The following is a 72,089-nucleotide window of genomic DNA, read 5'->3' as shown; positions in this document are numbered from 1 at the left end:
TAAAAAAAATATTCATCTAAGATTTGGAAAATGATGAAAAAAATAAAAAAGTCTTTGAAATAATAATATATGAAGATAGAAGAACTTTATGAAGAGTAACAAGATGCAGACAGATTCGCGAAAATTGTAAAAACTCATTTGTATTTTTCTGGCTCTGGATTCGGCTCTGCATTTGTACTCTGAATAAATGAAAAAAACAGAAATAAAAGTACGCAGGCATATACAATATACGTAGGCATATACGATATATATATATGCATGTATGTATGTATATATGTATGTATAAATATTACTATACATATACACGACTTGCAAAATCCGATCGATTTTTCTCTGGTGTATATTAGATCGGCGGTATTTATTTCATTAAAAAAAATAGAATAAAAAATAAAAATAATAAAAAAAAAATAAATTAACCAAAGAGTTAACTTTAAAATTATTTTAATATAGAAATAACAAATATAAACACAAAAATATGGACAAATAAAAAATATAGTCTTTATAAACAGGTATTAATATAATTGTTGTTATAAAGTTGTATTTTTGAAATTGTTATTTTAAATTAAATAAGACATCTCTTTTAGATTCGAAAGATGTTTTTCAATAAAATCAGAAAGCATTCCTTTATTGTTTTAAATGCCCATTATATAAAAATATGTGTAAAAAAGACAAAATATATATTTTTAATATGTGATTACACATTTTTATCATGTAATCCGTGATATATAAAGTTAATCTCTATATTCAAAGATTCAACTATATATTTTCGGAAATACTTTTATCGAGAAAATATATATATGTGCACAATATTTTCTCGATATTATATTAAATGAAACATATGCGCTTTTTTCCGATTTTGTGCTTTTTCTATGTTTTATTCTTTATATTCCTTTAATTTTATATCTTTTTATATTTATTTTGTACGTCAATCTTTTCTATAACTATCCTTTCTATAACTATCCTCTGTTCTATCCTCTGTATTCTTTGGAAATGTACAAAAATCATTTTTTAGATTTTCTAAGAAAACATTTTTTACATTTCCTCTTGACGGAAGAGACCACCACCTTCTCGCGGTTTCCGTTGAGCAACAACATGTCTTTTATTTATTTACGAATTAAATTATACATGCTATATTAGAATATTATTCGTTAGAGGATATTATTAACATGTTGGCCAAGAGTGGAATTTTATCGTTTATATTCTCTTTCTTTCTATCCTTTGTCAAATTTGTTTACATCTTTAATATTCGTTTTTATCATTTATATAGTCCCTTTCTATCCTTTATTTTTCAAATTAGTTTACATTTTTTATATACTGAATAAATTATAACTAAAAGATTTATTTAATTAATTTATTTAAATTTTTACAGTATTAGAAGATTTATTTGATTAATATTTTTATATAATTAAAATATTTATTTAATTATTTATGTGTAAATTTTGTGTGCTCTTACACGAGACACGAAATCTGATAAACGGATCGAGCCGTTAAACGATTCTCGAGGCGTTAGCTATAGCATAGCTCGAGAGGGAAGGAGACAATAGACAGTATGTGCATTCTTTTATGGATCATGCCGCTAACAAACAATTCTCGTGGCGTTAGCTATAGCTATAGCTATAGCTCGAGAGGGAAGGAGACAGTAGAGAGTATGTCTGCACTCTTCTACTGCCCGAAGCTTGCCGAGCGCCGAGCGCCACACGTACACAGTTTCTTCTTTGTGTGTGTAGCGTGCGGCGGACCAAAACTGGCATCCCTGGATTCCGACGGGCCTTCCGCTCGTCATTGTTCGGCGGACTGCTGTACGAGGACGACGGCCCATATTGATCGAGACATTGATTTTCCGTGTGGATGCCGAGGGAGCGAAGGACGTCAAGGAGTCATCGGTGAGACGAGCGTCGACCTCCTCAGGCCGTTTTATCGTATATCAGGTAGAGTTAGCCCGAACAGAGTCCACGCCGAATTGTTGCCGGCGAAATTTCATTATTCGGGATTACTTCGAATTTCGATAATGGCGTAGTAGAATACGACGACCGGCCGATATACTTTGTTCGAGCGATTATATTAAGTGCCCTCTCTCCCGGTTAAAGCGCCGACAGTCAAATTCATTGTCTTTTCTCGTGCGATTATTGTGCTTGTAAAATTTTATAGAAAATAGCTTGTAATACAACGAACTCACACACGAAGGCGATCGCGATATTTAATAGCCGGCAAATGCGTTGCGGCATTGACTCGCGTATCCCCGCGACGTGAATCGTTCGACCTTTATTATAATTAATTGTTTACGCGTTTGAGTTGTTATATTATCGTTAATTTTTCGCGCTTATGTTCGATCGTCTACCTTGTATAATTATCTAGTCGTTTTATTCTCCCGTTATTACCGTAATTCTGTATATTTGTCTGATCGACTCGCGTGTATAATCGATTCTGTTAACATCGCGCTTGACGACTTTAACTACCGTCATTATTTAATATTTTTGATTTATAACAGACGGATGTCATCATTAGAAGCATCATCGCGGTACGTATTATTAATAATTCGAGTGGAATTTGCAGCTGGCGAGGCCCTGTGACGTCTCGTTCGGCGCAACATTCCAAGACTTTCTTACGCCGTTTTTTTCTCTCGCGTAACACGTGATATCGCGCTCGAACGCCGGCCCGTCGCTGCCGGAAAATTTTGCTATAATCGGTTGTAAATCATCTAGTAATATTCACGCGAATCTGTCTCGTTAAAAATTTATCTGTTTGTTAAATATATTCATCATTGTTATTCTAATCTTTTGTCTTATTTGCAGCCACCTTGTATTCTCGATCCTTCCTTGTTAATTATTAAACGGACCGCCCCCTCTGCCATTTTCGAGACGGGGCTAGCCGAGCGTCCGTCGCGATTAATTGAGTAGCATTTTCTGCGTATTATAGCGAGATATCGAATCACTTTTTTTGAAGTGGTGCGGATTACCGCACCTGGCGCCCAAAACTTTTGAAGAATAAAATTTGAGGAGAAATCGCGCCGAAGGTATGCCGTGGGCCAATAACACCGGCCAGATCTCAAAATCAGCCCTAATTAGTAAAATCAACGGTCACAATATATAATATAATTTATATACAGGGTGAGTTTTTTATCTTGAGATATCGAAATATCTCGTAAAGTCTAAAAGATACGAAAAATGTTTCAAACAAAAGTTATATGGTTTTAAGGGGAACATAAGGTAGTGTTATTAGTTTGACCTTGAGGAGTCACCTGAAAGTTACGTGAAGGTCACTTCCAACCTTTTAAATAAGACATCCTGTATGTTTTGCATATTCTCGTAGCTTATCTCGAGAGCTTTCTAAAGCACTATAATTAAATTAGTTTTTATTAAGTACTTTCTGAGGCATAAAATCATTTCTTAATTTTATATAAATTGTAAAATATCTTGTAAAATATTTATTTTTCGATTATCTTATTTTAATACTTTTATGTACAAAATAATGTGAGGAATTAATTGGTGTAAGAAAAACATATAATTGTTTCGAAAAAAAAATGTAATTGTTAATTGCAAATTACATTTTGTTTTCGAAACAATTATGTGTTTTCTGTACACCAATTGATTCCTCTCATTATTTTGTACATAAGAGTATTAAGATAAGATAATCAGAAAATGAATATTTTGCAAAATATTTTACGGTTTATGTAAAATTAAGAAATAACTTCAAGTCATAATTCGGAAAGTACTTAATGAAAACTAACTTAATTATAGTGTTTTGGAAAGCTCTCTAGATGAGCTACGAGAATATGTAAAAACATACAGAATGTCTTATTTAAAAAGTTGGAGGTGACCTTCACATAACTTTCAGGTGACTCTTCAAGATCAAACGAATCGACGACGGTCGACATCATTTTATGTCTCCCTTGAAACCATACAATTTTTGTCTGAAAAATTTTTTCGTATCTTTTAGACTTTACGAGATATTTCGATATCTTAAGATAAAAAACTCACTCTGCATACATATAGATATGTATGCATAAATTATACATATGTATGTATGTATGTATTATTTGTATAATTTCTTATATAATATTTTTTTTAATAAATGTAAATTATTAATATTTATTTCTTTTGTTTCAGGAAAGGCGAAAAAGTTATAAAATTGACATAATAAATAGAAAAAGAGGAAAAGAAGAGTGAAGAAAGAAAATTATTTGAGAAAACTTTTTATATTATAAGTTATTTTAATTTATTTACAATTAGTATTTTATATTTAATTATATTTTAATTTTATTGTATTATAATATATTTTATTATATTATATTTACAAAAATTTAATTAATATTTAATTTTATTACAGTAGTATTATTAATTATTATATATTGTAATTTATTTTATTTTTTATGTATGTGTAATTAATAAATAAATCATATTATTTAGAAGTATTGATATTATTATTAATAATAATTATGATATTGATGATAATTGACGATATGAATGATATATAAATGATGACATTGATGATATAAATTATTATATAATATTGGCGATAACAACAATGATAATGATAATAATGACAATGAAGATGATGATAATGATGATAACTAAATAATAATTTTAACAATAACTATGTTTAATAACCATAATAATTAACTTATTTATGTAAGTTAATTTATTTAAAGTGAGAAAAACAGCAACAATTTTATTAATTCCTTGAGCGTTGTATCGACGTCGATCTATATTTGGTAAAGTAAATGACAATTGTAACTCCAACCATAATTCGTCAGATTCCATTCCTAAAGAGAATATTAATTTTTATCTTAATTGAATTTAATCTAATAATAATAATAATTTATAAATAATAATAATATTTAAATAATAATATATAAATAAGAATAATAATAAATTATTAATATAGTAATAGTATGTAGATTATTTAATAGTTATAATATAAAAAAGTAACAAATTTCAATACTAAAAAATTTCTTGTATAAATTATTTTCTTTTTATTAATATTTATTAATAATATTACGTGTATATGTTTAAGATTTTATATATAGTATATTAATATAGAAAATTCTTATAAAATGACGAGACGTAAAATTGTACGTACTTTAGAAGAAAAAAAAAAATTTTTACGACATCGAGAAAAAAAAGGGAGAATTAACGACGCCGTCGTGAAAACAACAAATTAGTTGAAAATTCTTCGAAAAAGTCAAATCAACAAACTTTGTATTGCTGGTACATCAGATGATAGTCGTGTAATAGAATTAGATTGGGAAAATGAAGAAAATCCTTTAAGTGTTAGATCAACATTACAATCATCTGTATAATATCAAACTCGTTATCGATCACGGCAGAAAAAACAATCTTGTTTAAATAATATTAGTACACTATCATTTACTGATGTAATTGAATATTATATTGGTCCTGGATGGATGTGTATTGTATTCATTGTAATGCAAAACATTTTGCAGCTGAAAAAATTTCTAAGAAGATATTCATTTCATGATTGTAGTAATCAATGGTGCAGTATGTGTGCAACCATTGCCTGAATTTTCTCAATTCATTCGTAGTTTATTTGATGGTAGTCACATAAAATCTAATAATCTTTTCAAAATATTCGTAGTTATAACAGTTCATTTTCATTTGCCTCATTTAACGCTAATTGAATTAACTTTCAAGGTAGACAACCTGGTCCATATAGTTTTAAAATACAAGGACAAATTTATTATCAAATTAATAAAGCATTATATGCTGCACAAAACGAAAGTCCTACTTATGGCCAACTATTTATCGTAGATTCTGAAGCAATGAAGCAATAAATCATCGTCTTAATCAAAATTCATACATAGATTTTGAAAATGTACAAAACCTTGAACAAATAATGCGGAAATTTAATGTATTTGCTCAGTCTTATCAAATGATGGGTGAAGAATTAGAAAAGCAACGACGTTTAGAAATGGAATCTGGTGAATTATTATCGAAGTTACAATTAGTATTGACTTCAAGACCAGATATGGATCGACGTCGATATAATACTCAAAGAATCAATGAAGTTGCTGCTGTATTCTATATTTGAAGAAGCTATGAAAATAGGCACCAACAATATAAACAATTAAATAATAAGCAGAAAGAGATCGTCGATCTTATATTAAATGAATTAAACAGTAATATTATCTCAAATAATTGTTTTTATATTGATGGTCCAGGTGGATCAGGTAAAACATATACAGGGTCTACCAAAAGTGTGGAAACCCCTAAATATCTCGGAAAATATACGTTTTACAGAAAAGTGTTTCCAACAAAAGTTGTAGGGTTTAAGAAGATCTATATACTGATTCTATCAGTTTGACCTTGGATGGCGTCGTCAAGGTCAGGTCAAGGTCACATTGACTTTTTTAAATGACACCCCCTACATTTGATTGCATATTCTTATAGCTTAATTCAAGAGCTTTCCAAAACACTATAATAATGTTCATTTTTATTAAGTACTTTGCGAGTTATGAGGGTTGAATGATAGAGTAGCGCCGGTATTAACATTATCCAAGGTGTACTACATGGAGGTTACTCGCTTGGATTTGCATCTGTTGTGTGTGTGATCCAGCTAACTAAGGCAAGATCGGTCGTGGATCCAGTCAGCAAAAGCAAAGACCCAACCAAATTACAATCGAGCATTTAAAGACCTGGAAAGCAATCGACATAGTAAACAGTAAATAAATTTGTGGATGCTCATTTATCATAATAATTGTTCGAAATGTGTGCGTGTGCGTGCGTGCGGTGCATGTATACAGAGATCAGGTTAGGTTGCACCAAACGATTGCAAATGTGTTTCAATGTGTTAAAGTAAATGCTGAAAGTGGCTGCCATTTACTTCCTGACAATATGCTAATCTTTGGTAGAATGTAGAAATGACTTTACGATTCGTTTCAAAAGGTATCAAAGCCATTTCATCCCTTATTCGCTGTATCAATTCGTGAATGGTTTTAGGTTTTGTTCTGTAAACCTTACTCTTCAGATATCCCCATAGATAATAATCAAGAGGAGTTAGATCTGGTGACCGAGGTGGCCAATCCTCTCCTCCCTCATTTCCGTTCCTTCTTCCTATCCACCGTAGCGGAAAAGTCTCATTTAAAATACGACGTGGTCCTGCACCAAAATGAGCAGGAGCTCCATCATGCTGAAACCATATTTCTTGGAAATTATTTGGAAAAGTATTCTGTATGGCTGGAATTATTTGATCAACAAGTAATCTCTCATACCTTTGAGCGTTCAAATATTCTTCAAAAAAAAACGGCCCTATTAAATAGCCATCTATTATTCCGCACCATACATTTATTTTTTGTGGATGTTGTGTGTGAGTTTCCCGCACCCAATTCGGATTCTCATCTGACCAGAAACGAAAATTTTGATTATTAACTTCTCCCGTTAAGGTAAAAGTTGCCTCGTCTGTGAAAACAATTTGATAAGGGAAGATGGGCCGGACATCTATTAGTGCCATCATTCTTTCACAGAAATGTATACGACGCTCCTCATCTCCGTTTTGCAATTCTTGAACGTATTGCAATTTATATGGATGGAACTTGTTCTTCTTTAAAATTCTCCAAACCGACATGGGAGCAATATCGTGAGTTTGAGCGACTCTCTGAACACTAGAATTGGGATCTTCAATAAATGTCTGCAGAACATCAAGTTGTTTTTCTTCGTTGGTTGCAGACAATGGTCTTCCTGACTTAGAGCGATTTCTTACGCTACCAGTTTGTCTAAAACGTTCTATTGTTTTTAACACAGTGGACTTATTAATTCGACGGTTCGGATACGTGTCATTAAATAATCGAACGACATCAGAGAACGATCTTTCGTTATCACCCCATCCACGCATCATGAGGATAGTGATTCTTTCACGTTCCGACAAGTCGCCAGCCATTTTTAAAACGTTTAATTTTAATTAATCGTACGTTGTATTTGGACGATAACAATTAATTTCTGCTTGCTCAAAGCTGAAGTTAGAAGGTGCTCGTTCTTTGATAGCTTTATACATTCTTAGTTGAATTTTAAATGCGAGTTAGACTGCATGTAGTGCGTCACATAGCGGTAAATGAAGGAACTAACGAGACGTTTCATACACGTTTTATGGAGCAATTTTTTGGCAATTTGACTTCAGCGAAATATGAGGATATGTTGAGGAATCGATCTTGCCTTAGTTAGCTGGATCACACACACAACAGATGCAAATCCGAGCGAGTAACCTCCATGTAGTACACCTTGGATAATGTTAATACCGGCGCTACTCTATCATTCAACCCTCATAACTTGCAAAGTACTTAATAAAAATGAACATTATTATAGTGTTTTGGAAAGCTCTTGAATTAAGCTATAAGAATATGCAATCAAATGTAGGGGGTGTCATTTAAAAAAGTCAATGTGACCTTGACCTGACCTTGACGACGCCATCCAAGGTCAAACTGATAGAATCAGTATATAGATCTTCTTAAACCCTACAACTTTTGTTGGAAACACTTTTCTGTAAAACGTATATTTTCCGAGATATTTAGGGGTTTCCACACTTTTGGTAGACCCTGTATATACACATCTATCTATTATTTAGCTAGAATTAGAAATAAACGTGTATGTACAATGGCATTTACGGATATTGCAGCTACATTATTACCTTTTGGAAAAACAGTTCATAAGATATTTGGATTACCAGTTCCATTATTTGCTGATTCATCATCAACTATTAAAATCCAATCAAAAGAAGCTCAATATTTAAAAGAAATTGATATTTTTATTTTGGATGAAGCACCAATGGCATCACGATATGCTTTAGAAATAATGGATCAAACATTGTGTGATGATGAATAATGATATTCCTTTCGGTGGAAAAACTGTTTTATTAGGTGGTGATTTTAGACAACTTTTGCCTATTAAAGTACATGCTACTCGAAGTGAAATTGTAAATCTTTCTATTAAGTTTAGTTCTCTTTGGAAGCATTTCGTAAAATTCTCTTTAATACAAAATATGCGAGTTCTTCCAGAAGAAATTGAATTTGTAAAGTTTTTATTGAATGTTGTAGATGATACATTAAATGATCTTAATGATAATATACAAATTCCTGAATGTTACATAGCGTCTATTAATGCTGATATTATGGAAGATATATATGGTGATTTAATAAGAAAAAAAGAGTTTGTTAAAATGTCTAAATGTGCCATTCTACAAGACATACATTGTGACTTACTACAAGAAATGTTGATGTAGATGAAATTAATAAGAAAGTTGTGGAATTATTAGATATAAATGATGAACGAATTTATACAAGTGTAGATACTGTTGTAAATAATGACAATGGTGACATAAGTGAAACATTGTTACCAGAATATTTAAATAGTTTATTTCCATCGTCTCTTCCTCCTCATGAGTTACGTTTAAGACCAAATAGTATTATTATGTTAATTAGAAATTTAAGTATCAATGAAGGTCTTTGTAATGGCACTAGATTAATGAGTATAGAGCTTACAGATTATTTATTAAAATGTAAGATTTTAAAAGGTGACAAAACAGGAGACATTGTTTTTTTGAATCGTATAACGTTATATTGCGAAAATGTATTTCCTTTTACTTTTTCCAGAAGACAATTTCCAATAAAATTAGCTTTTGCCATGACGATTAATAAATCACAAGGACAGACGTTTGATAGAATTAGATTAGATCTTCGCAAAGATGTTTTTAATAATGGACAACTTTATGTTGCTTTTTCGCGAGTTCGTTCTTGGCAAGCATTAAAAGTTTATCTTGGTAATCAACGAAATAACAAATTTGTTAAAAATTATGTATATAAAGAAATTTATATTTAATTTTTTGTTTTTTAAATGTGAAAAAAACAATTTTGTTAAAGTAACAATAATAATAATAATAATTTGTTCAGCGAATATATAAAAATTTTTTACAAGTATAAATTTTATTAATGGAAATTTTACATTTTATTTAAAAGTTATAAATTTCTGCTTATAAGAAATAAATATAATACATAATCAGCATCTGCTCAAAATCGTTCTATTTTTTTATATGTAATAACTTTTATATAACATATAATTTTTTGCAAATTAATATCTCAAGTATATAAATTAATAGGTACCTCATGATATATAGTACATTACAATAAATAAAAATGGAAATCTAGACATTTCGATCTGTTTCTTCTTAATAAATTAAATTGTAAGAAAAGTATTATAATACTTTTACATTTGGTATGATGCAACAAAAATATTGATTACGTTGTATGAAAATTTATAACTTTGTGTGAAACTATGTGTGAAAATTTATAACTTTTATAAGTAAAAGTTTTATATTTTACAGATTTGAAGATTAAAAATTTCATTGTTTTTTTAAATAATGCTCTTAAAGTGGATCTTACTTTTTTATATAAATTGATTTTGTAATATTTAAACAATTATAAGGATAAAATAAGTAAAAATTGAATAGTTTAGTTTATTATCTATAATTTGAATATTTCCTATATGTTTTAAAAATATGTAATTGTAAAATTTTGATTTAAAATTTTTCTAAAATATTTATGTTATCTTGCAACTGTGTTGGCAATTTGTGGATCTTTTCTCTGCAATGTCTTTGTAATATTTCATTACAATTTGCAGTATTGCAATAAAACATTACAAAACATTACAAAAACATTGCTACAATGTAATTACAATAATTTGTATTGTATAGAGGTTCTCTCGTTTTATCAAAGATATATAGAAATATTTTTAACTTACTCCAAAACATAAATCTAGCTACATCTATGATATATCTGTTATATCTACCACACGATAGAAGATAACGATATAGATTTTGTATTATTGATAGGAACTTGCCATTCCCAATTTAACCGTGATTAAGTGTAAGTACACGATTAAATGTAAGTACATAATTAAGTGTAAGTACACGATTAAATGTAAGTACACGATTGAGATTATGAGCGATTAAAATTTTGCGATTAAGAAAAAAATTTTCTTTAAAAAATATAATATTCAAGAGAAAACCTGAGAAAAATACATATAAGATCCGACATGACCTCAAATGTCATTTAAACTTAAATAAGATATGGGTATCTCTGAGAATGAAAGCTGTTCAAAAAATTTTGTATCGAGAAAAATTATTTATTTTAACAAGGCACATTGGGTAGTGACTTTAATCTTGACCACGACCATGACCTTCAAGATCAATTTTTTCATATATAGAAATCTGCATTTTTGAGTTCAGAAATCGATAAAGCAAAAAATTTTACATTTAGATTAAAAGATTCGATCAAGATCTAACAACTTTTCCAGATCTCAAATAAGAATGGTTTTCCTTATTGTTGGAAAATTTGAAAATTTGAAATTTGAAAATTTGATATCGTAATTAATCTCTTATTGATTTCCGAAAAACTATTCTACAAAGAACAAATCTTCAAATCAAATGACCTTGAAGGTCATGGTCGAGATCAAGATTAAGGTCACTACCCAATGCACTTTGTTAAAATAAATAACTTTTGTCAATACAAAATTTTCTGAACAGCTTTTATTCTCAGAGGTACCCATATCTCGTTTAAGTTTAAATGACCTTTGAAGTCATGTCGGACCTATAATCTGAGTATATATTTGAACGTAAAATTTCTCGCTCCTTCGATTGTCGATTTCAAAAAAGGGGGTTTCCATTTAAAAAAATAAAGTTGACTTCCAAACAACCTTAAAGGTCATTGTCTAGGTCAAATTTGAGGTTACCATTAGATTCCTCGTTGAAAATTATTTAAATAATGATCTTGAACTTTTTGAAAAAAATCTTACCTGAGGAAATATCCAGCCGTCCCGTTACTTTTATGACACCCTATATATATATATATATATATATATATATATATATATATATATATATATGCAGTATCAATTGTAAGAAATAAATAGCGCGCGCGCAGGTCGCGCCTGTATTGTTCTAGTATAAAAAAAATCGAATGGTTCCATTAAAAAAAATGAAAAGCATCGATATCTCCATCTAAAATTATTATTACTGTGTGGGATTATGCAAGAAAATTCTCGTGGCTAGAACTATCCCGATAAGGATACAGTGGATTGGACGGAAAATGGATAAGACGTGTGATCAATCACAAAGACATTTATTTTTTAGTAATAGTGTCAAACACAATAGTCTATATTCACAAAGAGTTCACAATTTTGTACACAGTTTCTCGGCAAGTTGATGCCTCACAATGCCGATTAGACAAATTGTATAAATGTTGCCACGGGGAGAAATCTCAGTTGATCGCCAGGCGTGCAACTAAACGAACAAGAACGCTAATGACACGAACGAGTGATAACGCTTTCGACAAGAGCAATTCGACGACACAAGCGAGTATGCTAACGATAGATGCGAGAGCACTACAATAAGAACGCGTTAATGATGAATTAACGGTGAGAACTTGTTCGGCGAATGCGGAAGAATACAATGTATAATGGGTGCGAGTGAGAAACGCGCAAGAACAAGAGTGAATGAGAGAGCACATTAGAACGAGGGAGCACACGATTAGTAACTGTTAAGGAAATTCCATGTGTTACCGATATAAGTCCCAGTAGAGGGACCTGAAAACCACCAGAAGCGCCCGGATGGACGTACGCGTTCCTCGCAATAAGACGGCGCTTTTTGAAAAGTCAGAGGGTGCGTGTGTCGTGTGCGCGTGGTTTCTTCTTGTTCGATACGCATCGGTTCTTGTGCTTCACCGAGTTAGGAAGGTCGACCTTTGTCCAATTGGAGACAAAAGCTAAAAGATTATCGTCTTTCCATCAGACATCTCTGAAGGGCAAGCCGAAAGGTGATGTAGAATTGATAAGATTCTCTTAAGGACTTCTCACGCCCACCCCTCCTTTGCTGTAAGATGACAGAGTCCTCGCTCGACTCTCTCTCACAGAGCCTGCCGACGACCCCCATTGATGTGTACGAGTCCCAGAGGTGTTCGACTCATCCGCATTTCAGCAATGAGGTAACCGAATCCCACTTCGACTCATCCGCATTTCATCAACGAGGTAACAGAATCTCAATTTGATTCTCTCTTTGTTATCCGCATGAGTAAGGTCCGAGTTTGACTCTCACATCCGATGTCACATTGTGACGAAATCCCCTCCCCCTCTCGCATCTACAGCAGGATGGGAAGAACGATTCAGAAGACTTACTCTAGCATAATTCAAATTATATTAAACTTTTAATATTTTCTGTTATAATAGATTAAGATCTTTAGTGCAATAAGCAGATACTATAGATTATTATATGACTGACAATCTACAAGCACAAAGAATAATAGTCCCTACTTTAATTGCGTTCTTTAGTATATAACAAAACTCGTTTTTTACTTTTCTACTAATTATCAGTGCATTATAACTAACTTATAATTGTGATTATAATTTATTGATGTCAATATTTGAGAATAGTGATTCTTAATTCTGAGATTCATTTGAGTTGTTAGAGGATATTGCATCTCAAATTATAGATTTTATTGGTTATAAACAGAGCATTGATTCCTGTGTTAAATTATTATTCTTTTATATACTTTACCTTAAAATAAGAGAGTATTAGTTTTTACGTTCCCTTATGTTTTTTTTATTTTATTTAAAAGTGAAAAGTATTGTTACAGAAAATTAATTATATTCCTTTATATTATAAGCTTAAGTAATTAAGTCAGTCATGTTTTGTTTATGATTTCATATATGGTGAGATACGAGGGTTGCTCCGTAAGTTTTGAGCCTAACAATGAAAAAGCAGTTATGTTTAATTAAAAATGGCTTTCTTGTTTTTCAAAATATTCTCCTAGATGATCAATACACTTTTGCATGCGTTTGAACCAATTTTCGTAGCACTTTTTCCACTCCGATTGAGGTACCTCCAAAATGTGGTTTTTAAACGCAGTAATGGCTTCTTCTGTTTTGTTTCGAGCTCATACGCATAGATTCATGATTCGTCACCTGTGTAGATGTTATACACAGCATATGAAGCACCGCAATTGTATTTTTTGATCATTTCTTTGCACCAATTGACACGATTCTGTTTTTGGGCGATTGTTAAATGTCAAGTTATGCGGGATCCAACGCGAACAAATCTTTTTGACGGCCAGTTCTGCAATATCTCATTGATTCCTCTCATACTAATGCCCAAGGATGACTGAATCTCACGATATGTAACATGACGATCTTGCTTTATCAGTTCGCGCACGGCATCGATGTTTTCCGGGACAAAAGCCGATTTTGGACGGCCTTCTTGAGATTCGTCCGCGAGCGAATGGCGTCCACGATTGAACTCATTGTACCAGCGTTCTACAGTGGAAATGGATGGAGCTTCATCGCCAAAAATCGAAGTAAGTTGATCGAAGCACTCTTGCCTTGATAATCCACGTCGAAAGTCATAAAAAATCATCGCTTTAAAATTTTCACGAGTTAATTCCATTTTTTCTCTGAGACGTAATTTTCAAGTAACTGTAAACAACACAAATCGCAATCATATGACTTTGAGTTCTTAAGATGGTATTCCCCAAAAATGTCAAACTTTCGAATGGAATGGTCAGCTGGCGCTCGGCAACACTAAGTGGCTCAAAACTTACGGAGCAACCCTCGTAATTGTTGATGAGTGAATATCAGAATTACATGTTACTTACATCCACGTTGTAGCAATTATTTTAGATATAACCGCCGGCTATAACAAAGAAATCGAAGCAAGAGACGACAATGAGGTGCGCGGAACCAGACAAGGGATTCTTATACATTAATAATTCGTATATTTAGCCGAATTGATTACTCTTGCACTAAACTTCTGAGCAATGTCTAATCACGATTCACTTGCGAAATCGGCAAGGATTCACTATTTAAAAGATTCGTGTAACAATGTAGTGTGTGGCGTGCTGCCACACACACACACACACACAAATCACACAGGCGTAACGGCGCATGGCGCCGGGCGCCTAAACGCGCGGCAACCGCGGCGCGCGAGGTAGCGCGCAACGGCGCGACCACACAGGCGCTGATCTTCGCGCAAGTGAAATCCGCCGGGGCCCGTATATAAGGCCCGCCGCCGCAGGCCAAAATCGAGTCTCATCTCGCTAGCCACAGAGTGACGTACTACTCGGCGACGACTACCAGAGTGAGCACTCTCCTTTTTGGAAGAAGTAACCGGCGATTTTCGTCATACTCCGCCAACGCAGTCGAATACCTCGGCCGACGTCGACGCCCCGATCACCAGGGCCAGTGCGACCGCCGACTCTCGACAACGCTCAACCGGAGAAGAAGGTCTCGTTCGAGCTACTGCCGTGGAAGCTGCAGCCTATCGAGTTGGAGCCACCAAGGTTCACCAGGCCACCTCGCCAGCTCCTGGAGATCTGGGATATCCGCATCCGGCGCTACACCTCGCCGACCGGACCCGGGGCAATCCCGAGGCTGCTGTCTCCGCTACCACCATCACCGGTAGCCAACAGCTCCAGGGCCACGCAGACTTCCGCCTACAGCCGAGTCCACAGGGGTACACAGGCCTACCTACCTCGGCCGGAAACTGCGGATCGAGCCACGCAGTCCGACTCCGACTGGGAGACGACGACGACCTCGGCGGCGACACAAACGGAGCCTATCGCGGAACCAGCTGTGGACATCAACAACAACTGTCCACCAGGGAAGTCCAGCACGGGTATCTCCCGCCCGCGGAGTGAACTCCGTTACACTCGGACTCTCCCCCGCATCTCTTACAGGGAACGCCTGTAGAGATAAAACGGCCCTTTTCAGGGCCACCAAAAAACATTGTACATAGAACTTGTAAATATACATCTGTTACTTTTTACGCCGCTTACATTACTCAGAATACACTTTACCACTCATACGGCATTGCTACTCCTGGCTAGGGATAAAGAACACGTTATATTAAGGCGGACACACAGTACACGCCGAACACGCTATATTAAGGCGGACACGCAATACACCTACCGCCATAAACTGGTGACCCCGACGTTCAGGAGAGAGAAAGCAACATGCCGAAGAGGGAGAGCACGATTCTAGTAGACGATGATGACACCAGCGTCAACAGAGTGGCAATGCGCATCCCACCATTCTGGCCGGAAGATCCGGAATTATGGTTCGCCCAGCTGGAAGGACAGTTCGCTCTAGGCGTCATCACCGATGACGACGTGAAGTACGGATACGTACTATCAAAATTAGAACCTCGACAAGCGAGGGAAATTAAGGACGTCATAACCAACCCTCCCTCCAGCAACAGATATATCGCTATAAAGAGCGCGCTCGTACAGCGACTAACAGACTCGCAGGAGCAACGGATCCGTCAACTACTAGAAAGAGAGGAGCTAGGAGATAGGAAGCCATCTCAGTTCCTTCGACACCTAGCTACGCTGGCAGGAACAACAGTATCTGAGGACCTACTGAGAACGCTATGGTTAGGACGCCTTCCTGCACAGACGCAAGCCATATTAGCCACAAGAAAAAGCGACAAACTCCAGGACGTAGCGGAACAAGCGGACAGGATCCACGAAGTAAACAACAGAGCGCTTGTCCTGGCGACAGAACATCCACGAACAGCCTCCACCAGTAGCCCGCAGAGTGCATGGACAAGTCAAATGGAAGCGCTTACACAACAAGTGGCTACCTTGACGCAGCAAATGACCAACATGGCCAAGGAGCTGCGCAAGGGACGTAGCCGAGCTCGAAGCCGATCAAGGGGCAGACCGCGCAGCAAGACTCCAGTTAAGGAGGGGCTGTGCTACTACCACAGACGATTCGGAGCAGACGCTCGCCGTTGTGCACAACCGTGCACATACACAAAAAACGAGTAGGGCACTCATTATCAGCGGCGAATGAAGTCAGCCCGACACCAAGCCGCCTATACGTCGTGGATAAAAACACGAGACGGAAATACCTGGTGGACACCGGATCAGACGTCAGCGTGTTCCCTCGATCTTCCATGGACACCAGACAACGACCGGAGGCATACGAACTGTATGCAGCAAATGGCTCACCAATAATCACCTACGGCTCAATTACGATCAAACCGGACTTCAACTTGAGGAGAGCATTTCCATGGAGGTTTGTCGTAGCAGACGTGGGCCAACCTATCATCGGATCTGATTTCCTGGCACACTACGACTTGCTACCGGACATGAGAAGGGGCAAGCTCATAGACGGGAAAACCGGTTTAACAGCCTCAGGTACAAGATGCTACAAACAAGTTCTATCAGTAAAAACACTGATAGAGGAAAGCGAATTCCACGCGCTCATGATAGAGTTCCCAAACATCACCAGACCAACGCAAGCAAGGGAGGTGATGAAACATGGAACAGAACACCACATACAGACAACACCAGGCCAACCGGAAGCTTGCAAACCAAGAAGGTTAGCACCGGACAAACTTAAGATAGCCAAGACGGAGTTCGACCTACTACTCCAAGAGGGCATCGTACAACCTTCCAAAAGCGCATGGTCATCACCTCTGCACATGGTCCCAAAAAAAGACAACACATGGCGGCCATGCGGTGATTACAGGCGACTAAACACGAGGACCATACCAGACCAGTATCCGATACCGCACATCGAGGACTTTGCGCAAACGCTCCACCAGAAAAAGATATTTTCAACAATCGACCTGGTTAGAGCGTACAATCAGATTCCAGTACGAGAAGAAGATATTCCGAAGACGGCAATAACAACACCGTTTGGCCTCTTCGAGTATAAATTTATGCCTTTCGGACTACGCAACGCAGCACAAACATTCCAGAGATTCATCAACGAAGTCCTTCATGGCCTGGAATTCTGCTACGCGTACATAGATGACATCTTGGTGGCATCAACGGACAAGGAACAGCACGAAACACATCTGAGGCAGCTATTCGCACGGCTCAACGACTACGGGGTTCGAATTAACCCAGCCAAATGCGTCCTCGGATCAAAGGCAGTACGGTTCCTGGGATATCTCGTCACTGAGGAAGGAACACAACCCTTATCAGAAAAAATCGACGCCATCAAGAACTTTCCGCAACCAACCACGGTCAAGCAACTACGGCAGTTCCTCGGGATGATTAACTTCTATAGGAGGTTCATCCCGAGGGCTGCAGAAGAGCAAGCCGTACTAAACGACGTCCTAAAAGGACCAAAAACAAAAGGAAAAACGCCGGTCGAATGGAATCTGGAGCGGGAACAGGCATTCGAAAAATGCAAGGAGAGCCTAGCAAGAGTGACGCTCTTAGCTCACCCAGATCCAACGGCCAGCCTAGCGGTAACCACCGACGCATCAGCAACCGCAATAGGCGCAGTGATTCAACAAAAGACTGCAAAAGGATGGCAACCCTTAGCTTTTTTAAGCAAAAAACTGAGCGCGGCCCAAATAAAGTACAGCCCGTACGACAGGGAATTACTAGCCATTTATGTCACTGTCAAACATTACCGGCATATGCTAGAAGGAAGAACATTTACAGTCTTTACGGATCACAAACCATTGGTACATGCATTTAAGAAGGATCCTTTACAAAGCTCACCAAGACAAGCACGGCACCTAGAGTTTATAGGACAGTTCACAACAAACATACAACATATTGAAGGCAAAAACAATACCGTGACCGACACACTATCACGGGTAGAAACCATTCAAACAGCAATAGAACTGGACACCCTGGCACAAGAACAGAAAGAGGATAAAGAATTACGGGAACTCTTACAGGAGACAAACAAAACAAAACTAACTAAAATTCCAGTGCCTGGATCCAGAGAATCAGCATGGTGCGATATCAGCACACCTGTAGTCCGACCGTTCGTGCCGATAAGCTTGAGGAAAAGGATCTTCCAATACCTCCACAGCCTGGCGCACCCAGGGATGAAGGCCACAGCCAGGCTGGTAGCAGAAAGATATGTGTGGCCAGGAATCCAGCGTGATTGCAAGGAGTGGGCACGAACTTGCATCCAGTGCCAAAAAGCAAAGGTGACCAGGCATAACCACACGCCGACTGGAATCTTTACACAACCGACGCAGAGATTTCAGCACATCCACGTCGACATCGTCGGACCACTACCTATGTCCGAAGGATACAGATACTGCTGTACCATGGTCGACAGATTCACGCGATGGGCAGAGGCTATTCCAGTACCGAACATCACGGCAGAAACTATCGCCAAACACATTTTCGCGAACTGGATAGCGCGATTCGGAACACCAGCTCGAATCACAACGGACCAAGGCCGGCAATTCGAAGCTGAACTCTTCCGGGACTTAACAAAATTAACCGGCAGCAAGCACATCCGGACAACAGCGTACCATCCTTAACCCAATGGAATGGTGGAGAGATTCCATCGACAGCTCAAGGCCGCAATAAAATGCCACGAGACGGAGGCATGGACCCATGTCCTTCCAGTCATCCTACTCGGCATCAGAGCCGCATGGAAGGAAGACATAGGCTCCACTCCAGCAGAGATGCTATACGGGGAACCCATACGCCTCCCAGGACAGTTCCTGGATAGCAGTAGCCCAACTACGCAAAACGAGGACGACACCTGGGTGACAAGGCTGAGGAAGACAATGACCCGCCTGCAGCCAGCCATAAAGCATCATGCTAAGAAGGCCACTTTCACCTTCAAAGACATGGGCACCGCATCACACGTATTCGTACGCCACGACGCCCCGGCCGGAGCTTTACACTTGCCGTACGACGGACCATTCGAAGTGCTGAACCGAAGCAGCAAAACGTACAAACTTCGGATCAGAGGAAAGGCTATTAACGTCTCAGTCGACAGATTGAAGCCAGCCTACATCTTGGAGGCAGACTCAACACCCACCGGGATACCGAAAGCAACAACAAGGGCAGGACGGACCAGACGTCAACCAGTCCGGTTCACGTCAAATTAGGACCAACTCTACCACAACCAGGGGGGTCCTGTGGCATGCTGCCACACACACACACACACACAAATCACACAGGCGTAACGGCGCATGGCGCCGGGCGCCTAAACGCGCGGCAACCGCGGCGCGCGAGGTAGCGCGCAACGGCGCGACCACACAGGCGCTGATCTTCGCGCAAGTGAAATCCGCCGGGGCCCGTATATAAGGCCCGCCGCCGCAGGCCAAAATCGAGTCTCATCTCGCTAGCCACAGAGTGACGTACTACTCGGCGACGACTACCAGAGTGAGCACTCTCCTTTTTGGAAGAAGTAACCGGCGATTTTCGTCATACTCCGCCAACGCAGTCGAATACCTCGGCCGACGTCGACGCCCCGATCACCAGGGCCAGTGCGACCGCCGACTCTCGACAACGCTCAACCGGAGAAGAAGGTCTCGTTCGAGCTACTGCCGTGGAAGCTGCAGCCTATCGAGTTGGAGCCACCAAGGTTCACCAGGCCACCTCGCCAGCTCCTGGAGATCTGGGATATCCGCATCCGGCGCTACACCTCGCCGACCGGACCCGGGGCAATCCCGAGGCTGCTGTCTCCGCTACCACCATCACCGGTAGCCAACAGCTCCAGGGCCACGCAGACTTCCGCCTACAGCCGAGTCCACAGGGGTACACAGGCCTACCTACCTCGGCCGGAAACTGCGGATCGAGCCACGCAGTCCGACTCCGACTGGGAGACGACGACGACCTCGGCGGCGACACAAACGGAGCCTATCGCGGAACCAGCTGTGGACATCAACAACAACTGTCCACCAGGGAAGTCCAGCACGGGTATCTCCCGCCCGCGGAGTGAACTCCGTTACACTCGGACTCTCCCCCGCATCTCTTACAGGGAACGCCTGTAGAGATAAAACGGCCCTTTTCAGGGCCACCAAAAAACATTGTACATAGAACTTGTAAATATACATCTGTTACTTTTTACGCCGCTTACATTACTCACAAGGAAAGGGTCGGAAGTGTCCCCCTCCGATTTTAATGAGCTTTGAATATGTTGTAGTCTAGATCAAAATAGGAGACACGTATTTTTTTATAAGTGCTGAGTCGGCCGTTAAGGGGGTGAAACACCTTCTTGAAAAAAATCGATTTTTTCATTTCTCAGCGGATACCGTCGAAGCGATAAGAGATATAAACAAAAGTTTCAAATAAAAGTTTTATGGTCTTTAATGTACTTCAAAATCATGTAATCAGATTTGTCGAAAATGTCATATTTTTCGAAATCCCCCCCCTCCCTTTTAATGTTTGAAAATTTTTAAATTTGTCTCATAACAAAACTTATAGCTCATTTAACGACAAATTCAATCATATATAATAAAGTTGTATTCCGAAGTCATTATATATATGTATATGGAAATATTACATAAAATACCGTACATAATTATTGCATACAAGAATAACAAATATTCATGGTTGATATCGGTTACAAAGATGATGATCATGAAAGAAATGATTTATACAAAGGGATTTTTTACACCATGCGCAAGAAATTACAGCAATTTCACCGCAAATATCACATGTTGGTTTTAAATTAGTTTTGAAACAAAAATCTACTGGTGTATCAAATTCTTCTGGTTTCTTTTCTAAATAACCACTTTTATACCATGCATATTTGAATAAATTTTTAAACCTTGGTGATGAAAATTGATTATGTGTTAATGATTGTAATTTTAAAATATTGTTTCTTGAATGAAGCTTGACGTCAAGATCTAAAAGCATGATGGTATCTGAAAAATGTCTAACAAAATTTTTCCATAAACGAAAACCGAATACATCTAAAGGTTGTATTTTTCCCGTTGCTCCAGCTGGTATAGTTAACAAATTAATATTGTCTATAAAATCTGGTTTGTTTCTTTGAATTATATCAGGACAATGACCAGTCCAAGAATCTAATAATAACACTGATTTTGGTCCAACATTTGGAAAAAACACTTCTTTTATCCAGATCTCAAAATGATGCGATGTTAATTTTCCAGATTTTGATGCCATGACATAGATATTATTATCTTTAAACATTGTTTCTTTTACTATTGGACCAAATGTTCCAGTAGGTTCTTTTAAAACAATAAACAGAGGCGATAATAATCTACCATCAGCTGAAACAATAGGTTGTATAGTATAACTATGTGTAGTTGCTGATATGGATTGTACTATGCGCTCTACTTTTTTAATACCAATAGGTGATAGTGAACGACCGGAATGAAATTCTAATTGAAATCCACTTTGGTCCGAATTATATACATTTTCAATTCCATATTGTATAATAGAAGATTTAACATTTTCGATAAATGACTTGCTTCGTGCTTCTAAATCTTTGTCTGACGCTAAATTTTTTTTTGTTATAAATTTTGTAATTTTTCTAGATACGATATTATGTGCAAGCTTAAACCTTTTTACCCATGATAATGATGCTGTAAACCCAAGTAGATTTACTTCCTTCTGTGCGCGAAGAGCCCATCGAGCAATATCAATGTCATGAATAATTATTCCCTTTTCAATACCTTCATGGAATTTATTTAACGTATATGTTGAAATTTCTTTCAGTTTATCAAATCTGTTGCCACCTTGATTTACTTGCTGCTCCCATCTTCTTAATTGACGTAATGACGTGACTTTCCGAAATCTATTTCTTATAGATGCAAGAGTTCTTGACTTTTTTGTTCCACTTCTCCATAACTCTACTGCATTTCTTTTATATTCTATTGGTACAGAATCCGCAACACATTCAATTTCTTTTACAAAATATGTGTCTTCTTCTCTTTCTTCATCAATTACAGGTTCTACTTCAGGTATATCAAATTCGTTTTGAAAATCTAATGATGATTCTTCATAAACTTCAAACGCTTCTTCATACATTGATCGAAGCATATTTTCCATCATGTCTTTTGTTTCATTTTCATCTGTTGTAACAGGACTTTCTGGGAATTCCCCAGTCATATACAGTGCAGTGTATAGCAGTACTGCTACATTTCTTGGATTAAACATTATCTAAAAAAATTATTAACATTATGTATATTTGTTTTATAAATATTAGCAAGAAAATACTTATTAGCAACAAAAATATTTTATTATTTAATGCGTATTAATAATTTGTTACGTTTTCCGAGTTTCATGAAAAATAGAACAGTTTTATCACATAACTTAAATAAAGTAATAAAATATTAATTATAATTTAAATACATTAAAACAAAACAGATAAACCGCAATTTTGAATGAAGTGTAAGTAAAAGCAAAAAACTATAAAAGTTTTAAAAATCGAAAAAGTACATACATACTGTATTGTTGTGTGCGTGGGGCACAATTGTTTTTTCAGGATAACGGCTAGTCTTGTTAATTAACTCGAGCACTTGTTAATTATTTGATAACTGATTTGTGACTGTCCGCCGCTTCTAGGCGGTGGCTTTTAACGCCTCCGGTTCTGAACGATTATCGGAGGAGGATCGCGCGGTGGCATGACCAAATAAAATCATTGGTTATTTCTAAAGTGGCGTGATCAAAATGCAAGCGAAGGAAGTCCGAAGACTTCCTCGCATTTTATTGCAATTCAGCGCTATTTCGAGAGTGATTTCTTCCTCTGTTTGATGACTTGGCCGTGTGATACTGGCTGTATCAGCACTTCGGGCAGCTGACTTTCTTATCGCGACGCATTTTTTCGCTCGCTTTATAAGTTATAATCCTTTTAATTATTTTCTTATATATATAAATATATTTACTATCGCGCTCGCGTATATTCGATAGACGCTTTAATAGTAATATGTGTTCCACTGCACGCAGTTGTTAATAAAATAATATATTGCACCAACTCATTTCGCGAATGCGACATCTGTTTATTCATAGAATTGAATCTATTAACATCGGCATCTGATCAATAATTTTCCTTGTCCGACTAGTTTTATTTTTCATGCATTAAAAACATTACTTTTCCATATAAATTATATGTATATTTATTGTCACATAATATAGACATATATTATAATTATAATTATTATATAATTTATAATTATATTTATAAATATAATTTCTATAATTTATAAAAATATATTCTCATAAATTATTTATTGCTAATTTATGGTTGCCTCTGTGAGTTTGCGAAGAAAAATGACTGTCGCTGTGAATAACGAGCGTCATAAGGCGGATAAAGCGGGCGTATAGTAGTGTATAGGGATATTTTTAATTTATTTCTGAAAAATGTGACTTCGGAATACAACTTTATTATATATGATTGAATTTGTCGTTAAATGAGCTATAAGTTTTGTTATGAGACAAATTTAAAAATTTTCAAACATTAAAAGGGAGGGGGGGGATTTCGAAAAATATGACATTTTCGACAAATCTGATTACATGATTTTGAAGTACATTAAAGACCATAAAACTTTTATTTGAAACTTTTGTTTATATCTCTTATCGCTTCGACGGTATCCGTTGAGAAATGAAAAAATCGATTTTTTTCAAGAAGGTGTTTCACCCCCTTAACGGCCGACTCAGCACTTATAAAAAAATACGTGTCTCCTATTTTGATCTAGACTACAACATATTCAAAGCTCATTAAAATCGGAGGGGGACACTTCCGACCCTTTCCTTGTCAGAATACACTTTACCACTCATACGGCATTGCTACTCCTGGCTAGGGATAAAGAACACGTTATATTAAGGCGGACACACAGTACACGCCGAACACACTATATTAAGGCGGACACGCAATACACCTACCGCCATATAGTGTATAAAGTCTTGTGCAATGATTGCGACGCGTCATATGTCGGCCAAACTAGCAGACAGTTAAAAAAATGAATTTCTGAACACCGAAATCACACCCGACGAAATACGTCACAACCTTCGGTTATAAATCACGGTTACTAATCACAGACTGGAATTCAGTCATGATTTTAATTAGGAAGAATCTGAGATTTTGGACAGAGAGTCCTCGTTGGACAAAAGGCTTGTCTCTGAAGTGTTTATCAAGCGCCAAAAAAATAGCTTAAACTTGCAGAGTGATACAGAGAGCTTGCATCATACATTTGCAACGAAAAACGATAATTTATTAAAAATATAAAGTCTTTGTTCACACGTCGATATGTTTGTTATCGTTGAGTCAACTGCACATGTCCTTGGTTGAGTTCATGTTTACGTCCTGACAACTGAGGACATATTTATACAGTCATCGAATTTCGAATCGACATGAGGCGCACAGCGGCATATTATATTATTAATTGTACAAAGCGCAAAATCTGGGCCATAGTGTATTTAATTGACTCTTGGAAGCAGAGCACTTACTAGACCTCCGCGTAATGCAATTTAACGTCACTTACGCGTCGAAAACAAATTCGTTTAATGTAACGCGTCATTTTCTGTAATATACAGGGTGTCCGTCAATTTTTGACTTTGACGAAATAAGGAAGTAGATTGGCTCAAATTAAGAAGGAAGGATCTCTATTGTTTTGTCGCAATAATTAACGAAAAATTAAATCAAGAAAATCGGCCAATCTGCGTAAGTAGAAGCGCGCGGCGACGAGAGTCGTCCCACTGTAATCTGATACTACGAGCGCGGCGAAGCGGTGGGCGGGTCGCTCTCTGAGACATGATGGTGGTTTGTGATATATCACAATACCGCACCGAAAAATGACCCGTCCTTTTAGAGAAAATGATGCGCTATCATTTCCACACCACCTTGCGGTAGATAGCATGGTGCGCTTTTTTTATAGTGGTTTACCCCATAGGCCTATTCCACTCTCAATTTGAAAATTATTCCATTATATAAATGCTATTACTATACGCTGAATGTATGTTAAATGTAAAAAATTGATGGTGACAGTACCTTTACAAAAATTGATCCGTGGTTGAAAATCGCTTGATAAAATGTATTGCACACGTTGATAATAATACGTTGATAAAGTGCTTCAAGAATCCTTTCTTCATCTCATACACGAAGGCGCACTGCTGGACCGGTTATCCCGATATTATGCACGACACCCAGTTTCACATAATTATTGCACAACACGTAAAATTGTACGCGTAAAATTGTTGCCACTTAGTTTCCGTGCACGACCGGGAAATGATTCCATGTAAATTGCGGCCGCACGATAAGTATTTTCTCCCGCTAGTTCGTATGTCATAATCATATCCGTATTCCTGCAGAGTATACTTCATTTTCATTGTTAATTTACTACGCGAACACAAGATTTTTATTAAAACGTCTTAGCTCTCGCACGCTGTTGCCAGACTGCATACGCGAGCAGTACACAGCTACAATTGACAGCTGAGCGGACATGTGAGTGTAAGCGTACGTGTGAGTTCGACGTCTGCGCAGTGCGCACTATGATTACACTCACATGTCCACTCAGCTGTAGTTGCGTGCTGTTGGCGTATGCAGTCTGGTGACAGCGTGCAAAAGCTAAGACGTTTTAATAAAAATCTTGTGTTCGCGTAGTAAATTAACAGTTAAAATGAAGTATACTCCATATGAATATACGGATATGATTGTGGCATACGGACTAGCGGGAGAAAATACTTATCGTGCGGCCGCAATTTACATGGAATCATCTCCGGGGCGTGCACGAAAACCAAGTGGACGTACAATTTTACGTGTTGTGCAATAATTATGTGAAACTGGGTATCGTGCATAATATCAGGATAACCGGTCCAGCAGTGCGCCTTCGTGTACGAGATGAAGAAAGGATTCGTGAAGCATTTTATCAACGTATCATTATCAACGTGTGCATGTAAATACATTTTATCGAGCGATTTTCAACCACGGATTAATTTTTGTAAAGATACTGTCACCATCAATTTTTTACATTTAAGATACATTCAGCGTATAGTAATGGCATTTTGAATAATTTTCAAATTGAGAGTGGAATAGACCTATGGGGGACACCACTATAAAAAAAGCGCACCATGCTACCGCAAGGTGGTGTGGAAATGATAGCGCATCATTTTCTCGCCACTAAAAGGACGGGTCATTTTTCGGTGCGATATTGCGATATATCACAAACCACCATCATGTCTCGGAGAGCGACCCGCCCACCGCTTCGCCGCGTTCGTAATATCAGATTACAGTGGGACAATCTCGTCGCCGCGCATTTCTACTCACGCAGATTGGCCGATCTTCTTTATTTAATTTTCCGTTAATTATTGCAACAATCACAAAACAATAGAGGTTCTTCCTTCTTAATTTGAGCCAATCTACTTCTTTATTTCGTCAAGGTCGAAAATTGACGGACACCCTGTATATTGTTAATATCGCGCTGAAGAAGGATCAAAAAATGAATTGAAGGATTCGCTTTTTGTTATTATAATGTGTTTTTTAATAAACTAATATTGAAAAAAGAAAGAAGTGTTGCTTCTCTGCGCTCCAACTACCGCGCGTTGGCTCTTGTGCTATTTTCTTTTCAATTTTTTCTGTTTTACTTTACTTTACTCTTTTTTTACGTAGTCAATAACTTATTGTTGAATCAATTACGAGCAATTTCTAATTAAATAATTTTTTATAAAATTATATAATTAATGAATGCAAAGCTCCCAAAGAATTAATAATTTTGAATTATTATATATTACCTCTGATTGGCTTACGTAGTACAAGATTATTCCTAGACAAATTCTTTCTAGACAAAGTTATTATTTCTGAAACTTCAGTCATAATTGGTAAGAAAAGTTTATCTGTGTTTGATTTTATCTTGCTGATAATATAAGCTGCACTGAAAAAATTTTAGAAATGTATGAAAATAAAGATAAGACGTAGAAAGAAATTATTTATAATTCTACTTTTTATAATTCTACGTGTTTTTATGAAAATGTCATCATCATATATCAATTATGTTAATTGAGTTAGCTGATAAATAGTATCTGTCTAAAAAAGGATATAAATGTAAAATGAAAAGCGTGCTAAATTTACCTCTTTTTAACAAGTATAACTTTTTTAATAGTTGTTTATAATGATAGAATAAAGAATGATAATTGTACGTTCTAAACCATCCTTGGTTAAGAAAAAACTAATGTGCAAAAGATGACACCGAACTATGTTATTGTTATTGAGAAAAAGAGTAAGAACCGATCCAAGCTCGGTGAAACGTATACTTCGTCGACGTATCCTCCGTCTTTTGCCAACCGTAGGTTGGCAGCAGTTAGGAATGAAAATTAATCGTTATCAAAAATAATATTTTCAAAAATATTATCCTTAAAAGTTCTTTATGTTATAAAAATTAGCTTGTCTGAATTTAATTTAGAACTATACTTTTAATTTGATTACATTAAAAATTGCAATGTAAATATATTAATAGATATCTTAATTTTAGAATGTTATTAAATATGTTATTAACGGCACTAATTGTAAAATTTTTTAATTGAAATATTTTTTTTAATATTAATTTTTAATTTTTATAAATTTTTTGTATTAATCTAATTAATTAATTTTTTAATTTTGTGTTTTGTATTATGTATCCTTAATTAAATTTTTTAATTAAATTCTTTTAATTTTTTGTATATGTATATTATTATTGGAATGTATACATTATTTACATTTTTTCAATTATTTTTTTATAATATATCATTGCAATTTTCTTATTATAATAGATATTTTTGTAACGATGCATCCCGGCATCATTCCGTTTTGCGATTTCCCGGCAACGATATCCGCCGGAAGCTGCCGCCCGGCAGAATACTCGCCGGGCATAGGCAGGGGCGTGGTGCGCCTACCTTTTTTAAATGTTCGCAAAACAGCCCTGAACTCAAAAACGGCTGAACATCGCCGATCGTAGCCGATGTGGCCCGAATCGCCGGTCGGCAAAAATCCGCGCTCGGCGCACACCCGAATGCCTCCGAACGTGTCCGACCGTTTCCGAAAAAACCGTTCGGAAAGGTTATTACCGCTGTGCGCCAACGCGGGTAATTAGCCGGTATAAAAAAGCCACATTCCGACGTCTAATCACCATTCTCTCGATCCGCTCTGAGCGGTAAGAGAAATCTGGAAGAACCTAGACAGCACTACCGCACCGGACGAAAGATGGAGAGAGCTTCTCCTTAGCCGAGAGATCTCGATTACCGCGCGGGATAGTGTTCCTTACCTCTCCTCCACATTCCCAGCTGGATAATAATCGGAAGGTGGAGTGTGAGCCGCCCCGATCGAGAGTTCTCGAGCCAGCTGCCGATACACACGATTTCTTTCACGTTTTCCTTCCTTTCGCGACGAACAACGCAAACGAACAACGAATACGATATCGCGCTGCAACCTTGCATCGCGTTTCGCTACGCGGATTTTATTTTATTTTATTTTATATTATTTGAAGTTGTGCATCGCTACACGCACCCGTGCATTGCGAGTAAAATTATATCGCGGCATCCGCACCCGCGTTTGTAAAAAACCGAGCGATACGCGTTTCTCCGAAAACCACCGGTCTTACCGCATATAGCGGGAATTATTCCCGGAACGCAGGAATTCTCCGGCGAAAGAAACTCGCGCAAAAACTAGCGACAACGTATACGCGTGGTCAACAACTGATAATCGGCGTGTCAAAACACAACGGCGCATACACACACGCGTACATATATACATACATTCATACATACATACATTCATACATACATACATACATGTACATACTCTTTCACGCATAATAAATTCACATTAGTTTTACTTTATCTTATTTTATTTTATCTTCCCTGCGTTACCGACGATTTATCTGCGAGCGTATTACCGGAAAATCAGACTGTTACATTTTTTTTTACAATTGGAAAAAGAAATAAATTTCAGAGCACAAATTTTCATTTAGTTCGAACAAGTTTTTAATGTTATTATTTTTACGAAAACAACTATTTTATGTGTGAAATCGTTTTTAAAATATTCCAATAAGTTTTTTCAATTAGCGCAATTTTTTAATATTATTATTTTTATAGTTGATATATTTTACACAATATTAACTAAATTTTATACAAATTGAGATAATTGTTTTGTAGATTATACAAAATAATACTATTTTGTATAATCTACATACATATAACAATTTTGTATAATCTAAATACATATAACAATTTTTCATTGGTGTGTATACTTGGTGACTTTTTGTATCTTTTTAACAAATAATTTTTTGAAGTTATTTATATATTATTAATTATACATTATTAATTGCTTAATATTTGAATTGAATGAATTAATTCGCTTAGTGAAATTTCCATTGTGATATAAAGTAACATATATATAATATACATAGAGCAATATCAGCATTATGAACAAAAGGAAATGAATGAAAAGCAAGCATTTTAATACTTTCATAGAAAAGTAAATTAGATTACAGTATTTTGTAACGATGCACCCCAAAATGCATCGTTTCCCGGCGTACACCGGCCGGAAGCTGCCGTCCGACGATCACCGGTCAGGCAATATCAGAGGTGCTGTGCGCCCATCTTTAATTATTAAGAGACAACTGGGTAGGTCGATCGCAATATCCGTTAATCGCGATATTGCCGTCGGCAGCCGCCGGTTGAGAACTCGCGTTCGGTACCGCGAATTCCTCAGGGCGGACCCGAATCGCTCCGATATTTTTACCACCGCTCGGTAGGGGTAATTACCGAATACGCCGACGCGAGGGTAATTAGCCGGTTATAAAACGGGCTTTCGGCGGCATAGCAGACCAGATCCTTCCGATCCTTCTCAGTGGTATAAGCTAGTCTGAAGGCAAGCGCAGCCAAAGAGAAAATTCCGAAAGCCAGAAGGTAGTGAGAACACTGCCTCCGTCGATTGATATCTACTTGAGGATCGCCTCCGAACCGAGATTCGAATATCAGACGTCGCGCCGATGGAGTGGAACCTGAGCCGCCTCGTTTGTTACCGTCGCGACGCTTTCCAAAAACTTCAAAATCGGAATTATTAACATTTAAATATCTATACCACCGGGCTTTTAAAGCCGATCAGCTGTGAGTTATAAACACCGCGGCAAGAACGTGGGCAAAAACACGCCCGACGAACCGCAAACACCCGATAATCATCGCACCGAGAACCGTGCAAGCGCATCTCGCGCTCCGAATAATTATTGTATTTGCATAGCGTAACCGCTATCGACACCGATCCGAGACGCATCCGTGGCCGTCTAACGTCATCATAATTTTCGTCAATTACAAGCGACCGCGCTAATTATAAACGGCAGATATTTCGCACTGTCTTGCCTGAAATCTCTCGGGCTGAATAGATCGCCAATATCGATCCGTCGACGCGCGTATACACACACACTCGCACACGTACACCGTCATATATTTTCGCACACGCACACATACACTGTAATTTACTCTCGCACACACACGCATACGTTGTTTTATACGTTTTCACAGTGTGATACACACATATTATAACACTGTATATTACACATACATATACCTGCCCATTTACACTTGTACATCCTACAGTAAAATAAACATCTTATTTCACACGCACGCACCTAGTTATTTCACCTGGATCCGACGGCTATCCACAAATTAAACTATATTTCGCCATATACGGACACGGAAAATTGTACATTACATTGGCGCCCGAACAGGGACCGGTTAATAGGTAAATCGCTGCGCTGTGTGTATACGAAGGGACGCGTGCGGAAAATGAAAGGGTGGATCTATACCTTTGGCTATATCGCAGTGCCGAAAATGAAATGGTGAACGCCGCCCGCGATATTTCAAGCCGAAAAATCTTATATAATATGTAAAATATTTACATTAAATCATACATCGTTATACATACCAAATTATCAACAAGAATCCGTTAAATAGTCTAAACAATAATTTTAAAATTTTACTAAAGGAATGGAACGATAAAAATTACATAACCAAGATCAAGGCGAAGTCTCTCAGAATTAATACTGAGACTCTTCCACGAGCATATGGACGACTGCCGAAAATACATAAACCGAGTTCTCCTCTCAGAATCATTGTCTCTTCCATTGGCAGCCCTTTACATTCTTTTGCCTTATTTTTACACAATCTCATTTATAAAAATATTCCCAATCCTCCTAGCCATGTCACAAATAGCTTACACCTTGTTAAACAATTACAGAATCTACCTTTTGACGAGAATTTAAGCCTTTTTTCACTAGATGTGGTTTCTCTATTCACGAATATCCCCCTAGATCTAGCGGTGGGGGAGTTGGCTAAAAGATGGCATTACATTAAGAAAGGTTGTTCTCTTCCTTTTCAAGAGTTTATTAGAGGCATTAAATTAATCATGAATTCCACCTTTTTCACTTTTGATAATATCTTTTACAAACAAACTTTCGGCACACCAATGGGCTCTCCTCTGTCCCCGATCTTAGCTGACATTGTGATGAGTGATTTGGAGGAGAAAGCTCTTAAATTATTACCATTCAATATTCCATTCTACTACAGATACGTTGACGATATTGTTTCCGCTGCTCCTCCTGCACTCATTGCTGACATCCAAAAGATCTTTAATTCTTTCCACCATAGAATTCAATTTACTGTTGAGTTGGAGCAGAATCGATCTCTGAGTTTTCTTGACGTTCTCCTTATCGTTCGGGACAATAGAGTTATGACTGACTGGTACAGAAAACCTACTTTTTCAGGACGTTTTTTAAATTTCAACTCACACCATCCCATTGCTCATAAGAAAGGTATTATTGTAGGTTTAACTGACAAAGTGCTCCGTATTTTTCATCCACTCTTCCAAGAAAAAAATTTTCATATTGTCATCAAAATTTTAATTGATAACAGTTATCCTCTTAATTTCATATTCAGTATCATTGATAACAGAATCCGTAATTTCATTTTGTCTGCTCCAAATCCTGTCACCTCTCCCCCCTCCTCTCCTCCGCCCCATCCTTCCACACTTTCTTCTTCCTCCCCCCCCATCCTATTTCGTAATCCCGTTTGTCAAAAATATTTCTCCCAAATTTACACCTCTGTCACATCAATTGAATAAAAATTTAGCTTTCCTTATCATCAATAAATTAAATCGGTTTATAAAAGTGCATAAGGACTCTTTATCTAATGAACATAAATCCAACGTGGTTTACAGAATTAATTGTCTTGATTGTGATGCCTCTTACGTTGGACAAACCAAGAGACAACTGAGAACACGCATTAAAGAACATCAATCTAACATTGACAATCCCTCAGCTAATTTGACTGTAGTGTCTGAACATAGATTATCTGGCCATGAATTTGACTGGCAGAATGTCTCTATACTAGATAATGAGCCACATTATATTAAGAGATTAATTTCAGAAATGCTACACATTAAAGAACAAACCCACAGTATTAATATAAAGGATGATATTGATAAGTTGAATAATTCTTATTTTCCCATCCTCAAAAGAATCAATGCTTTTACCCTTTCATAATTAATTTAATTTAATTCTTTATTTCTTTCCCTCTATACGGTTCCTCTTCCCACCCCTCCTCTTCCCGCTTCCCCGTTCCCTTGGTTCCCCACCCACTTCCACCCGCGTTCACGCTACCCACCCATCTCCTCCCTTACCAACAGCCAGCTGTAAGATTTCGACACACACGTCTCATTACGTTGCGAACTTGCGATCTATCGACACGTTTATTTCGACGCTCCGCATTTCTTCTACTTTCCATGCCATCTTTTATTAACAATCTTGGTGAGCGTTATTACTATTTTCTTTGTCTCCATCTATCCTTTTTCTAATTTATTTGCGAGATCATGACTATATTAATACTTTAACAATGTTTTTTACTTTACTAGCTCTATTATAATTTATCGTCCAAATATCATCAATCTTATTTTTTCTTGTAACTTGTAATTTCTAGCTCTGGTTTCAAAAATTGTTGACTATCTGCCCATGATATTATTTATATCCATCTTTATATTATGTTTTTTGTACGTTTTCTAATTTGTACACTTTTTTACCACTTCTGTGGTTATATGTGCGAGACTTGTTGCTCCTTTTGGTTTATAATTATTACAGATTACCTACGGAGTTTACCAGGACTTTACTATATAATATTCTTATTACATCGGAAGACGAGATCTCCTGGGTTTTTTCCTTGTTTTCGTTTCGTGGAACGGTCTTTTCTTGTATTCCAACAACGAAAGTGAGCATCATTTCTACACATGTACGCAGAACGGTTGCAATTCATGGAGCTCTGTAATATGTTTTATATTAGCGATTTCCTTATAACAATTCTTCGATTTGCGATTAATTTTTGAGCGTGTTGTCTACAAACTGATTATATTATTGTATATGCAACTTTCACTCCATTATGATTTTTGCGAGCGCCTTGTCTGCACGCGCGCGCAGACTTTTTGATTTCGTCGTTTTTATCTCACACTTGCGAATTTGTATATTATTTTGTATGTCTCCGACTAGGATTCTAATCAACTTCGTCGTTTACTATTATTTCTCATTTTATTGTTTTCACTGAAGAGAGCCCGATACGGGTAGAAACGTTTGTGTTAATAAATTTTCACTTAATACATACGTTAATTTTGTGACATTTTCCATCCTTGCCAAAATAACGTATAGGTGATATTTTTGAGTTTGTCGCCACACGACACGCGATTCTGGCTCACCGACCCCGTAACATTTCCTTTGATTTTTATTTTTTATACATCGTTATATTCGTTTCAAACAGCACTACAACTTTTATTATATCAAAATATCTACATTATTATAAAAAAATTATGCATATCTCTCCGTTTTTTAATACAGATAAATTTTGTAATCAATCACTATACTCACAATAAAGTTCAGTTCAAGCCATTTAATTTCATATATATTTATTATGGTCTATCTCTTTTAGTTTAAAAGATAAAAGAGAGTGGTCACTTCTAGGTGAAACACGCTGTATAATAATAGTCTGTAGATTATTAATGAATAATTAAGATAATTAAGAGTGAATATTATCTCTCTCCCTCCAAATAATTAAATTATATAATGACTGGATTTGGTTTAATTGCTACTTTGATTATATTGAAAAAGATATGCAATTATAAACCTTTTCACCGCGACAAGATATCAGTCTGAGAACAGGGTTTTCCGTGTTTTTTGGTTTTATTTTTTTATATTATTTTGTATTTTTATATTTTTATTTTATTTCTTTACTTAATTTTTATTCTGATTTTTTTATTTATATTAATTGCCGAAAATAAATAAATAAATATATAATATATATATATATATATATATAATATCATATTACAGGGTGAGTCATTTTAATCAATACACTCGAATATCTCGAAAACAGCACTCTTCAGAAAGAAATGTTTCAAACAAAAAATTGAGGGTGTGAAGGGGGACATAAGATGTAGCATATAGTTTGACCTTGGAAAGTCATTTGAAGGTCACATAAAAGTCACCTTCAATTTCTTAAATTGAACCCACTATTTTTCATTACATATTCTTGTAGCTTATCTCGAGAGCTTTCCAAAACACTACAGACAAATGTTTTTTCATTAAGTACTTTTTGAGTTATAAGGCTTCAAAGTTTGCAGTACTTCGATATAAATGCAAAATGTCTCGTAAAATATTTAGTTTTCGGTAGTCTTACCCTAATACTTTTATGCACAGGATAATGAGACAAAACTATTGGTGCAAAGGAAACGTATGATTGTTATAATAAAAAATGTGTAATTTGCAATGCACTTTTTTTATTAAACATCATACGTTTTCTTTGCACCAATAGTTTTGTCTCATTATCCTGTGCATAAAAGATTAGGGTAAGACTACCAAAAACTAAATATTTTACGAGATATTTTGCATTTTATATCGAAGTACTGCAAACTTTGAAGCCTTATAACTCAAAAAGTACTTAATGAAAAAACATTTGTCTGTAGTGTTTTGGAAAGCTCTCGAGATAAGCTATAAGAATATGTAATGAAAAATAGTGGGTTCAATTTAAGAAATTGAAGGTGACTTTTATGTGACCTTCAAATGACTTTCCAAGGTCAAACTAATGCTACCATCTTATGTCCCCCTTCACACCCTACAATTTTTGTTTGAAACATTTCTTTCTGAAGAGTGCTGTTTTCGAGATATTCGAGTGTATTGATTAAAATGACTCACCCTGTATATATGTATATATTTAATTTTGTTTTATATAGCAAACACAATTTATTTATTCTATTTATTTTTTTCTTATTTATTATATATCTATAGGAATATTATCGTCTTCAAGGTTTTTAAAGTAATCTTTAATATCTGAATCTTCTGAAGTATTGTTAGTATTATCTGAATCTCCTGAAATTATTGTTATCATTATTTTCATTATTATTTATATTATTTGGTTCGGTCCATTTTATTAAATTTTTTGCTTCGATTGATAATTCTCTTATTATTTTATCTTTTCTTAATCTCTTAGTACTAAAAATAGAATCTGAAAATAAAATAAATAAATAAATAAAATTAAATAAAATTAAAATTAAAATAAATAAAATTAAATAAAATTAAAAGATAATGCATTATGTCTTTATTATTACTTTTACGGGAACAAGTTCTACTATAATAGCGCCTAGCAGCTTTAAATATTTTATTTCCAAATTCTTGAGCTTCTTCTGAAAAATAGCCAATAGGTAGAACTAACTTCCGCATAATATTACTACCATATAGTAACACTTTATATACAGAGGGGGACATTCTGTACCACCCGTATAAATTAATAAATAATTCCGCAGTTTGTGGCATATACGAGGTGTGTTAAAAAAAAAAGATGACTTTTCAAATTTCGCGGGCTACGTACATTCGATTTTGGAATTTTTTTTTGTTATGTTGGTACACATGTCCCAAACATATGTTGACATTATCAGCTGTTTGCATGTTTTGGTTTGTTTTTCACAGATATAAAGGGTTAGACGTGTTTTAGTGTGCTTGTCGATTTTTTGCTATCAAAAAATTAAATTTTGTGTGAAAAATAAAATTAAGTGCTCTGACGTACTTGAAATGTTGATTGCGGCATTTGGCGAGTCTACTCTGAGCAAAAATGTTTACAAGTGGTACAAGCTCTTCACAGAAGGTCGAGAAGATGTTAATGACGATGCCCGCCCTGGACACCCCAGTACGTCAACAACCGATGACAACGTCGAAGCAGTGAAGAAAATTGTTATGGAGAATCGTCGAATCACTATTAGAGAAGTTGCTGAGGATGTCGGCATATCGGTTGACTCATGTCATGCAATTTTTTCGGGTGTTTTGGGCATGCAACGTGTGGCGGCGAAGTTTGTTCCGAAATTGCTGAATTTCGACCAAAAACAACGTTGCGTAGATATTGCTCAGAAGCTGTTGAATGCTGTCAACGACGATCCAAATTTGCTCAAAAGGGTCATAAAAAACTTGGTTGACGGGGAAATTTTCATGGGTATTTCTGGGAAAAAGGGGGACCCATTGAAAAAAAGGCGGGGGAACGGAAGGGATTTGTTGCCCACCGGAATTGAGGAGAATTTTTTTAAAAAGAAAAAACCCGGGGGGCCCCCATTCGATTTTTTTGGGGAAAAGAAAAGGCTCGAAGACCCCCCATTTTTTTTTACCCAAAAAAAAAAAACGCCGGCTTGTTGGCTTTTTTTTTTACAAAAGGATTCCCCCCTCCTTTTTCTCCTTTTTTTTTCCTTTTTTTTTTTTTTTTGGGGGTGTGGGTNCGAGGATCTGGAAGGTCTCGGTGATCAGAGATTCGAGGATTCCGAGGATCTGGAAGGTCTCGGTGATCAGGAAGATCTTCGAGGATTCCGAGGATCTGGAAGGTCTCGGTGATCAGGAGATCTCGAGGATTCCGAGGATTGGAAGGTCTCGGTGATCAGGAAGATCTCGAGAATTCCGAGGATCTGGAAGGTCTCGGTGATCAGGAAGATCTCGAGGATTCCGAGGATCTGGAAGGTCTCGGTGATCAGGAAGATCTCGAGGATCCCGAAGATCTGGGAAGGTTTCGGTGATAAGGTAGACCGCAAGGGTTTTATAAAAAGAGCAAAAAATTATTCGCTGAGTAGCTAGAAGCTATTTCTGCGAGGTTACAAGAAGGGTGAAAAGTCGTCGATCGCATCTTCTTATATACTTCTTATACTTTCCAATGTTTTTCAATAGCGAGAAAATTATCTTAATCTGTCGCGCCTTTCAGCGGCATTAATTATAATTGAGATTGCGCCAACTTCATTACGCCGGTCAGCGCTTCCTGAGACCGCGCTCGATGTGGCGAGCGTCAGAGACGCCACAAAAAGAATAGTATTCTAAATTTATACTATTATTTGTAGACGACAATAAGATTATTCGACGCAGCCTGGTCAACAACGAAGAAATTGTATTGCTTGTTCGTGAGAACATTCCAGGTAAATAAAAGTTTGATTAAAATCCTGAACGTTGCAGAGATTTTGCATTTTCTATCTAATGAAATTGATTTTAGGAACTATTAAAATACTCTCGCCAGTAAATAGAGAAACACAAGCGAAAATGAAAATAGATCTCGCAATAAAAAGAAGCAAATCGAAGAAGCAAATGTACATTAAATTATGACGATGAGGAATTATTAATTTTATCTGTTCAAGAAAAAAGACCCCTCTGGGATTTTACTGTTTCAGTAGAACAATGAAGCCAACGATTGACAAAAAAACGGTGGGATGAAGTATCTGAAATATTGGGAGGTAAAAAAGACATTAAGAATATTCGCAGTTGAAATACTTACAGTAGAGAAAAATTTCTCTTACAGGTAAACTTAGCAGAGAAGAAGCCAAAAAAAAATTTAAAAACTTACATGACGCCTATCGACGAATAATTCATTCTGAAAATCATCCTAGTGAATCAGCAAGACCTCCCCCTACAAAAAAATGACATCATTATGATTCCATGGAGTTTCTACGCGACTTATGCCTTGTCAAAAAGTAAAAATTAAATATTTTCATTATGTGCGCTTTTAAACTGTTTATTAATTTATATTTATATTTTTAGGGGAAAAGCTTCCAATATTGATATGATGATGATTCTTTAAGTATTAATGAATCAATAAATAATGATCCATTTGATGACAATGATCAATCAGAATCAAAAGCATCAGGTACTTGACCTACATTAATATCTGTCGAAATGTTTTATGTCAAGTAGTTTCTGCAGAAGTGTATTCAGACCTCGACAAAAAAGCAGAAAACAGGAAAGCTATAGCCAATCATAATTTACGCAGATAGTAAGCAGTACAACAGAAAGTTTTTACCATAAAATCTGATTGGCTATTGCTTTTCTGTTTTCTGTCGAGATCTGAATGCGCTCTAATTACATTAATAACAATAATAATAAACTAATAAATTGCAGGTGTGCCAATTAAAAGAAAGAAGAGTTCAGGACAGCAGTCCAGTGGACTTGAAAGAATTGCTGATTCGCTTTGTTAATCACCAACTCCATTTGTAATACCAACACCACCCAAATCCGATGAAATTGATTCTACCTTATCAGTTATTAGATCTAGGTTGAGACAGATGAATCGAGAAACTCAGTTAGATGCCGTTCAACAAATAATGAATCTAACTTATGCAATATTTAAAAAAGGAAATTAAGCCTTACCGATCATCATATTTTTCCAGTCAAAACATGTTAAATTTTTGATTGTAAAAATAGAGTGATCAATAAAAAACTATGTTAGATTTTGTTGTTCAATTTATAGTTTTAATTCTATTATTTAAATCTGTTTTTGTTTCGTTCAAATATATATTTTATATTTAATATCAAATAAAAATTTTATATATAATGTTTATAATAATGTTTATAATTAATAAAGTTTTGCTTCTAATATTTATACATATATCAATATTTAATTTATAAACTAATATTTATATACAGATATTTACATTTATATATATTTACATTTACATACATTTATATACAACATTTACAGAATCACAAGTACTAACAATGATTGAATTGCCATGGCATCTTCACTATTAAAATATTTGCAAAATTCTCCTCAAATCTGCATTGCTCGACGAGAACTATTATTAGAACCGCATTGATTATGTCCATGAATGCACTATTATCCATGCAACTTCTCCAAGAGCCTGGAACAAAGCCGTCTTCATCTTCATGATCAATTAATGTTGGAGTCACATATTCATTTTCTCCAATATCCCTTCAACGAATTCAATTATGGAGGCATACGATAGCTTTAACAATGGAAATTGTTTTTCCCCATACTACAATTTATCGGGCGCTTCAATATTCTCCATTGGCTGACTAGGATACCAAATGCATTCTCAATTGTTCTCCTAGCTCGACTTAATCGATAATTAAAAATATTTCGCTTGTCATTTAAACCGCCTTTTCCTGGATAAGGCTGAAGCAAATAATTCGTTAATTGAAAGGCTTCGTCGCCCACCAGAACATATGGTAAAGACGATCCACTTGGGCTGAGAGGTTCTAGTACAAGTACATTTATTTCATTAGAATGAAATTTTAGACCCATCTTTGAGTTTCTAAAAATTCCACCGTCATTGCGACGACCATAGGCTCCTATATTGACGAACGTAAAGATATATTGTGCATCACAAATTCCTAGGAGCACAATACTGTGACTATTCTTATAGTATAATAAGATGATCTTGCATTTGGTGGACACTGAAAAAAAGAATATTCATTTAGACATCAATTTTATAATCTCCAATGATAAATATACAGGGTGACCGATTTATCTGAAGACATTGAAATATCTCGAGAACTATGTGTTATAGTCCGAAAGACTATAACTTATTATTTCATTGATAATATTAATAGAATATTCGCGAACCGCGCAAAACCGCTACCTCAGCAAACCACGCATAAGAACGTTCGCCGGAAACGCGAAAACACTAACGAAGGGATTCGACTTTGAACCTCCTTCGCTTGCACTTAGACTTTGGACGCCACGAAAAACCTCCATGACCATACATGGTCATGTCGCTAGGCGATCCCCTCCAAAACACCTCCAAAAGCGAGGGAATAAAAGCCGTCCACGGCGGATAGTCGTTAATCACAAAACAATCGTTAATAGTGCGAAACCGAGGGCTAATCGCTATACTGCGCGACGAATCACTCAACGAAATTGCTAAACACTCTAAATCTGAGAACAAAGCGATTCAGGAAAGGACGAAGAGAAGGCTCGAAAGAAACTGATTAATATCAAATCGAATATATTTGTAGCGAAGAGTTATATAATAAAATTGTTGCAAAAGCGACATTTTGGAAGAATTGGTTGAAGATCCACGGCTACCCCACATCCCGTGCCGTGCCGGGCACAACATTCTGGTGGCAGCGATGGGATAGCCGAGATACCAAGGACCAGTAAAATTCCTTAACGCCTGCAACAAAAAGAAAATACAAAATTAATAAACTGGAGAGAGCAACTGCTATATTAAAGCAGATAGACTCAACCAGTACGCAACACATACGGACGACAGTGATAAAGAAATCACGGCCAAGCAGCTGAAAGCCGAAAGGAAACCACAGCGCTCAAGGACCAACGTCGATCCATAGCCAAGGCAACGCAACGCAGACGTATAACGCAACGCAGACGGACAACGCATCGCCGACGGATGACGCATCAACGCGGGACAACGACCCACCAGCAGCATCAACAGTCGAGCGATACGATAAGCGACTCGATAAGTTATGACCATGCGAATCACCGTATTACTACTGTAAGTCGAACTTTATTTAAATGTCAGCACTGTCAAAACAAGTAAAATTTAAAAGTCCGCGATTTTTGAGCGTGCCAGCGCGATTGGCAAATAAATTCGAAATTGTAACTCCGATACGAGTAGCAGAAGAGGCTGCTCGCGATATTCGTAGAAGCGTGCGGAAAAATTTAGAAGAACATTATTCGAGTTTCTGATTCATCCGAGGAACACGAAACGAGTAATAACGATAATTCAGTACAAGACGGACCAAGTCGCGTTACAGTACGAAGAAATTATTCGCTGATATTAGTTGATATTAGTTTATTCAAGCCACGTGCAAATATGGATAACGAAGCCGTCGATAGAGAAATCGAGCGCATGCGAGCGCAGCAAACCGAACTAAACGTAGCCGCGGCCTATGAAGACGCAGATCAGCCGGCCGAAGAAACGAGTAACGTATTACTCGCCGAACTCGTATACAGTTTCCGCGAAATGCAAACCGAAATGCAGTACATGCGCGAACAAATGCGAAATATACAAACCGCACAAACAAACTTAAACGGAACGCGAGTAAATGCAAACACTGTCCCACTCGACGTAACGTACGGACGCACTCAACGCGATATCCGAAACCGACGCAGCACAGCCCCGCACTATGTACCATTAAAAGAAGCGTGAACAATGATTCCCGAAGAGAAGCGCGTTATCTATCCACGCTCGACTTAAAAAGTGGATATTGGCAGGTTCCGTTCGCACAGGAAAGCCGACCATTGATCGCGTTCACGATTCCAGGGAAGGGGCTGTATCAGTTTACAGTTATGCCGTTCGGGCTGCATTCGGCACCAGCTACGTTCCAAAGATTGCTAGATACAGTCCTCGGGCCGGATTTAGAACCGTATGTATTTGTCTATTTAGATGACATTATCATAATTAGTAAAACGTTCAACGAACATCTCGAGCTGCTCGCCGAGACCTTCCGCCGCCTTCGAAACGCTCAATTACGGCTGAACCCTGACAAGTGCAAATTCTGCGTAGACAAGCTAAAATATCTGAGACACATTATCGACAGGGAAGGGATCCGGACAGACCCCGAAAAGATTAGCGCAGTGGCTAATTGACCAGAACCGCGGACAGTCAAGCAAATTCGGCAGTTTATCGGGATGGCCTCATGGTACCGGCGGTACCATGTATTTATTGCGGGTTTCTCCGAAATAGCCGCGCCGCTAACACGACTTACAAAAAAAAAACGCGCGCTGGGCGTGGGGTGAAGAGCAAGAAAAGGCCTTTCACTCACTAAAGGAAAAACTAGTCTCCGCTCCAGTTTTAGCCTGTCCGGACAAAGCGATTCATGTTGCAAACCGACGCAAGCACCCCCGGTCTCGGTGCGATGCTGATGCAGTAACATGAGGACGGAGAAAGGGTGATAGCATATGCGAGCCAAACATTAAACGCGGCGGAACGAAACTACACTGCAACGGAACTCGAATGCCTGGCAATCGTCTGGGGAATCCGGCGGATGAAAAGTTATCTAGAAGGCTATGCCTTTACCGTCATAATCGACCATCAGGCCCTAAAATGGCTGCAAAAATTAGAATCACCGACCGGACGCTGGGTATTCGAGTTACAGCAATACGAATTCGATATCAAATACCGCCGGGGGGTTCAGAATCGCGTGGCAAACGCGCTGTCACGCTGCCCAGAAATTTGCGCCGTAAAACAAAATAGAAGATGCAGCTGGTACGACCGAATAATGAAAGAAGTGCGCCAGAATCCAGCCTCCAGACCAGACTACAAGATCAAGGAAGGGAGATTATATCGACACATCCTGCATACACTAAATTTCAAGGATATAAGCAGCGACGCCCAGTGGAAGGTATGTATCCCAACACCGATTCGACAACAAGTTCTCCGAAAGTACCATGACGAACCAACAGCTGGACATCTCGGGCATCGCGAAGACCATAGCGAGAATTGCCGAGGGATACTACTGGCCAGGGATGTTTCGCGACATCACGAAATATGTTCGGAATTGCAAGAACTGTCAGAGTTACAAGGCGTCTCAGGAAAGGCCGGCGGGAAAACTACACGCAACAGAGGTTAAAAGACCCTGGTAGCAGGTCTGTATCGACCTTATCGGTCCAATGCCAAGATCAAAAAAGGGGTATACATGGCTTTTAGTCATGCAAGACCGATTCACAAAATGGACCGAACTAGTGCCTCTACGCCGAGCCACAGCCGAACGCAGGCCGTAACGCAGGCCGTAACGAATAGCATAATTCTACGACACCGGAAAACCAGAAGTCATCTTATCAGACAACGGCACCCAGTTACGTTCAAAACAATTAGAGCAGAGATTAAAGGAATGCAACGTGAAGCACGTGACGACAGCGTACGCACCACATTGCAACCCAGTAGAAAGGACCAACCGATCTATAAAAACAATGGTCAGCCAATATATCGGAAAAGACCAAAAAACCTGGGATGAAAAATTAAACGCGATCCAGTTCGCATATAATACAGCCGTTCACGACGCCACAAGATACACACCAGCGTTTTTTAATTACGTCCGCGAATTGACTTCACCCGTGGACGACAACCCGTCGGATGAACAAGCACCCGCTCCGGAAACAATTCAAAGACAGCTGCAAGAGGCGAACGAGCTGGTGAAAATTAATCTCGCACGAGCTTTCGAAAAGCAAAAGCATTTTTACGACCTAAGGAGAAGAGCCTGGAAACCGCAGGTGGGCGACTGGGTGTGGAAAAAGGGTCATCAACTCTCGAATAAAGCAACTAATTTTAATGCAAAGCTGGCGCCGAAATACGACGAGCCATACGAAATACGTCAGGTGATCGTTCTCGCCGGTAATCGTGGATCTCCGTAGCAGGCGAGGAAAGTGGCTCCGGTATATACACGTTCAAGATTTGAAAACGGCGAAAAACGACACCGAGGACGAGGATAACGACAATAACAACAACAACGACGAGAGCGAGTGACTTGAGCAACGCAAGTCACTTCATTTCGAGATGTCGAACAGTGAAGATATCCTACGAGCAATCAGCGAATACCTCGGAGAGCCAGCCGAGGAGGAAGCGCTGCCCGCGCCACCGGTTCCGCCACCCGAGCCGCACCAGCAGCCACCACCGCCGCGGCCGCCGAGGGTCGAGACAATCGTGCAGAGATCCGACCGGGTCAACGAGCTAAAGCGGCAAATGTTCTTGGCCAACCGCCGCCACCACCTGGGCGTAGGCCGATCCGGCCGTTTGAGAAGCCGCTGAAACCGCTGCAAAAACCCGCAGCCGAGACGCAACCACAGGAGGAGATCCTGCGGCCAATGAGGCCGATGACAGCACCAGCCATCAAGGTGGAAATAGAGTCCCGCCTTATCGTGGAGGTACCGCATTTCGCGGTGCATGTGAGCCGGCGCTACAAGCCGAGGACTTCGCAGAGGCGATGGATCCTGCGATTTTCAGGGGACGGAAAGCTCTGCTACAAATGGAGGATAAACTAGAGCCGTTCATCCCAGAGGATCCACTCGTCCGACCGTCCAGCAGTCCGAACACCGAGCTTAACGTGTGCCTCAAATTCAGGCACAATTCGAAGGGGGGGGATGATGTAACGATGCACCCCGTGCACCCCTTAAATCGCATTATTATACCCGGCATGCGATTCGCCGGAAGCTGCCGTCCGGCAGAACATCCGCCGGGCAAAGACAGGGGCGCGGTGCGCCCACATTTTTTTAAACGTTGTAAAACATCTCGAACGGGCGTTAAGCCGTTAATTGTCGAGCCGGAAAACACCGGAAATTGCCGAGGCGCCCCGAACCGCTGACCGGCGAAAGCCCGCGTTCGGCGCAATATCCGAACCCCTCCGAACGAGCCTGACCGTATGTTTTCCCGAAACCCGTTTGGAAGAGGTAATGCCGCCGCGCGCTGATGCGTGGATAATTAGCCGGTATAAAAAGGACGTATTCGGCAATCTAATCACCTTTTCCGATTCCGATCACGCAAGTGAAACGTCTCGCAATCCAGAACCACTCCTAGCAAAAAGCCGAATTTAAAACAGAGGTAGAGAGCACTCTTCCTCTATCGAGAACTCTCGATTATAAACCGGCAATCCATCTAGCCGCTTTTTCCGACCGCAAAACGAACCCGAGCGCACTCCGGTTCGGCCGAGAGATCTCGGTAACACGGTCCAGCATCCAACCGCCTAACGTTGTGCATTATATCTCGAGGCAGAGAGGAGAGCTGCCTCGGACGAGTATTTCTCGTCGGCACGTTTCCTAGAAACTTTCCCTCAATACCGGGAATTTCATTCATATTTCCGCCGAAGGCGCGTACACCGAATTTACCCGGCGATTCGCAGAAACGCCTGCGAAAAATCCACAAAAACACGGCTAGACCTACCGCCAGACACGCGCGCATAGAAAAACGCGACGCACACCGTCAACAGTCATTCACCGCGCCCAGACGTAAACACGCGCGGCGTACGAAGCATTGTATAAAGTATTGTTGCACTTCTGATAATAACCGCTGCATTTGTATTACGCGATACCGATTAATTATATAAATACATATATTTTGAATAATATTCGTGCGACTCAACACAGTCTCGGGCGAAATCAGCTAACACAATCACGTGTGCCGTTATAACTCGATCTCCGCGCAGCGAAATCTTTAACACGCATCGCGCTTCGTGCAATTCACACGCATATTGCAACACACACATCTCACATATACACTGTAACACACACACACACACACACACTCACACAAACACACTGTAAGCTATTATAATAAAGTCTTTTTTTTTCACATACACGCTCTCGTTATCAGTAAAATCCACGAACGAATCCTGATCCCGACTCCAGCTATCCGACGGCGATTCACGCGGAATTCGCCCGTGACAAGAGAAAGACTACGCGCAACAAATCAACTCGCAAAAGAACACATAAAAGAAGAAAAGTTTAAAGCCAAGAAACAATACGATAAAAATACAAAAGAAACACAATTTAAAATAGGAGACAAAGTATTAGAGTATGACGAAACACTACAACGCGGAAGATCGAAAAACTAGAGTCATTATGGACAGGACCATATACGATTTTAGAAAAGAACTCCGACGTAAATTATACAATAAAAAAGGGAAGGAAAACGCTACGCGTGCACACAAACAAATTAAAACTATTTATAGAACACTAAAAATAAATACACACTAATAATAAAAAATTCATTTACCCATGCTGGCGACCGCGGCCAAGGCCCATAGAAAGCAATTGTTCCGGAGGAAGACGCTAAAAGGCGCGGACCCTCCCCCTGGGCACCGCGTTCTGGCCACTCCGGCCCAAGCGCAAGAGACGCTCCACGCGACGATGCGCCCACAACTCTGCGAATTCCTGGGCCTCCTGCGCCCGCAAAATGTCTAAAATGTCCCATATGGAGGGCAAGATGCTCTTAGGGTAGGGCACGACTTCGTGTACCACCAGTGCACACCAGTGTTCACATTCACGACTATACACAATGATAGCGGGTTGTTTGCATAGACGCACAAACATGCCCGCTCAAAACGATCGCGCGGTAAAGATGGACCAACAACCGATTATAATAACAAATTTGCGTATATAAAAATAGAGAATAAGCTAATGATTGTAAATAAAGAAATGCATACCTACCTAAGCCTAACGAAACAAGATCTAACTAATTGTATAGATAAATATAAGCAATATATATGCGAAAGCAGTCATCCGACATATCATTTAAATATAAATACGCCTTGCGAAATGAAAATATATGTATACGAAACAGATTATCGCGAATATTGTAACATAAAACACGTAACAGTAAATCATACGGAATGAGAGACCAATATTAAAAAGAACTAAGAGCACACGATTTTAGAATAAATAAATTTTAATTTAAGAAACGATTATAATGAATATTGTACACGGAAAATATATTGTATTTAAAATAAGGATAGGCATATGTACATTTAGAAGATAGAAAAACTCCGTTTACAACCTCCGTTTTTCTTTTCCACCGAGGGAGGGATGTTATAGTCCGAAAGACTATAACTTATTATTTCATTGATAATATTAATAGAATATTCGCGAACCGTGCAAAACCGCTACCTCAGCGAACCACGCGTAAGAACGTTCGCCGGAAATGCGAAAACGCTAACGAAGGGATTCGACTTTGAACCTCCTTCGCTTACACTTAGACTTTGGACGCCACGAAAAACCTCCATGACCATACATGGTCATGTCGCTAGGCGATCCCCTCCAAAACACCCCAAAATCGAGGGAATAAAAGTCGTCCACGGCGGACAGACGTTAATCACAAAACAATCGTTAATAATGCGAAACCGAGGGCTAATCGCTATACTACGCGACGAATCACCCGACGAAATTACTAAACACTCTAAATCTGAGAACGAAGCGATTCAGGAAAGGACGACGAAGAGAAGGCTCGAAAAAAACTGATTAATATCAAATAAGCGAATATATTTGTAGCGAAGAGTTATATAATAAAACTGTTGCAAAACGACATTTTGGAAGAATTGGTTGAAGATCCCCGGCTACCCCACATCCCGTGCCGCGCCGGGCACAACATATGCATCGGATAAAAAAAAGTGGGTAATGAAAGTTGTTCGTTTCGAAGGGGGACATCCAATGATACCAAACTTGAATGGAAAACCCCATTCTCCCCGATTTGTGAGAGGCAAGGAGACTCACTTAAAACAAGCATCCCAAAGGGAACAGAAAAATACTACGTCCACGTTGTTCCTGGGTAATGCTAAAAGTAGTTTTTAGTTCATTGATAAACGAACCAATGAATTTTTTCAACTGCTTCGATTGCAGCGATATCTGTAAAAGAAATTACACCAATAATATCAAATCAATGGAGAACCAAGATTTGCTATAAAAAAAGGGTTTCCCATTGAAGATTTTGAAATAATTTCCTCTCTCACCTCCAGGAGGTGGGGGTAGGGGGTCAATTATGGTGTCATTGAATAGCATTTTAAAAAATATCAAATACGTCTACTTTTATTTTTCTGATCTGATGTGTATTTCTCGAGATATCCCCAATTTTCAACGATTTTTTACCCATTTTGATTTTTGTCGATTAGCCATCTGTGAATCAAAATGCAAAAACTCGTCAAATTGGGGTACTTTTTTCTGGAGAATCCAAATCTGCAATAAAAAATGGAGGTTCCCATTAAAGTTTTTTATCTTCTCTCATCCCCACCCCCAGAGGTGGCGGTGGGGGATCGAGTTTGGTATCAATGAATGTCCCCCTTCGAGACGAACAACTTTCATTACCCACTTTTTTGATCCGATGCATAGTTCTCAAGATATTTCAGTGTCTTCAAATAAATCGGCCAACCTGTACGTAAAACTGATCAATAACATTACCTTGTAACGGGCTTATTTCCGCGGATAGCGGCAGTCGTAGTGATCGGATTCGATTAGGCAGGCGTAGAAATAAGTGTAACGCGGTGTTCGATTAACAAAACAAAAAAAGAATATATTTAAAAAAAAAAGAGTTTGTACAAATACAGTTGCGTGCATGTGCGAGTAATTATCGCAAACAAAACTCGGCGCGTATATACAATTGCGTTCGTGTTGATATCGCAATACCGCGGCGCGTTCGAGATGTGCCGCGGGCGTGCGTTCGTGGGCTCGCGGCTCGTGACGGAAATGCGCTAATACTTGCAACGTGTTTTAGCGTGGCTGCAGTCGGTGTTTGTGCTTGATGTTGCACGGTCGGATGCACCACGAGTTCGCGCAACGGGTCGCGAAAACCGGATGCCGATGCAATGCCGCGTTCGCGAGTAATTAAGAGTTTAAATCGGTCAGCTGTTTAATCGCCGGTCGACGGAGGCGTGACGTCACGGCGCGCGCCGGCGCCTTTTTTCGACCGCTTTTTTTCGTATGATGCGAGATTGCGCGTAAAGCCGCGTATTTTCGAGGAAAGGCAGTGCCGGGATTTCCCTTCGGGAAGACCGTGCTAGCGAGAACGTCCCGCCGGGGGTAGCTCTCCTCTCTACCTCCGGATGCACTGGTCGGAAAGGTGACGGAAGCTGGTTTCGTGCGTCTGCCGAGAACTCCCGGAGAGATCGGGGAACGCCCCAATTTCTGAATGTACTTTGGTTAGAAAGGATTGCGCCTTTGCAAATCCTGAGAATTCCCAGGTGTGGCGGGGTACTCCCCACCGCTGATTTTGCTGTTTTTGGCGTCTTAGGTGAGTTTGCTCTGGCGACTGGTGCGCTGGAGAAACTCAGGAAAGAGTCTCTGTTCTCTGCTCGACAGGCCCTTTTTATACGGGACTAATTAGCCCGCGCCGGCGTAAAAACAACTTTACTCCCGTCGAGCGGCCGCAAAACGTGCCGGCTCCGTTCGTGGCGCGCGGTGGAGCCGGGCGCGAGGGGACTTAACCCGATCGTTCGGGTTTCGTCGGCCGTTTCCGGCGCGCTCCGCTATTTCGAAGCTCAACCGTACGGCTTCGTTTTTAATGTTTTAAAAATGTGGCGCTCAGCGCCCTGCCCTTGCCCGGCGGTTCTTATGCCGGGCGGCAGCCTCCAGCGATCGCCTGCTGGGAATCAGGGGTGCATGGGTGCATCGTTATATCACCCCCCTCGTACAATGTGCCTGAATGTGAGGCACTTTTATTCGTGCGGTCGGCTAGTCGGACCTACATGTTACTATCCAGCTAACGCCTACTCTATCTTCCGGTGATACCGCAGCTGGCCGTTGTTGCTGAACCGCAAAATCCACCTTCCTTGTGGACTCCGGACCTTGTATTTCCGGCTCACGTGCACCGCGAAGTGTGGTACATCGAAGACGAGGCCGGGCTCGACTTCCACCTTGATTGGAGGTGCCGTGAGGGGGCCCATTGGTCGCAGGATCTCCTCTGGAGGGCCGGTTGATGGAAGCTTGACCCTGATCGGCTCCTTTTCGTACGGCCGTGGTGGTCTTTTTGCCGGCGGAGGCGGTGGCGGTGTCAAAAGCATTGCCCGTTTCCGGGCGTTCTCACGATCGGATCGTTGAACGATCGTGCCGACCCGTGGTGGTCGTGGTTGCCGTGGTGGTGCTGGCTCTGGTGGCGGCGTTTCGTTTTCGGCGGGTTCGCCGAGGAACTCGTTTATCGCGTCTAATACGTCTTGCTCGCTTGACATCTTGAACGCTTGTGTTCCGATTTCGTTCGTTTAGTCGTCGTTCTCCTCGGCGCTGACATTGGTGGTGTTTACTTCCCCTGTGTTGTCTTTTTCCTCGATCTCTTTGTTTAACGGTTTTAAGTGCTCTATATGGATATGTCGAGCCATTTCCCGCGTTTGCTCCGAAGATCGACGATTACTGGCGAAATTATCCGACGTACTTCGTGCGGTCCGCTAAATTTCGGCGCCAGTTTTGCATTAAAGCTTTCGCTCTTTTTTGATAACGGGTGTTCTCGTCGCCACACCCATTCTCCTAGCTTAGGCTTCCAATCCCTCCTCCTTAAATCGTAATGCGTCTGCTGTCGGTGGAAGGCTCTAGCTAAATTAATTCGCACCAATTCGTGTGCATCTTGCAGTTGTTGATGCAATTCCCCTGGTGTTGGTGCTGTCTCCTTGTTCTCCTGGTCGTCTGCTGGTGACATGAGTTCTCGACCGTGGTTTAAATAAGCCGGTGTGTATCCCGTAGCGTCGTGCACCGCCGTGTTGTATGCGAATTGCAGTGCTTCTATTTCTGCATCCCAGTTTTTCTGATTTTTGCCTGCGAACTGTGCCACCATGGTTTTAATCGTCCTATTAGTTCTCTCAACTGGATTACAGTGGGGCGTGTAAATAGGCGTCGTGATGTGTTTAATGCCGCACTCCTGTAGTCTTTGTTCTAGTTGCTTGGACTTGAGTTGCGTTCCGTTGTCTGAGAGTATGCTGTTCGGTTTCCCGTGCCTCAAGATGATCTTCGAAGTGACTGCTTGTGTTACTGCGTCTGCTGTCGCTTTTTTTAGCGGGACTAACTCGATCCATTTCGAGAAACGATCCTGCATTACTAGCAACCAGGTGTGGCCTTTCCCTGATCTTGGTAGTGGTCCGACCAGATCTATATTGACTTTTTCCCACGGCCGTTTGACTTCCGTGGCGTGGAGTTTCCCTGCTGGGCGTTGTTGTGCCACCTTGTGTGTCTGGCAGTTTTCGCATTTCCGCACGTATTTGGCTATATCTCGGAACATTCCCGGCCAGTAGTATTTCTCTGCTATTCTGGCGATGGTTTTCGCTATTCCTAAATGTCCTGCCGTTGGTTCGTTATGGAAAGTTCTCATTACTTTTTCTCTGACTGGTGTCGGTACGCACACCTTCCATTGCGTTTGAGCGTTGTTCTCTTTAAAATCCAATGAATGGAAAATGTGACGATATAGTTTATTGTCCATCAGCTTGTATTCAGGCCTTGTTTTCGCATCCCTCTCCACCTCGATTCGCAGCCGTTGGTACCAAGGACATCCCTGCTTTTTTATCGCCGCCGTTTGTGGATACCTTGATAATGCGTCGGCCACCCGATTTAGCGTCCCTCGTCGGTATTTTACGTCGAACTCATACTGTTGAAGTTCGAAGATCCAGCGTCCTAGCCTCCCTGATGGTGATTCCATTTTCTGCAGCCATCTTAATGCTTGGTGATCCGTGATCACCGTAAACTTGTACCCTTCCAAGTAACTTTTCATTTTCTTTATCCCCCATACTATCGCGAGACATTCCAGTTCCGTTGCACTATAGTTACGTTCCGCTTTATTTAGTGTTCGACTCGCATACGCTACTACTCGCTCGCCGTCTTCGTACCTTTGCGTAAGCACTGCGCCTAAACCGGACGTGCTGGCGTCGGTCTGTAGAAAAAATTCCCGCGTAAAATCCGGACATGCTAATACGGGTGCAGATATTAGTTTTGCCTTTAATTCCTTAAACGCCTTGCTTTCTCCCTCGCCCCATGACCACCTTGCGTTTTTACGTGTGAGTTTTGTTAATGGAGCCGCGATCTCTGAGAATCCCGAAATAAAACGCCGATACCAGGAGGCCATCCCGACAAATTGTCTAATTTGCTTCACCGTTCGCGGTTCCGGCCAGTTAGCTACCGCGTTTACTTTCTCCGGATCTGTTCTTATCCCCTGACGATCGATTATATGACCTAGGTATTTTAATTGATCTACGCAGAATTTGCACTTGTCAGGGTTCAGACGGAGGCGCGTATTACGTAGGCGTTTGAACGTCTCCGCGAGTAACTCGAGGTGTTCCTCGAATGTTCGGCTGATTATGATAATATCATCCAGGTATACAAACACGTTTGGTTCTAAGTCGGGCCCCAATACGGTATCTAATAACCTTTGGAACGTTGCCGGTGCTGAGTGTAAGCCGAACGGCATTACTTTGAATTGAAACAGCCCCCTTCCTGGAATCGTAAATGCTGTTATAGGCCGGCTCGCTGGTGCTAAAGGTATCTGCCAGTATCCGTTTTTGAGGTCAAGTGTCGACAGATATCTTGCCCCTCTTAATTTATCCAGGGTTGCGGTTATCTGCGGTAATGGATATGCGTCCTTTGTTGTTACTTCGTTTACTCGTCGAAAGTCGATGCAGAAACGGTATTTCCCATCTTTCTTCTTGACTATAACTATTGGTGAGCTCCACGGACTGCGAGAAGGTTCGATTATTCCTTGCTGCAACATTTCGTCAACTTCCTTGTCAATAATTGCCTGCATTGCCGGGTTTCTTGGTCGATATCGCTGTTTAATCGGTCTTTCGTTCTTGAGTCGTATTTCGTGTTGTATACTCCTTGACTGGCCTTGCACGTTCTCGAAAAGTTTGAACTCTTTTGTGAGGAATTCCTCCAGCCGTTCTTTTTGTTTCGGTGTCTGAGTGACTAGTCCGGTTGCGTTGCATCTGTTCCCTTTATCTCCCAGATATCGTGGTGGCGGTGGTATGCTTACTTGAAATTTCGCCTGTGCGTCTATTCCTAGAATCACGTCTTCCTCCATGTTTGGGAGAATGGTAAAAGTGTGCGGCTCAGTATGCTCATAAAAGTTCGTTTGTACTTTCATTGTGCCCATCGTTACCCGTGTCGATCCGTCGGCCAGTTGGATCTCATCTTGATCCTCTTGGATCGTTATTCCATCCGTAACCAGTATGTCTGCCGTTCGGGGGTTGATCAGTGAAATCTCTGACCCCCCGTCGAGTAATGCGTTGAATTCGCGTTCGTGTAATTTGATTGTTGTGTGTGGGCGCGGTGTAAACCTTATACGGGGCTCGGGGTGACCTGCGCGTCCTCTTTTCCTCCGGCCCCTTTCCCGTTTCCCGACCATGGGTGGCACTCCTTCGTCCATACTCCGTCGCGTCCGCATTGTGAGCAGAACTTCAGTGCCGGCCTTTTACATTGGGTGCGTGTGTGCCCTCGTTGTTTACACCGCCAACAGCATTCTTTTTTGTTATAACTCGTCGTTACAGCGGCTACTGCATGCTTTTCTTGTTTTGCCGCCTCTCTTTGCTCCGTTAAAATGTCCTCGTACTCTGAGGCGCGTGTCTGTAACTCCGCGATGCTCCTGACGTCATCAATTCGCACGTAGTGTTTGTATGCCGGATTCATATTATCATAAACCAGCTCTAATTGTTCCTCACGAGAGTATCCGCCCGCCCTGCGCATTAATGTCATCATGCCCGTGACAAATTGTGCGAATTTTTCGTTTGTTTTTTGCCGTTTCGCCAGGATTTCCCGTCTTAATGTTGCGGCGTAACGTCGCGGTAAAAATTGTTGGCGGAAATCGCGTTCGAAGTCTTCCCACGTATCCCATGAATCGCGTACGTTTCTGTACCACGATAACGCATCCCCTCGTAATAACTCCGGAAGGCCCTTTAGTAATTGCGCTTTAGAACACGCATACGCCTCTCTGAGCTCCCCCACCCTTTCTAAAAATCCTGCGGGGTCTTTGCCGTCAAAATGACAGCCCCATTTCCGGATCTGGTTCATGGTTTTCCCTTCCGCTGGTGTATTCTCAAACGGGTTCGCGGTGGGCGTTAAATAACCCGTATTCATGGGTGACGTTACCGTGAGATGCACCGGTGCTTGTTGCGTGCCCCCCGCCCGAGCCTCCAACTCATCGGGATGGTCCTCTGAATACCGGCTTATTCGTTTGCGTAAATCTTCGATTGAACCGGACTCGTCTAACTGTAGCTTAAACGCTAACTCTATCAGTTGCTCCTTATTTAAACGATATACCCACGCCTTCATTTTCCCTGCCTCTATTGAATTCTGTTCGGGCGCCAATGTAACGGGCTTATTTCCGCGGATAGCGGCAGTCGTAGTGATCGGATTCGATTAGGCAGGCGTAGAAATAAGTGTAACGCGGTGTTCGATTAACAAAACAAAAAAAGAATATATTTAAAAAAAAAAGAGTTTGTACAAATACAGTTGCGTGCATGTGCGAGTAATTATCGCAAACAAAACTCGGCGCGTATATACAATTGCGTTCGTGTTGATATCGCAATACCTCGGCGCGTTCGAGATGTGCCGCGGGCGTGCGTTCGTGGGCTCGCGGCTCGTGACGGAAATGCGCTAATACTTGCAACGTGTTTTAGCGTGGCTGCAGTCGGTGCTTGTGCTTGATGTTGCACGGTCGGATGCACCACGAGTTCGCGCAACGGGTCGCGAAAACCGGATGCCGATGCAATGCCGCGTTCGCGAGTAATTAAGAGTTTAAATCGGTCAGCTGTTTAATCGCCGGTCGACGGAGGCGTGACGTCACGGCGCGCGCCGGCGCCTTTTTTCGACCGCTTTTTTTCGTATGATGCGAGATTGCGCGTAAAGCCGCGTATTTTCGAGGAAAGGCAGTGCCGGGATTTCCCTTCGGGAAGACCGTGCTAGCGAGAACGTCCCGCCGGGGGTAGCTCTCCTCTCTACCTCCGGATGCACTGGTCGGAAAGGTGACGGAAGCTGGTTTCGTGCGTCTGCCGAGAACTCCCGGAGAGATCGGGGAACGCCCCAATTTCTGAATGCACTTTGGTTAGAAAGGATTGCGCCTTTGCAAATCCTGAGAATTCCCAGGTGTGGCGGGGTACTCCCCACCGCTGATTTTGCTGTTTTTGGCGTCTTAGGTGAGTTTGCTCTGGCGACTGGTGCGCTGGAGAAACTCAGGAAAGAGTCTCTGTTCTCTGCTCGACAGGCCCTTTTTATACGGGACTAATTAGCCCGCGCCGGCGTAAAAACAACTTTACCCCCGTCGAGCGGCCGCAAAACGTGCCGGCTCCGTTCGTGGCGCGCGGTGGAGCCGGGCGCGAGGGGACTTAACCCGATCGTTCGGGTTTCGTCGGCCGTTTCCGGCGCGCTCCGCTATTTCGAAGCTCAACCGTACGGCTTCGTTTTTAATGTTTTAAAAATGTGGCGCTCAGCGCCCTGCCCTTGCCCGGCGGTTCTTATGCCGGGCGGCAGCCTCCAGCGATCGCCTGCTGGGAATCAGGGGTGCATGGGTGCATCGTTATAACCTCAATAATAACATGTTTGCCATCAATTGCTCCTATGCAATGATTAAAATTCCACCTCTCTTCAAATTCTTTAGCAAGATGCAGCCATTCCTCTGTAGTTTTTGATGGTGGAATCACTTCCTGACGGATTGAATTCCATATAGCATAGCAAGTTTCCCCTATAATGTGGCTTATTGTCGATACTTCAGCGAGATAATGATATGACATTGAATGCATTGAATCACCACTTGCTAAATATCTAAATATAATTTGATTAAATGATTATTTTTTAAATTCATGACATAATGCAATTATAAATAAGGACAAACAAACCTCAGTGTTATAGATAGTCGCTCTGCAAGGCTACGTTCATAAATCTTACTCGAGTTAACTCTAGTTGACTCGAGCCGTTCAGAAAACATCGAGTAGATTCTATAACAGCGCTCAGAAACGTATTCGAGTTAACTCAAGAGTTAACTATTCCTACCCGTGTCATGAGGTAGATAAGTTTTACTCGACATGCACATTACGCACAATTACGCATGTTCCCAACAGTTCCTAAAAGAAAACAAGAGCAGTTTGTAAAAATGTCTAAAAGTGATCCATTTATTTTTGTAACTGATAGAAAAGGGAATAAAATTGTCAATAAAGATGGTTTAGCACTCGCTCAAAATATGACAGGTTAGGTCACAAAAATAATTACTAAAAGCTAACAAAATTATTAGTTATATCGATAAGATATAACTTAAAACTGTTGGAAAAAAATATCAATTGGTATATAAGCTGAATTTCTTTGTATTAATTTGTACCAATTCTTCTACACTGCATATTTTATTCGTTTTTCATGTGTACATAATAATTTCTTTTCTTTTTTATTTCATTTTAGACAAATCTTTTATATATATAAAGCCTGTTGCGAGGACAGTAGCAAATACTATACAACCATTAAAAGAAAAAAACACAAACATTGTTGCGATGAATATTGGAAATATCAGCATTCAGATGCAATCCACTGTACAATCACAATGTGAAGGATCTAATCACTGTAATTCAAATGTTCAGATCGAAAACGAAGAGACAATTGATAAAGTAAATTGGTTGCATGATGCTATTTTAGCATTAATGGTTGCATACAAAGATAATGTGAGCAACTTTTAAATGAATACTAGAGGTCATAATGAAATATGGAAAAAAATTTCTGCTCTGTTGAATGCGTGTGACCACAAATACACTCATAAACAGTGTGAGAATAAATTTAAAAATTTAAAAAAACGGTACCACACAAAAATCGATAACATGAAGTCAAAACAAAGTGGAGCGTCTTGTTATCCATTTGATCATTATTTTGATATATTTTACGATATATTTGGGCATAAGCCAAACCAATTGCATTAGCCTCTTCTACAAGAGGGTCTGCATCCCTCATGTTTGACACAGTTAACGAAGAAGCCATATTTAATGATGAGATTAATCAAAGCGACAGTTCCACCAACGATGAAAATGGAAAAAAACGTCGCTCAGAGACTTTAACTCAAAACAAAGGAAAAAGAACAAAGTTGTCGACGAGATGAAAAAGACAGCCGATGAACAGATGAAATCACAAGATCTTAGACAAGAAAAATTGGTAGCTGCTTTTGATAGACAAACTGACCGCTTAGTTTGTTCAATAGAAAAACTTATCGATAAGTTGTAGAGTCTACAATTTGTTTCTAACATAAAATATATGTGCATCTTTTATCTTTGCAGTATTATTAGATGTTTATTCATGTATTATTAGATGTAATATTTCTTTGTTTTTGTTAAAATATATATAATTTCATGCCCATGTTCTGAATCCTCTTTATTGATAAAAGTGCCCCTAAAAGTAGTTCATATCCAATCAGAAAGTTTATAAGTCATTTTTATGAATTTTTACTTTTATTGATAAAAGAGAATTCAGAATATGGATCAAGTATATAACACGTTATGTTAAAAATTTTATGTTATGTTTTAAAAACTTTGTTATAAATTTTTAATTCAGGTAAACATTTTTTTTGTTTAAAAATATGTTAAGCTAATCTCTAATAGCACACGTCCAAAAGATGCCTAAAAAAACATTCAAAGAATATCCTCTCTGGGTATCGTTTGGACATCTTTTGAACATGTATGCTATTAGGAATTTTGTATTAGTTTTTCAATATGCAAATAATATGTCACGAGAAGTTCGTTTCAAAGGTTAAACTTATGATCTCAATATTTTTTTAAGGATGCAATATTGAATTTAATTTTTTTATCTGTGTAAAAGAATATAATATATATTACTGTTCATTATTGATATATTGATTTGGAAACTTGTGATGTAATTGTGAGTTATACAATAATACTCTCATTACATTAATGCCAAAGATTATTATTTTATATGTTTATTCCAAAAATTAGTTATATATAATATAAAATTCATTTAAAATTATTTTATTTATTATATTAATTAAAAATCATATTATTTTTCAGCAGTAAGATTAAATATATAATTTTCTTATCTTTTTCTCAAAATATATATTATTATATATTTTATTTCCTATATATATACTTTTAAAAATTTTAAGAAATTGAAAGCGCTATTCATTGTATGTAACAGAAAGGGAAAATGTGATAAAACTAATAAAGAGAAGATTTCTATCTATTTGTGGAAAATATATATTACAACTTTATCAATTCATTAAATATTTTTATTTCGTACAAAAAACATTGATCAAAGCACATGGTATTATACATTTTATTACTTCTTACGCATAAAAACTTTAATCAAATATTGTATTTTATATCTATCCATATATACAGGGTGATCCAAAAGTATGGAAACGGCCAAATAACTGTGGAGGAATGCACTTTGGAGAAAAAAGTTTGAGACAAAAGTTGTAGGATTTTTTCCGGGCAATCCGACGGTGACCTTAGATTTGACCTTGGATAGTCATTTGAAGGTCACATAAAGATTACCTTCAATTTCTTAAATGGAACCCCCTATTTTTCATTGCATATTCTTGTAGCTTATCTCGAGAGCTTTCCAAAACACTATAATTAAGTACCTTTTTATTAAGTACTTTTTGAGTTATAAGGCTTGAAATAATTTCTTAATTTTACATAAACCATAAAATATCTAGTAAACCATTCATTTTTCGATTATCTTACCTTCATACTTTTATGTACAAAATAATGAGAGGAATCAATTGGTGTAAAGAAAACACATAGTTGTTTCTAAGAAAAAATATGTAATTTGCAATTAACAATTCCATATCACCGAGATATGGCCTGAAAATATTTTCTGGCCTCTCGTAGTAGAAAGCAGTAATGCAACTAGATTAATGGGCGCCCACTTTTTGTGAATTTTATATTTGCATATATACATGTGTACATATGTATATATATGTTTAAATTATAGTTCAAATTATGTATGCGACTAAATATTACATGATGATGAATAATAACTGTGGAATTATAGGTTACAGGATGAATAAATATACAATATGTAAGACACGGGTGCCTATTAGACTTGGTAATTCGTCGGTTTCTCAAATTATCGATACTTTGTACATCGTGTTAGCGGTACAGAGAGATAACATGATGTCAATATTTATTTGAAATTATATTATTAGCAATCTATAATCTATAATTGTAGTTTTATAGATTAATAATATTTTTTCAATTTTATCGTTGTATCATCATATGACACATACTGTCATATAAATTATACAATAATATTTATTTATATAATATTATATAATATAATATTTATATAATATTTATATAATATTATATAATATAATATTTATTATAATATTGGTAACATGAAAGCATTTGCAAGAAGCACTTAATGGCGATACGCAAGGTGTTTGGTCTATCACCCTGTAGACCCAGGTTCGAATCCGTATGCTCCAACAATTTTTTGTAATATATTTTATTAATTTTTTGTAATATATTTTATTAAAAACAACATATTTTATTACACCGTTTTATAATATTTTTTGTAAATTGAAGAATAATTTTTAAAACATTGAAAACATTTTTGCTTATTTATAATTACATATATTAGGTAGTAAATTTAGTTTCTGCGATTTTTTTGCTTAAAAACTCATTTATTTCGACATCAAAAGCAAAAAATACATTAATCAAAGTATTTACCCTTGCTAATTATACATTTTTCCCATCTTTCTGGCAATAAGTAGATTCCGCGACGATAGAACAATTGGTCTTTTGAAGCAATCCATTCATTTATCCATTTTCGCACATCCTCGTAATTTTTGAAGTGTGTATCCACCAAGCCGTGCTGCATTGATCGGAACAAATAATAATCTGGAGGAGCAAGGTCTGGTGAATACGCTGGGTGCGGAAGAATTTCCCACTCGAGCTGCATCAGTGTTTCCTTGATGGATTTTGCAACATGTGGTCGAGCGTTGTCGTGCAAAAGCATAACTTTGCGTCGATTGTTGGCTACTGCTGGCCTTTTTTCTATCAATGCTTCATTCAGACGGGTCAATTGTAATTGATATTGATCCCCCGTGATACTTTCATTCGGTCTGAGTAGCTCGTAGTAAACGCCTTATCATACCAAATGCAGAGCATTGCTTTGGCCATGGATATTTCGCTTTGGTATGGATGTTGATGGTTGGCCGGGGTCCACTTATGATTTTTTGCGTTTGGGATTGTTAAAATAGATCCACTTTTCATCGCCAGTCACAATGCGCCATAAAAAAACTTTTTTTTCTGCCTGATGAGCAGAGAAATACAGATGTTTAAGCGATTCGCAATGGCATTTTCGGTTAATTCGTGTGATACCCATTTTCCTTCCTTTTGAATTTTTCCCATTGCAAGTAGACGTTTGGAAATAACCATCGGAGTAACATTTAATACTGCAGACAATTCTTTGAGCTGAGTTTTCGTCCAATAATGCTTGTAATTCGATGTCTTCAAATTTTTTCGGTTGACCTAAGCGTTGTTTATCATTCACATCATAATCACCACTCTTAAACCGCTGAAACCATTCTTGGCATGTTCTTTCTGATGGAGCACAATCGCTATAAGCTTCGACAAGCAATTTATGAGCTGCAACTGAGTTTTTTTAAAATCAAAGTAATGAAGCAGCACATGTCGAAAAAACAACATATCACGTTCCATGTTTAATCAAAAGAAAAAAATAATACTGTTCGCTTAATTAATCTTTTCGCACTGAATTTTTTTTAACAAATGTCTAACCTCTAAAATGCAGATGCATTCAGATGTCAAAGTAAATTACACCTACAATTAACGCCATCTAAATGTGAACCGCGGAAACTAAGTTTACTACCTAATATACAGGGTGTCAATTAAGTCCCGGGACGGCTGAATATTTTCTCATGTAAGGTATTTTTGAAAAAGGTCAAGGTCATTTCTGAAGTAATTTTCAACGAGGAATTCAACGGTGACCTTCAATTTGACCTTGAGCTTGACCTTCAAGGTTATTTGAAGGTCAAAGTGTTTTTTTTAAATAGGAACCCCTATTTTTGATTGTATATTCTTATAGCTGACCTCGAGAGCTTTCCAAAACACTATAATAAAATATTTTTCCCTCAAGCATTTATCGAGTTATGATGCTTCAAATCATTTCTTAATTTTACATAAACCGTAAAATATCTTGTAAAATATTCACTTTTCGATTATTTTACCTTAATACTTTTATGTACAAAATAATGAGAGGAATCAATTGGCGTAAAGAAAACATATAGTTGTTTTTAAGAAAAAATATGTAATTTGCAATTAACAATTCCGTTACTTCAGAAATGACCTTGACCTTTTTCAAAAATACCTTACATGAGAAAATATTCAGCCGTCCCGGGACTTAATTGACACCCTGTATACATATGTACAAAAAGCTTATTATTTTTTTTAAATATTAATGTCTTTGATAATGTAATAAATTTAACTTTAAAAAGAAAAAGATATTAATATTTACAATATTCATTTTAAATTTATTTAGCGAAAATATCTTTTAATATATTTAATATATTTTTTGTACAGGGTGAGCAAAAATAGCAGCTTTTTTCATTTTTGTCTAGAAATTTTATTACGACACGCATACAGACTAATAAGATATTAAAATAATCGTAAGGATCTGAACTCTAGTGAACAATAGTTTCAAAGTGGCCACCATTACTGTTTTCGCAGAATTCTAGGCGTTTTTGAAAGCCTAGAAAAACCCTGCCCAACATCTCTGCATTAATTGCTTTGACCTCGTTTTTTATAGCTTTTTCGAGTTCTGCTTCGTTCGTTGGTCTTGCTGAATAAATTCGGTCCTTAAGGAAGCCCCACAAAAAAAAATCGCATGGGTTGAGGTCGGGGCTATAGGGTGGCCAAGCCATTCCTCCGTTAGCAAATTTTTCATACCCTAGGCCAATGACTTGAGGTCCGAACTTGCTGTAAAGTGTCTCAAACACTTGTTTAGTCCGATGAGGTGTTGCTTCATCTTGCATGAACCAGTATGTGCTGTCATAGCCGTTTCGGCGTAACCACGGGAAAAATCGATTTTTTAAAAGTTTGTTGTACTCTCCAGTGACAGTATTTGTGAAGACAGTAATGTATATCTGTCTGTTGGTTATAGCAACCCACGCTGTAATCTTTTTTGGGTGCAGATTGTGCTCCTCAATGATATGGGGAGGCTGAGTGCCCCAAAATCGATAATTTTGTTTGTTTACATAGCCGTTGAGCCAAAAATGGGCCTCATCACTGAAAATTATCTTTTCGGCATCAATTTCATTGTTGCTTATCTTGGAGCAAAGATTTTGGCAAAAGGATTTCCGAGCGAGCTTCGCGTTGTCACTGAGAAACTGAAGGCACTGAACCTTGTAAGGGTGCATTTTCAGAAAATATTTCAAGATGTTTCGCACATTACCATAAGACATATTCAATGTCTGAGCCGCGCGTCTTATTGAATCATTCGGATGGGCTTCGAAATGCACCTTAACTTCTGTCACACGATCTTCAGTTGTTTGAGTTACTTTGCGGCCAGAGCAACTCGCTCTTCTATCGTCAAATGAAGCATATTCCTCAAAATGTTTAATCAGTCTATGGAATAATAAAAACAGTTAAAATTAGGCATCTGAAGCAGCTAAAACGGGTTATTTTGGAAAATAGCTAAAATGTAAACAATGTAAAAACCTCAATAATTACCTTTTGAGAGCATCGTCGGATGGCAACTTCTCACCTTTGTATTGATGTCGCAATCCAGCAATTGCTGACGCAAAACTGCGGCCTCTTTCATAAAACAGTCTGATCAGGCACACTTTTTGTTCATTTGTGACCGAATCCATTTTTTTTGCACAACAGTAAACAAAACGAGAATCTAAACACTGTTTTCAAAAGTCTAGGAAGTTCGCTCATTATTACTAAGAAGACTAACTTCTGGCGCATGCGCACTGATAATAGCGCGCATTTCAAAAAAAGCTGCTATTTTTGCTCACCCTGTATATTTTATATATTATATATTGAAAATAATATCTTACATATTAGTAGTGAGACTAGGCGGGTTCTAACTCAGGTACTCTCAGGGAGGGTGAGGCGCGAGGGGAACCGCGGTGCCGGGGGAGTGACATCACGCGCGGGGAAGGGGGATCTGCGATGCGACCAATAGACGAGGGGGTTCGCGCGGGCAAGGGGGATCCATGACGCGACCGATGGACGAGGGGGTCCGCGCGGGCAAGAGGGATCCGCGACGCGATCGATGGACGAGGGGATCCGCGCAGTGAAGGGGGAAAGAAGATGGTGGTGTGAGAAGGATAGCGCTACGTGTGGGAAAAGGATAGTGCTACGAATACGACAAGGATGTCATCAACGTGTGACAAGGATGACGTCATCGTGGGACAAGGACGATGCAATGTAAGATGGCGTGAGAAGGACGACGTAAAGGTAAGTGAGCAACGAGTATATGAAAGAGAGAGAACGATAATATTGTGAACAACGCGTGCGAGAGAGAACGATAGCGTAAAGACAACGTGTACGACGGAGAACAATAGCGCGAAGACGCGTGCAAGAGAGAACGATAATACCGCGAGACTTACAATTAGCGCGTGCGAGAGAGAGCTCAACGACGATATTGCGAGACTTAGCGTAAGAGAGAGAGAGATAGCGCAAGAATGGAAATGCAAGGAGAGGCGCATAAATAATTACATTTTTTAAATTAATATATAAAATTTATTACATGTGTGTTTTATACATTTGTGTGTGTGTGTGTGTGTGTGTGTGTGTGTGTGTGTGTGTCTGTGTGTGTATGAATATAATATAATAATAATAGCAATAATGTCGAACGGCTATCAAACGGTCATCGAACGGAAACAAACAACCGTCGAACGGAAACGAACGGAAATGAACGGCTATCGAACGGTCGTCGAACGGAAACGAACGGTAATTGAACGGTCATCGAACGTCCGTCGAACGGTAATTGAACGGTCATCGAATGGAAATGAACGGTCGTCGAACGGAAACGAACGGTAATTGAACGGCTATCGAATAGTCATCGAATGGAAATGAACGGTCGTCGAACGGAAACGAACGGAAATGAACGGTCGTCGAATGGAAACGAACGATAATTGGTCATCGAACGAAAATCAACGCCCGTTAAATGAAAATCAAACGCAAAACTATATTTAATTATTTAAATGTTTTATCATGTACCACAATGTAGTATCAAAATATAATATACATATGTGGCAGCTGTGTCACGTATGGAAACACGATACATACATAGATACGGATATATAGACACGTACATAGATAGGGATGAGGAAAGAACGGAGAGAATAAGAAAAACGATAAAAGTATATCACAACATCAATTTATTATAAGTATAGATTTGATGTATCATCATCATCATCATCATCATGATGTTTCAACCACAAATTATAAATCTTAAATACATTTTGTAGAGCGCAATTTTTTACATGCCGATTTTCACAACGCATAGTATTCTTAACATCTAACTTATTTAAAGAAGCTATATCCTCATAGTCTGCATCCAAAGTTTCGATAATGACATCGTTTCTCGCATCATTGTCCAGTATATCGGCCAGCCATTGCCGTTTTTCATGGCCTTTAACGTACACGAGAGATGACGCATCATCCTCCTCCATTGCACCTGTCACCGTAATTAAACGTTTCGACTTCCAATATGAAACGTGTCCATCATTCCACGATAATCCATGGTGGTTTTAAATCAGCCATAAAACCTGACATCTCAGATTTTGTAAGCGTGTGCCATGATACCGGACATGTAAAAATGTAATGAGAAAGTATGGATCCTTTTCTCAAAACCCCAGCTTTCTTCATGACAAAATTTTTCCCAACGATAAATCCTTGTAGATCCACAAACGTTGGTGCAACCATGATGACAAGATTCGATCGCAGACTGATGTCGATCGTCAAACATCTCAATCTTTTATATTTTTCTTCATGTGCAATGGAGGGGATATTTGGTAACCTATGTAATTTTGCAGACTACATTGATCAATGGATTATATTCGACAACCCGATCGTGCAAAATGAGACAATAGGCGGTAGTATTCGCCGGTATATTTTCCCTGCATTCAAACTCTATTCTCACGTCCACGGTAGCAGTTTTGACAGACTCGTTTTGTCGCGAGCAATCAATGACCGAGAAAGGATCGCAATGTAGAAACTTTGGAATGGTTAAAAACGCGGTGCTATTATCGTAGTATGATTTGCGAAAACGAGAGTACATGTCGAATAGGACGGCGAATCTATTTTTTTCAAAATCTAAATTTAAATTATCGTAGGAATAAAATTCCGAGTTTAAATAGAGTTGGTCAATTTGCAGTCATCGAATATTGTAACATCTTGTGACACTGAATTCTTTTTACCAGTTTGCAGTACAAAGATCACGTATCGTGGTTGCTTTAGCTGGGAGGCGGCTTTCACGGTCCAGGAATGTTTGGTCGTGCTATGTAGCAGAGGAAATTTGTATAGATCCCAAGATCGGAAACTCATGTTTAAGTATCGTCCGCTTTCCAACATTCGCAACATTGATAATTTATTAATCTCATTCAATATTACATGAGGCATACGCCACTGTATCTTGAGTAATTCAATCTCAGCTTCCGACGACCGATGTCCGAATAGACAATTATTATCGTTGCGCGAACGTATCAAAATCAATTCGTGACGAGCGTTAATCACAACGCGTTTATAATCTTCGCAAAATCCCAACAACATGCTGAGCGGCACGCAAAAGTTGAAATAATTTTTGTCACTGTTGTACATCAAATCCCACGCAGCGTTCTTCAAGTTTATACTTTTCTGGTGTGTTAGAGAGACAATTTTTGAGCGTCAATGTTATTCCAACATTTCTGTTGCGATCAATCTCTACTCCGTCGAGTTCGTATCGAAGCTCATCAAACATGAATGCGACGCAATTGTTTCCCAATACAACCTTCATTTCATTATTCGCTTTACGCACATTAAACCTTCCCTCGATGTAAAGAAAGCTTTCACACGGTAACGTGTACAAATCCTGATGTTGTATAGGTATTCGTATCTCGTCACTGTATCCAAGCGTATTGGCGTACGGATTGTACGTATGAGTCTCAATCTTGACGATGCGATCGTCAAAGATTGGCTCACCTTTGATATTCAAAATATCAATCATTCTTTTCGTACGATGAATCTCAATGATTTCAAAAATTCACGATTCAACGCTTCTTTTTAATGGTTATCTTATTATTGTCACCCGATATCGCTCGCCTTACTGCAATAGTATTGTAAAAAGCGTAAAAATATTGTCTCTCGTGTACTCCGTTTCATTCAGCACGAGCATACTATGTTTGTCGCCGCCGTATATGCTATCTTATGGTAATTTTCTCTCCTTGAAAATCGAGCAATCGACCTCTTTGATCCACAATACGTATCGTTAAATCTGTAATACTCCGTACGACGATCGGCAGATAAATGATTTGTGCCGGCGTTTCCGATATCTTATATCCTGGCGGTACGCTCGGTGAAAATTCATGTATCGTGTGTACGCGCATGCCATTGCTGTACGCACCAGTAGTCACGTTGCATTCTATACGAATAATATTTACGTTTATAATATTAACAGGTTCGTCCGATTCATACCACTTGCGAGGTTGCAATATACGATTCGACGAGAATCCAAGTAAGGATCCTACATTGTCGGGTTTGGTAAAGTTTATTCTGTAAGCGCATTTGATTTCGCTCTTTAGCGTACTGTGATTGGCGCGGAGCGCTATTGGATATTCCTCATCACAATCGTTTTCAACATCTCTGGAAAGGTGTTTATCTCGCAAAATTGCGCGTTTGAGATAGTCATTTATAGCGTGCAATTCGTACGATCCTTCGGAAATCGTAATTTCCTTGTCGTCGTTGCCAAAGTAAAATTTATTATTCGAAAAATTTACGTTCGGAATCGTATGATAAATTTCAAAATCCGTTAATCCGAGCTCGTAATCGACATCGGTCAAATCTATAGCGGGGAAATAGTTTACAGCGAGAATGCTGCTTCTGCCAGTCAACGTAAGTGTCAGTGACATGTCGAACGAATACTGAGTCATGACGATGGATTGTCAGGCTTTAAATTGATCGTTTGAAGAAATTTTAAACACAACTGTCCACAGATACTCTGATTATAACTTTGATAAGATGTATAATTGTATAATTGTATTCAATTTTCACTCGTCCGAAATATCGCACAAGTTCCTTGGGCGGTCGAAGATTTCCAAAACTATCGAAATATACGAGACGATCACCCCTCTTTGCGTACGCTACCCAATGAGTACCGGGACCATCAACGTCATCCAAATTGACGATACCGCTCTCGTTTCGTCGTACACCGCTTATCGGTAAATTATTGCGCATGAAAACACCTCTAAAGAAAGGTATGCATACGTTTCTCAAATTGTTCCAATTGCATGTTAGTTGTCGCACCCGTAGGCATTTTTAATGTTTTTTCGACGTTTTTTTTTCTCTTAGACTTTGTTGAGAATCTCTGTCCACGCTTATACGGAGCGAGATAAAGTCCGCGACCTTTCACAGCGCGATTGTAACGCTGCATTTCTTCCAGCTGACGTTGCGCCGCTTTGCTATCGTTTACCGCTTTTGCAATTCCCGCTGCACCGCCGGCCAAAGAACCGACAACTCCCAACAATGGTAAAAGTGGTAAAATATTACTGCGTTTCGCTACTGGAAGTATTCGTTTTTTCCTCCTCTTTGTCGTCGATCCTCATGTCAAGTTTTGTTTTTGCCTTCATTGTCGCCTAAACAGTCGTAGCGGCTGCTCTTTCGCCAAGAGTTGAATCCCTCGCAGTAATACGTTCTCGCGCTCTTGCAGCTAGTATGAGATCCGCGATGTGACGTTGGTCGAGGTCGTTGCTTCGCGAGTAAGCAATGTTGTGTTCACGACACGCTGCGTCCAATGGATTGATACCTCGATCGCCTTTAGCCAATCGTTTCTCTAATCGAGTTCCCGACCTGCAAAACTGATAACCGGGAATATTATAATTCGATGGGAAGTGCGTTTATCCCACGATTTAAGAGATCGCTGCCTCTTACGATTCTCGCTGACATTCGTAGCAATCTTTTATCAATGGTGGCGGACCGTCGATGTTTGTTCGCTGCCACAGCTGGTTGTAATATCGCATGCACGAATGATATTGTCGAACCTCCGAATCAGCCTTTATATATTCTGGAAGTTTGTTCCACAATCGTTCCACGTAATTACCGAAATTTTGCAGTAAAAGAATCTTTGGGATATACTGCAGTTGTTCGGCGGTAAGCCGGAGAATGTCTCTCTCATCCGACAGAAGGAGAAACATTTTTAATACTGAGCGGTTTCGAGTCGAGACATTTCTATAAATAGGTCTCCCTTCGTGATCAATCGCAAAATTGATTCGAAAGAGAAAACATGCGGTTCGTGCGACAAGCGCGGGTAATCAAAATATCAAAGTTCGACGATAGATTAATATCGGAGAAAAAAGTACGCAAGCATGGAAACATGCTGTCGACTACTATACGCGGTATCGTTTGCGGCCCTTCAAACTGTGGTAAGACAAACGTGTTGATCAGTTTGATAGAAAGTCCATACGATGTACGTTTCAAGAATGTGTACGTATACTCAAAATCGCTTCAACAATCGAAATACAAATACTTGGAGAATTTACTAGCACCTATAGACGAAATTGATTATTTTACATTCTCTAATAAAATAACTGCGACGTCATTCCACCGAGCGAGGCGCTTCCGAATTCCATCTTTATCTTTGATGACGTGGCGTGCGACAAGCAAGATGCGATAAGAGAGTACTTTGCAATGGGTCGAGTGTTGACTGTTTCTATCTTTGTCAGACGTACGCCAAGATACCTAAGCATCTTATAAGCGACAACGCGAACCTGCTGATCTTGTTTAAACGAGACGGCAGAAACTTAAAACACGTGTACAACGATCACGTGAATACCGACATGTCTTACGACGATTTCCATGCATTGTGTCAGAAATGTTGGCAACGCAAATATGGTTTCGTAGTCATTAATAAAAATAGTACGTTGATTAATGGACGATATAGAAGAGGATTTAACGATTTCGCGATACCGTAATGCGATCAGTCGTCATCGACACATTGATCGAACATCATGAACGGCGATCGTGAAAAGATTGCGAGTGAGATTGCAAAAACGAGCGAATCGATTCGCAAAAAATATCGCGCTTTGAAAACTGATAAAATGGAGGAAGATATCATATTGGAAAGGCAATTTAAACCGATTACCGAGCCTTTAAAACAGCTTGTCGAAAATATTGTGGAATCTGATGCGTCGAAAATCGAACCGTTGAGTTTGACGTTTGGAGAGAAGCACGAGGAAAAAATAAAAGAGCCAAAGCAAGGAATAAAGCGAGCACGGATAAATATGCCGATAAACGATTCACCGATATATTCGACATCGAATCGATCAAAGCGAAGGAAGCAATTTTCTAACATGGCTACTGTTTCTACTCCGATAAAAGTACAACCGCGTCAAACAATACCATCCACGTCCGTCGAAGAAATTTACGAGACCACACCCGATTCGTTTGTAACATCGGTCCGACACGAATTAGAAACGTCCGAAGGTCAGAAAATGTTCCGAGAGTATTTTGGTCCACTGGCGCAAAAATATATAGGAGATATTATGAGTGTTGATAAAAATAAGAGCATGGATTACGTCTACGGTGTTAAATTTACTAGCGAAGGAATGATGCTCGGTGATAAATATTTCGATGTGGACAAGGAAGATAATATAATTATCGATGGAATAAAATATAAGGGAACCGAAGGTATCTACGATTTGATTTTTAAAAAATTTCCCAATCATAAAAAATACACTCGAGACGATTTGTATAAATATCAAAATATATTAAATATAACAAATGCGCATAAACGTGACAACAAAGTTAATAATCCTATTAAAACTAATAAAGGATACAAGTACAAATATATAATTGTTCTATTATTCCCCGATAGAAAGATCGGAAGAAGTATAGACGCGCCATGCACCATGATGCTAAGCGACAACCTGATTGATTACGTGCATTGGAACGATCTCAACGAATTGGTGGATCGTTTGCGATTGCTAGACGCCTTGCGTTAAGCCGACAACAATGCTCACGACAATGAAATCTTGTCAATTATCGAAAAACTTCGCGAGGCTGGCATTATTATAAATTAAACTATGCGTCGACGATACACGTCATTCAATGTTCTCGGTACTGAAATGTCGATTAATAAATTTGGATTATCGCTTGGTACATCGAATAATTTGTACTATGAATGGAATGGATTATTGAGAAATTACGTTCACGATAACGCTCTCTGTCAGACTACTACCGGCTTTAACGCAAAGTCGCGCAAGATTCAACGTGTAGCACAACCGGAAGCTGATACTGGACGCCGCCAACAAATGATACGTGGATAAACTTTCGAGAGATCGACAGGGAGAAATTGACCAAAAAATAATTGTGCTCGAAACAAACGTGCAAGCGCTGCGAATAATGATGGATGAGATAAAGAATGTGCTGAGATATGCAACATCTGACTCGACACAGTAAGCGAGATATACGAATATACTAATATCGCATATTAATTATGCCTCGATCAAAACGTGCGAGAGAAACAAAAACACCTCCGAAAAGCGACAATTAGTCGAGGAATTATCATGCTCCGGCGAGAAGAAATTTTCTACGAAGACGCGTCATAGTGCGAGGATCTGTGGCAGGCGGACGTGGTGGACATGCGTTCGTACTCTCGATCAACAAGGGTCATAAATACATACTCACGGTTATCGATGTGTTGAGCAAGTATGCGTGGGCCGTACCGCTCAAGAGTAAGAGCGGAAACGAAATGTCCGAAACGATCGCAAAGATTATTGGAGACGATAAAAGGTGTCCGAAAAATTTTCAAACCTCGACAGAGGAAAAGAATTTTACAACTCGAGTGTGCAGAAACTCATGAAGAAACACAACATTAATCATTACTCGACATATTCCGTTATGAAAGCCTCGGTCGTGGAACGATTCAATCGTACTTTAAAAAACAATATGTGGAAAATGTTTACGTTGAATGGAAATTACAAATGGATCGACGAGCTATCTCGACTCGTTGCAGAGTACAATACGCGANCGTTTGCGGCCCTTCAAACTGTGGTAAGACAAACGTGTTGATTAGTTTGATAGAAAGTCCGCACGGTGTACGTTTCGAGAACGTGTACGTATACTCGAAATCGCTTCAACAGCCGAAATACAAATACTTGGAAAATTTACTAGCACCTATAGATGAAATCGGCTACTTTACATTCTCTAATAACAGCGATGTCATTCCACCGAGTGAGGCGCTTCCGAATTCCATCTTTATCTTTGATGACGTGGCATGCGACAAGCAGGATACGATAAGAGAGTACTTTGCAATGGGTCGACACTCGAGCGTTGACTGTTTCTATCTTTGTCAGAGGTACGCCAAGATACCTAAGCATCTTATACGCGACAACGCGAACCTGCTGATCCTGTTTAAACAAGACAGATCCTGTTTACATAAACTTGAAACATGTGTACAACGATCACGTGAATACCGATAT

At 39.0% G+C, this 72,089-nt stretch overlaps 1 protein-coding gene and 1 pseudogene across 1 annotated transcript; both read right to left on the bottom strand.

Annotated features, from left to right (window-relative positions):
- Nucleotides 1-39,741: 39,741 nt before the first annotated feature.
- Nucleotides 39,742-56,193, bottom strand: LOC112638923 (annotated as a pseudogene).
- Nucleotides 56,194-62,087: 5,894 nt separating this feature from the next.
- On the bottom strand, nucleotides 62,088-63,275 carry LOC112638922 (histone-lysine N-methyltransferase SETMAR-like). Its single transcript, XM_025411551.1, has 2 exons — nucleotides 63,136-63,275; nucleotides 62,088-63,030 (listed from the first exon to the last, which is right to left on the bottom strand). Exons 1-2 carry the CDS (start codon nucleotides 63,273-63,275, stop codon nucleotides 62,088-62,090), a joined length of 1,083 nt encoding a protein of 360 aa, XP_025267336.1.
- Nucleotides 63,276-72,089: the final 8,814 nt, after the last annotated feature.

The sequence above is a fragment of the Camponotus floridanus genome, unplaced genomic scaffold (genome assembly GCF_003227725.1).
Source record: "Camponotus floridanus strain SB8 unplaced genomic scaffold, Cflo_v7.5 scaffold106, whole genome shotgun sequence".
NCBI classification, from domain to species: Eukaryota; Metazoa; Arthropoda; class Insecta; order Hymenoptera; family Formicidae; genus Camponotus; species Camponotus floridanus.
The sequence above is the reverse complement of the archived record's forward strand: the minus strand, read 5'-3'. Positions and strand labels throughout refer to the sequence as shown.

Bases quoted from the DNA above. Each gene is read 5' to 3' on its own strand.
- LOC112638922 (XM_025411551.1), bottom strand. From the start codon at position 63,275: ATGGATTCGGTCACAAATGAACAAAAAGTGTGCCTGATCAGACTGTTT. The intron at 63,031-63,135 runs GTAATTATTGAG...ATTATTCCATAG, and splicing joins TCCGACGATGCTCTCAAAAG to ACTGATTAAACATTTTGAGG.